A 72,089-nucleotide genomic window follows, 5' to 3' on the forward strand; every position below is an offset into this window, starting at 1 on the left:
GCCCCACCCCGTTGTCAGACCACGCAACCAAATCCATGGCTTGCTTGCATATTGGGGTGAGAATCTGGAATTGAGATCAGCCCCCAGCCAGTAGTCAAGACAGCCCTCACATCAGGGAGATGTTCCAGATGTGTGACTCTAGGTCTTGTTAGGAAGGCTTGTAGGCATGTTGGGAATATCTTTTGGGAGCTGATCCAGTTTCAAGAATCAGTGTAATAATAGCCAGACCCATTAGCAGTCCAACCTAGTTAGGGGATGAAAATTCGCGTTCGGGACCAAGCCCAAACTTAGTAGAAGCCGAACTAGCCCGACCTGAATTACCAGGGTCCAGGGCTCTATAAAGGATTAGATGGGCCCAAGTTTGTAATAGAACCGTAAATATAAAATTACAAGTTTAATGGCACCGTCTATGTTTCACTGAAATTGATATCCTCTACCCATTGCGCAAATTTGTCCAAAAGACAAGATCATGCCACATAAACAGAATTACAGAAACCTGCACTGTAACAAATTTGGATCTACCGATATCAAATAGGAACGGTCCAGACCAAATGAAATCCAGTGCAAAGAAACCATCAATACGTACAAACCTGATGGAGGTTCTCTCACAAAAAAAAATACAGCACCCCGAGTTATTTGAGACGTTCGCACCAAAGATGCAGGGTGAATAAAACCAGAAACAGTTTGCAAATGGAAATCAAATCAAGAACTATTCACTTGAAATTGATAAGAAATAGTGATTGCCGAAAAGCCTCTGTTAGGCCAATTTGAGAACTGCAGATCATTATAGCTGTTTCTTTTACAAAAACCTAGAAAAGCCATAAGCAGTCCCGTTAACCAACCATTGTACAACCCCCAAATTCCCTAAACACTTCTAAAAAACTGAAGAAAAACAAAGGAAGAAAACAAACAAGAAAAATTAAGACAGGCCAAGGACACCTGACTATACCCTGTATACATTTCTAGTCCAAAATCTTCTTATGTACCACTAAATTACAAAGGAAATCAAAAGGCCACTAGCTTCTCACATGAGAACGGGCCCTCATGAAAAAAGAACAAAACCTCAGGAGGGGTTGTTGACCGCTAGATGAAACGGACCTGCAATTGGGGTAAGTCTCTCCCCCACCCACACTAGAAAACGAATACATAGCCAACAAAATCAATAACCATACCCAGTGGAGACCACCTTAATGATATCTTCCATTTCTTGCTTTTCGATTTGCTGTGCATCATTCATCTTTTCAATGTTACCATTTTCTTCACATTGCAGCGCATGGTATTCCATGTTTATCAGGTTCAGCCAATGCTGTGACAAAGGACCACCAGATCTTCTTAGTTGTAGATTTTCACTGGCTTCTCAAATGTGTGGCGGTTCTGCAAATTATGGAGGACAAAGATCCCAACAGAGGTGAGATCAAAAACTTCAACTATACTTAGTATTCTATCCCATACAAGTAAAAACATGTTAAAAAAACTGTCCAAGTAAAAACATGTTAAAAAACTGTCCAAGTAAAAAAACTTAGTTGTAGATTTAATATCACTATCTAAGTAAAAACATGTTAAAAAACTGACACTAAGCAAGAAATTTACTTGGTATTCTATCCCATACAAGAAGAAATACCAGTATCGATACACCCAATATGCACAAACAGGCGTATCAGGTATTTCAATACTAAACTTTTTTTCTCAAAATTAGTCAGGTCGGTCTTAGGCCTGCCTACTCTGAAAAATACCCAAAATCCTGTATCTTCTACTTTTAGAGTACCACTGATGTATGGGTTGGAAGCACCGCCTTTTTTTGTTTGGAAACGTTGTTGCCAGGTAAGGCGTTTCCTGGAGAAACAGCAACTTTTTCTGTTTGGTACCAATGCTCCAAGAAACGTTTTCAGCACTGGTACCCATTATCCAGTGCCACATCACTGCCACCTCACGTACATGGCAGCAACAAGCTGCCGCTCCAAGAAATGCCAAATTTGGCGTTGCTCCAACCCATATCTTCCTGATGGAAAAACGGTTCCAAACAAACGCCCATTTCCTGGAGAACCATTTTTTCCAATGTGGCTCTCGCTGATGCCAAACAGATGCATAATGAACACTTGGTTGCATGCTCACCTGATTTGCTGCATAAGCCCTTTTAGGAGCACTATCAGAGTGTTCCAAACCAAGATACTGTTCCCAAGCTCCATAAACATCTCTTCTCTGAAAGGAAACAAGTCCAGAATTGGTGGTCAGCCTCCCACTAGAGGAAAGATATTTGGTATACAGTAGAAAAGGAATATATACGGACACTAACCTGAAAACGACTAGATACAATGTCGGAGTCCTGAAGATATTCGGGGCGACCCAATGACAAAAATGCAAACTTCCACTGACAGGAAGGAGTACAATCAGATCCATCACATGATATTAAATGAGGCAATCATACTGAAAATGGATGCATTAGTAGAAGATATTACACTATTGCTACACTTGTTCCTAAGAATATTGTGATTGTGGGGTTATTTTGTGATTGTCACCAGACTGGAAGTTTTGAACTAAACATGTTAAAGACGGGATACCTATCTATCAGGACAATTCAGCCTGACCTTGTCCCTTCATATAAATTTCTTGCAAACCTTTAGACATGCACACAGAAACCTTCTACAAAAGGAAAAGGGAAAATACCTTTGCAAACTCCTCATCTGGAACCTGCAGTTTCTTCTGTATACGGATTTTGACTTCAGCCAAAGTCTCACCCTCGTGGATGATCAAAAAAAATGGCTCCCCAAAATTCTGAACCTGCTGTTGAAACCAAAAAAGGATTTTGAATAAAAGAATAGTCCAACAGTTAGGCCATATAGATGCACAATAAATTAAGAGATAACAGTGCATATTGAGTTCATCCCAGCACCAAGCAAACTTTAATTAAAAGATAAAAGCAGATGGACAGATGGTGAGAAACCAAGTCAACAGTGCATAATGAGTACATAATCCATATATACCTACCATCTGGTTTTGAGATGCATCTTTGGTGAAGTGATAAACATGAATCAAACGATCATGAGGGCCAAGGTTTTTTTCTTCCTCTGGAATCTATGGAATTGAAAATTAAAGCATCAGTACATCCTCAAAACGCCAGAAATTCTACCAAACATATCAATCCAACACTTTCGAAAATTAACAACAGCATTTAACCCACTTTGGAGATAGGGTCAATAATGTTGAAACAGTATGTAGAGATATAGCAAAGGACCCTGAGTTGGTATTTCATATGCTTTTTATATGCAGCCCAATCTTTATTTTTATTGCTTTTTGGACTGCTTTTTGTTATTTTCTGTCATAGTTGACGGGTATTTTTGTCATTGTATCTTCATTTTATTGAATCATATAAAAGGCAAGAGTTCAGCTTCAAGCAGGGCAAACTCTGTTCGGGCAGCTTTTACTGCCTTGCATTGAGAATACCTCCATACTTATATGCTTTATATCATGGGAAGAAATTCCCGATGCAAGGTTGGGAAAGGCTGTTAGAACGGTATGGGCATAGATTTGCCCTGACTGAAGCCGGTCTCAAAAGGCAATGGGGGAGGAGGTGGCAGAACCTATTCATTCGGCTCTCTCTTCCTTTCACTCTTTCTTCTCTTCTCCTTCTCTTCCTCTGTTCTTCCTTTTACTTTTCTAATTTTTCTGAACAGGTTTCGTACTAAACCTAAGACTGTTACAGCAACCTTTTCAAGTTGGTAGCAGAGCAGGTTTAGGTTTAGGGTTAGGTCTCACATATGTTTAACCCAGCTGGCTACATGAGACTCTATTAGGGCTGGAGACTGATGCCTGTTCAAGCCTTTTCTGAACACTATTTTTTGCCCAGTGACCAGGAAGGATCAGAGATATTTGTTTGATTGGGGTTTAGGGGTTAAACCTCAGTATGAAGGTGGCACTCAGTATATTCTGGGTGATTTTCTGGTTCATTTAGAGATTGACAGCAAAAGGAGGAGCTACAGAAGCTTCTGGAAGTAACGGCTGGAGTTTTCTTGTGTTCTCCAAGTCATCTCAAGAGTTCCTCCTTTTTTGGAACAACCACTTTTGAGTGACAGTGAACTGTGTGCAGCTTGGCAGATGTATATTTTTTAAAAGACCTTCCTTCCTATCAGAAAGAAACCGAGCTGTATGATATCTTGCTTAGTTCAGAACAGAGAATGTTGTCAAATCCATTGGGGAAGGACTTGTAGCAGCTGGTAGTGTGATAGACAGTAACCTTCACATATTACTACCATTAAGTTTGATTGAGTGGGCTCAATCAGCTATGATGGCCATTGGAGGCAGGGTTAAGTTAGGGTATGTAATTGGTGATACCAAGAAGCCACCAAGGAAGATCCCTCCCATGCTAAATGGGTTCAAGAAAATTACCTAATTATGACTTGGCTGATGGCTCTGCAATTCAATGCAGCCTCGTATCAGTAGAAACCACATCTGGGCAAAGACAGCTAAGGCCATTTGGGATAATATGAAAGAAACTTATTCTCAGCCCTTTGATTAGTCAGGGCTTATGAGCTGAAAACTGAAGTACCAAACCTGAAACAGGGTGAAACTTGTGTCGATTTATTTCTCAACTCGGTTTCCCTATGGCATCAAATTGATCACTTGGAGACAATTGAATGGGAAAGTCAAAAGGATGCAGCAACTAATAACAAATTAGTGAAAAGAAATAGGGTTTTTGAATTCATAGTGAAGCTGAATTCTGAATATGATATTGTAAGACAACTTCTCACTAGAGAAAGTGTTACCTTATCCCAAGCCTATTCTTTGGTGCATAGTGAGGAGAGAAGGAAAGTAATGCTACAAAATTCCCAAATAGAATCAGCCTTATTAGCTATGAAGCTGAAGCATGGCAGTGATAAGGAGAGGGAAGTAAGGAAGAAAAAGATGGTAGTCTATGACTATTGCAAGAAACCTAGACACGCCAATGACACTTGCTGGAAGCTTCATCCTCATTTGGTGCCTTCAAGATTTAAGAACAAGGGAAATACAAATGTAGCCACTACTACGGATGTCCCCTCTTTATCTTGAGCTATACCTACTTCCTTAGATGCCTTGGCTGCAGTTAAGACTGTTCTGACACAGTTGGAGAATGAAACTGTCATTACAGGACCACCTCAATGTAAAGGAGTTTGAAAGTCTTTTGTCTCTCAGTCTCTGAGTCAAATTATGCTTTAAGGAGTTTTTTTCGTTGCTTTGTTTGAATCAGTTCAAGTGTCTAGTCTAGAGTGTGAGAGTTTTGAGCTAGCAAAACATTGAATATCAATCTATACTTTGAGTAATAAAAGAAGCATTGTTCCTTTTGAGATTGTGCATATTGATGTTTGGAGACCATATCATATCACTACTATGGAGGGATACAAGTATTTCTTGTTGTTTGTTGATGATTATACCCATTTCTCTTAGATTTATCTTATGTGATCCCGTGATGAAGTTCCTATTTTCACTCATGCCTTCCACCAAGGAGTATTACTAAATCTTTGAACTCATACTTCGTTAAGTATGGCATTATTTTTCAGAGCACCTGTCCTCATATGGTCATACCCCTAAGTAGAATGGGGTAATTGAAAGAAGAATAGGCACACTCTTAAAGTTGCAAGAAGCATTATGTTAAATTGAAACATCCAAATTCGTTTTGGGGGGATGCAATTCATACAGTTGTGTATCACACTAACCAAGTTCCTTCTCGTGTTCTTGGCAGGAAAGCACATTTCACTTTATTGTATCATGAGAAAGACTTGTTTACCATCCCTCTTAAAGTCTTTGAATGCACTTGTTTTGTTCAAATTTTGGGACCTCATCATTCTAAACTTGATCCGAAAGCTACCAATGCATATTCCTCTACTTGACTCACAGTTTGTGTCTATGAATGCCACCCCACTTTTTTGAGAGGTGTTTTTGTTCCTAAGTTCCTTTGCCTATTCCTGCTCTTGAAAGGGAATTGTGTAGTGAGCATCATTGTCAAAAATGCAAGGAGTTACAACTTTTTCACACTTGAACAGCCATTGTGACACTAGGTTCAAATACTACAGCTTTAGTTTCCATTTTGGTACTCTTACAGGTTAGTATGTAGTGAGGTTCATTTCGGTACTCTTGAACAGCCTAGGCCAGTTCTAGTTTCCATTATGGTACCAAGTTCAAATACTATAGCTTCACCTCCTAATCCTCAAGGTTCATAGTATCAGAAACGCCAAGTGTATTGGAGAAATTTTAAGAGACGTACCAAGATACGCCTTGGATACGCATGCATATTGGAGAAAAACTAAGATACGCATCGATACGCTTGGAAACACTATAAATACTATAATAAATCATAAAAATACAACAACAACACTAAATATAAGACCTCAATAAGGTGTATATACTTTAAATTAATATATTTAAATGGTTTTATGAAGAAATATATTGCAGTTAATTATGATTTCATTAAAAGTCCCATGCTTAACTATAATTTATAAATTATAATTCTTAAGTTTTAATGTTTTATGGGATGGGAAAAACCCAACTCTTCTATCCAACCATAAAACATGCATTGGCTTCTATGTGAAAATATAATTAATAATTATTTATTATTAAATATTTATTATTTATCATTTATTTCCAAAAAATATAAAAAATAAATAAATATTATATAATATATTCAAAAAATAGTTATTAAAGAAGAAATTTCAATTGCTTTGTGGATATGATAGATCATACAATTATAAATTACTCAATCATTGTGATCATAATTAATTACTTACTTATTTTTTAATTATAAAAAAAAATAAAAATAAAAAAATCATTATTAAACATGAAATTTCAATTGGTCTATGGACATGATAGATCATCCATAGAATTATAATATATTCAATTGTTGTGATCAAATGATAAAATATAATTAATTATTATTTATATTTTCATTCTAAAAATATAAAAAATAAAAAAAATTAAGAAGAAATTTCAATTGCTCTATGGATATGATAGATAAATCCATAGATCTAAAACATATTTAGTCTTTATAGGCAGAGAAAATATTACATTTTCAATTTTTTTGTTAATTTATATTTTCACCAAATATCTTCATGAAATTTCCATAAATCTACAGATAACACAAAAAAATTGTGATTTTGAATGCAAGAATTGTAGATCAACATAAATTTAAACATTCAAGAAAAAATAAGAAATCACAAGATATTATAAAAACTTAAAAAACTTTATCTATTTTTACTATATTTTTTCAAAATTTGAAAAATCTTCAAAAAAAATTAGCAATTCACATTTGCTTCTTGCAAATCTAGCATTCTAGGAATGAGGTTTGGAGTTTTAGAGTCATTTGGGAGTGAAAGAAGCATTATTTCAGGGAGAAGAAGCTTGCTTTCCCCCTTTTTTTTTCAGTTTTTGGACGTATCTATTTCATCTATACAGGTCTAATACGCATGAAAAAAGACGAGACGCCCAATTTCCATTTGTATCCCATATCTGTTTTTCAAAGATACGATACGATACGCCCCGTATCAAGCGTATCGTATCGAAATTTTAAACCTTGCTAATCCCACATCCGCCACCAAAGAGTCTCTACCTTGTACAGATGATCTTGGCCTTCCCATACTGCATTTCACAAGAGAAAACAGAGATGCACTACCTCCATTACACATTGCATGTCTCATTTTCTTTCTTATGACCACCTTTTACCATCCTATAAATCCTGTTTGGCATACATTTCTGCTACATTCATCCTAAAACTATGCAAGCAGCTCTATCTGTGCCTGAGTGGAAGGATGCAATGTGACATAATGAAGATGGGCATTCACTGTGAAACATAATGCAAATGGATAAATTGATAAAGCCCGACTAATTGCGAAGTGTTATATACAAACCTATAGTATTGATCACTTTGAAACCATTACACCAGTTGCCAAGATGAACAATATTAGAGTTCTGTTGTTCCTAAATAGTGATTTAAAGGAAGAGATTTATATGAAGTTACCTTTTGGTTTCTTTAATACAGATATAGGCACTAAAGTATGTAGACTGAAAAAGCATTGTATGGTGTAAAGAAATCTCCAAGGGCCTGGTTTGAAAGATTTAGGCTGGCTTTAGATAAATTTGACTATGTGCAGGCCCACTCAGATCATACTCTTTTAATTAAGAGAAGTGGTTCCTCTTTGGCACTTGTTGTGTATATAGTAGTAACAAGACTTGGGTCATCTCCGGTATTTTTTGGGAATTGAGGTGGCAAGATCTAAGCATGGTATTTTCATTTCTTAGAGAAAATATGTTCTTGACCTTTTGCAGAAGAAAGTGAGCCTCTTGATGACAAGAACATGTATCAATGACTGGTAGAAAAGCTATTGTATCTTTGTTTGACTCGCCCTAACATCTTTTATATTGTTAGTGTCGTTAGTCAATACATGCATTCTCCCAGAACCATTCATTTGTTGGCTGTTGGACTAGATGTGTTGCCAATAGGAGGTCTACCTATGGGTATTGTGCCTTTGTTGGAGGAAGTCATGTTTCATGGCGGAGTAAGAAATAAAATGTAGTTGCCCGCTCAAGTGATCAAGTAGAATACATATCCATGGCTCATGGAGCGACAAAGGTCATAAGGCTGAGATCCTTAATTAAAGAACTTGGAATTGAATAGGAGTAGAGGTATAAATGGTCTGTGCCGTGTTGGGTCGGGTAATCGTAGTCCACGGCCCGTCACAAGCCGACACAGCACGACCCGCAAGGCCCATAGCGGGTTGTGCTCGGCCCATCCGAAAAATAGTCATGGGTCGTGCAAAGCCGACCCCCAAAATTTTCACCGGGGAGAGCGGTACGGCCCGTGACGACCCGCGGGCCAGCACGACACGACCCACTTTACACCTCTACCAACGGCTAATTTCAGCTTTTTTGGGGGGGTTTTACATAAATACCCCCTAACAGCTATAAACAAGCTATATAGGGGGATATTTATGTATTTTGCTTATGGAGGGGAGTAAAATGACACAAATGCCCCCCAATAGCTATATAACTAGTTTAGGGGGCTTTTAAGCATCTCTAGGCCCGAGCATCTACCTCAGCCTTGGGAAAGCAAATGTTCGTGGAGCAGAAAAAGAATTATTTTGCATCAAGGGATCCACTAATCAAGTTGAAGCAATCTACAAGCATAGCCATCTTATTTTGTCTTGGGTGGGCAATGCATGTATTTTGTATGTAGGGGAATGCCAATGGCATTATTGTAAAGGTTAAGCATGGGGGCTCCCTAACATATCAATTGTGCCTGTACTTAACATATAAATGCAATACAACGTATCTTTTTACTAATTCGTATGCCATTATTGTAGCCTTTTGTTGCTTGTTGCTTGTTGTCGAAGGCTTCCTCAACACCTTCGGGCACCACAGGAGGCCTCAACGATTAGCTCCATGACAATATGACATAAATGTATGCCAGTTTGGTGTTTTTCTCATTGGTTCATTAAGTAAAATCAAAAACACTCAAGCCCAAAGGGTAGGTGAACCAAATTGTGACCAAAATATACATGCACATATAACAATCATTGCAATCTCAACCTTTTCCAATTGACCAATAGATGGAAAAACTACATTATAGATATTTTTTTGGGGATTTTGTTGTCAAGGATCTAAGCCCAAAGTCAAATGGTCTAAAGACTCTAGACAAGGACCAAGAGATGTAGTATGAAGCATAAAATTCATAAAAGCAAAAGCAAAATAATAGCATAGTACATGCTACTTTCAATGGTCTACCTATGTGAAAGATAATATTTACCTCCTCTGCACGTAATGTCCAATATTGATCATTTATGTTCTCAATCTTTTCATTCGGTGGGAAAATCTACAAGCAGGTGGCAGAGAATTATTTGGTAAATCTAAAAAGAAAGAAGAAAAAAATGAACTATCCCTACTTTAGCACAAATTTTCAAATTGCAGGCTGCATCTAAAGACAAATTGTAGTCACAATCAAATGCATAACATGGTTTACAAAGCCCCAGTCTCTTAAAAGGAGTCACATCAAACAAACTTAGCCAAATTGAATTAGCTTGTAATCTCTTAACCACCATTTCTAATACTTCGGCTCAAAAAGGACCCAACACAAATCTAAAACATACCTTGTAAATTTTGTGGTAGAAGACTTCAAGCAATCTAAGTTCTGCATTTGGATGAGATAGCTCAACCTGTTCCAGAATGTTACATATGATAAGTGGACCTAATTAGAGTAAAGCCGGGATAGTTTTATTATGTAAAATTATGTATAGTTAACAAATGTTGGATAGATTCTTCATAACAAGAAATGGAAGTTTTCTCTTAGGCTACGCTACCATTAAAATATTGAAAATAAAGCAGATAAACTTAACTCTTAAAAGCTTGCCATGATAGTTGCCAAGGTGATGCCTAGGCACCTAGGCGCCTAGGCATTTTTTGGGTCTCACCTGCTCAAACAACATGACACTTTCTTTCATAAAATAATATGTTTCATATAGTTTCTTATTTCATTAAAATTCTGATAGCTATCTTTAGACTGGAGAAACAAGGCTATCCATTCAAAGTACTTGAAGAAACAAGTAAAATCAACAATCATAGAAGGTATGCTCATATGCTCCATCCCTTCTGGATCAAAAACAGGGTCTCCAGCCCCTTCTTTTTCTTTTTTTTTTTTTTTTTTGGAACTCAAACAGGGGCTTAAACCCTTCTTTTTCTGTTTTTTCGAACAAAAAAAGGGACTTCTTTTTCTTCTTCTGGAACAAAAACAGGGGTTCCACCCTTTACTCTCCATCATTTCTAGGGATTGTATTAAGATTTCTTTTTTCTATGACAAAAACTGGGGCTATGGCCCTTCTTTTACTCATATTTTTACAACAAAAAAAGGGCTCAGCCCCTTTATTCTGTCTTTGTTTGAACATTAAGTGAAACCTAGGTGGGTGCCTAGGCAACTAAGCAGTCTCTTGTCGCCCAGGTTCACCTGGCACCTTTAAAACTATGCTTGCCACCACTTTCAAATTGAAACAAGAAAAAAAAGACAGCTCAACATAGAAAAGAATGAGGTTAGGCCTACCTTTGTTTTAAGATCATTAATCACATCCCCAACAGTGCTCTGTTTTGGAAGTCTAATGCTGTGAATAACCACCTGAAAACAATAGATCCACATGGAAACCCTTATATGATCATTAAAGCCATGTGAACATTTGATTATCAGTTTACCACACTCACCTCATCCTTCATAGAGGAATGAAAAGCCACCTTAAGAGTCTTTAGGCCTTGCAATTCTGGAAGAGGGATGTCCAATACTTCATAATACAAAATATCGGAAGTCTGTCAAAATGAAATCCAACACAATTTTGAGCCTGTCTACAATTTTTTCTATTAAAAGAAGAGAATAATAGTCATAAAAACATAAAAAGGACATAATAAGCCTATGAAAAGCCACATGCATGTGCTGCAGTACCTGATTGTAATGGACCAACATGTCTGATAAATGCTCCACACCACGGTACTTAATAGGTTGGGGTTTAGGTTGCTGAGAGTAACAGTTGTGAGATGTAAGTCTAATTTTGGAAGGATCATCCAAACCAAGTTGACGAGCAACTCTTTCCACAACATCATCGTAGGTATAAAGCTTTGACCTTGATATTCACATGGGATAATGGTATACATAACTATACAAATTGACAGAAATTGATAAACCAAGTATTAAAAATAATGAAAATAACAACAATAGAAGTGGGCACTACTTACAGCTCTAAACAGAATTCATCCTCCTTGGGTTTATCCAGAGACCGGAAATGAACCACCTAGAATTTCAAAAACAAAAACAAATAATTGATAAGAGAACAAGAAAAATGATATTGCTTGGAAGCCATGGATGCTACAATTTAATACTCAAGCATCAAATCTACGTAATCAAAACCATATCATCAAGCTACAACAGCAATGAAAATGCATATAAACGGATTTAGAACTTGACTTTGAATTCTTACAATCTCATATTTATATAAATAATTGTTTATTGATTCAAATCATGCATAGGTTTGTATGTAACCCTTTGCAATTAGTCAGGCTTCATATCTTTCAATTGTTCCATCTACATTATGTTTCACAGTGAACACCCATCTGCACCCAATTGGTTTCTTTCCTTCAGGTTGATCAATCAACTCCACGTCTCTTTTTAATGAGTACATTCATTTCCTCCTCCATTGCATCATTCCACTCAAGCACAAATAGAGCTTCCTGCACAGTTTTAGGATGGATATAGCAGAAATGGATGCCAAATAAGATCTATAGGATGGTAAAAGATGGCATAAGAAAGCAAATGAGATATGCAATGGGTAGTAGAGGCATCTCTATTTTCCCTCATGAACTGCGATGGAAAGGACAAGATCATCTGTATAAGGCAAAGGCTCTGTGGTGGATGTAGGATTACTAAGCGAAGCTGTAGTATTTGAACCTAGTGCCGCAATGGAGACTGGAACTGGCCTAGGCTGTTCCAGATTACCAAATTGATCCTCACTACATACAAACCTACAAGAGCACCAAAATGGAAAATGAAGCGGTAGAATTTGACCCTGGTGCCGCAATGGTTGTTCAAGAGTGAAAAACCTGTAACTCCTTGCATTTGTGACAATGAACCTCACTACACAATTCCCTATCCCTGTTCTTAAAATGGAATTGTGTAGTGAGGATCATTGTCATAAATGCAAGGAGTTGCAGGTTTTTCACTCTTGAATAGCCATTGTGGCACCAGGTTCAAATACTACAGCTTCAATTTCCATTTTAGTACTTTTATAGGCTTGTACGTAGTGAGGATCACTTTGGTACTCTTGAACAGCCTAGGCCAGTTCCAGTTTCAATTAGTACCAAGTTCAAATACTACAGCTTCACTTCCAAATCCAACATCTGCCACCTCAGAGCCTGTACCATGTACAGATGATCTTGACCTTCCCATCGCAGTTCACAAGGGAAAATGGAGATGCACTACCTCCACTACCCATTGCATATCTCATTTTCTTTCTTATGACCGCCTTTTACTGACCTATAAATCCTAATTGGCATCCATTTCGCTATATCCATCCTAAAACTGTACAGAAAGCTCTCTCTGTGCCAGAGTGGAAGGATGCAACGAAGGAGGAAATGAATGCACTCATTAAAAATAAGACGTAGGAGTTGGTTGATCAACCTGAAGGAAAGAAACCAATTGGGTGCAAATGAGTGTTCACTGTGGAACATAATGTAGATGGATTAATTGAAAGATTAAAAGCCCGACTAATCCTTTATTGAACACACAAATGGGCTAAATTTCCTAACAGATTTACAACTTGACTTTGCACTCTTACAATCTCATTTTTATATAAATAATCGTTTATTGAATTAAAAACAAAAAGGCAAGTCATAAGGGCATAATAAGGGAAAAACTAAGACACAATGGAATAAAAACTCTGCACACACTCTACAAGCATGGGAGCCCAACCACACATTGAAAACATCTCCCCATGAATTTTTCATGTACAGAAGATATTCTCAATGTCCAGCTAGATGATATGTGGACAAAAGTTAATGCTTTCAGGAGATCCGGGCTGGGGAGGGGGGGTTAGAAGCTTGAAAACTATTGTTAATTAATCAAAGTTCTAGTAAACCAGACCTGACGATTATGTACATACTCCAAAAATGAAGGAACATCAGGATATCGACACTGTCCATAACTTTCAACTGGAGGGGATATCTGGAAGCAGATAATGTCCCCATCTTCAAGCTGGAAATAGGAAAGCAGACAGGGTAAAAACTACAACTAAAGGGAAGTACATAATTATGCCACCAAGCAAGTACATGTGCAAATTATATACCTGGCTAGCTCGAAATGTGAGTTTTTTGTCAATGTGTTCACACATGACACTTGGCTCAAATTTTATTTCCTGACCATCAGAAATTGATGAAACAATTTAAGTAAGTAAATTTCACATTTATACATCAGGATACAAGGTAATAAATAGCAATGCAACCTTTGCCAGGTTGGGTTGGGAATACGTTTAACTTTGAACGGCCTTAGCCCAAACCCATGACCAATTTAGATGAAATTTTTCAAATCTGGCAACCTGATTTGCATCTCTAGCAGTAAATGAGGACATATAAAAATATCATGCACAATCATTACTAAGACATTAGATAAAATAAAATGAGTTTTAGAAACTAACAGTAGAACAGAAACAAAAGACTAACCTCATAAAGTTCAATCTCCTCATTAAGAACAAATCCAGCCATCTCATTTAGTTTTGCTATGATTTCAGCTGGCTTACCAGCACCCTTTACAAAAAATCTCCCAACATACCTGACACCATAGAACAAGACCATGAATCCACATGCAATTCTATCATTGAGACAGTAGTAAAAAAAGGAAATAAAAAAAAAAGAAAAATGGAAAAGCTTAAAGAACAATGGAAAAACTACTACCGAAGCTCTTCTTTCACAGGATCATAAAGCTTGAAGAAAAGCAAAATATCTTCTTTTGTCTTATCTGGAGGAGGAATTGGTCGTAAATCCTGTATTATCATGGAGAAAACAAATAATCACAGAAAGGAAAATAAAATCCCACTACCACAATTAGAAATCAATCATAATGAAAAATCCAAGTCAATGTAGTGCCTTCATTAAGAGACATTTATTACCAGCCCAAGCTCTACTTCCAAGAACAACTTGAGTTCTGCATTGTGTGCCTTATTTGATACCTCTCTCAACTGACCAACCTACATTGCAAAGAAAGGTTTTAGTGAGACTGTGAAATACCTGTTCACATTACAGATAGCAAGGCACAAAACAAGATAAAGTTGTCCTAAAAAAATGAAAAATATACATTGTTGCGTCACAAAACATTGGCAATAAATACATCGAAAAACTGGCCTTAATTGTACTACATCCAGCCAATTGTGGCTATACATTCAATTAAGTTGAACAGCCCACTGGCAGTATTAGTGAAGAACCAAGTGAAGAATACACTAAGCAATCTAAAAGTGATCAGCATGAAAGGAATAACAGCCAACAATGGGAAGAACGAATAGTACAAGCTTTAAAATCCAATCAAGGTCATGGCATTCAAGTTCATATTAACGGATTTGATGGTGAATTGGAACCTGAAGAGTTTCTAGCTTGGTTGGACAACATTGAAAATTATTTTGATTGGAAGGAAAAGAATGAATAAAGAAAAGCAAAGCTTGTAACAGCAACAACCTTGGATTAGTAGAAAAGTTATCGAATGGACGGAGAAAGAAAGGGGAAAAGAAAGGCTTGTTCTTGGGGAAGAATGAAAGAGAAGCTGAAATAACAATTCTTACCATTGGATTATGAGCAAAATATTTACCAAAAGGTGCAGATATAGTTAGTAGATATAAAAAAGGTTAGTAGATTACACAAAAGCATTTAATAGACTAAGTCTTCAAAGTAATATGACAAAACCTAACAAGCAAAAAGTTAGTAGAAATATAAAAGGTTTGAGGTCCAATACAAGATCAAGTCAGCCTACATTTCCTTAATAAGGTAAAGGATGCATATCAACTAGATTTGAAGGTTGAAGCTCAATTGAGTCATAGTTGTCAATGCATCACCTAGGCCACTAGACGCACTTGGTCGGTCACCTCACCCAAATGCCTTCACTTTTAGCAACTAGGTGACTGGGCGCCCACCTAGGCAAGAAAAAATGACCAAGGCGGGCGCCTTTGTAATATCACTTGAATTGTTGTATCTTATTAATCACACACACACACACACACACACACACACACACACACACACACACACACACACACACACACACACACACACACACACATATATATATATATATATATATATCAATTAACTTTGCTTTAATGTTTTACTATTGAAATTTAAAAGATCAAAAGATGGAGAGAAAAAGAAAAAAAAAAGAATAGAATTATAAAGAGTTCTTTTTTTATTCTCTCTCTAATTAAATGAAACTGAAACCACATCCTTGTTTTTTCTATTTTACTTTCCATCTTGAACATTTCTCTATTAAATCCATATTATAGTAGTATTATTTTTGAAAATAATGAAATTAATATATGTAAAAGATTTTTATCTTTTATATGAGATGATTGGACACATTTTTTGAAGAAACTTAATGTTCTTAATAAAGAGAATGGTATATAAAACTAGGGAACAAGGTGCCTACCTAGGCGACTAGACAACTAGGTGTCTCAGTGTCACCCAGAATCGCCTAGACACCTTTAACACTATGGAATTGAACCGGAGCTCAAGGCAAAAACTAAGTGATGTCCAAGATACATTATCATCAGTAGGTCAAAGTATTGGAGATAGTAGGAATTGTGTGATCAATCAAACATGATCTACAGTCCAAGGAACCTCAAATGCAATAAAGAGCAATCAGGGGCAGACTACTAATAAGATGTTTCAGGTGTATGGAGTTGGAACATCACTCTAATGAACATTGTAAGAAATAGATTTAAGGGCAAAAACATTTGATTGATGAAGTTCTTGATGACAACAAGATGATATACTCATGTTGAGGATGGGAAAGTGGTTGAAACTACTAAATCTAACGCTTTAGAGGAAGAAAAGTTGAAAGGAGACATCGAGGGTGAAGCTCTAGTGATACAGCACTCCAAGGTTGCAGCTCAAGAACCACTTCCTAGGAACTAGTTGAGAAAAAATATCTTTAAAACACACAGTACAACTGGCGGTACTGTGTAACTTGATTATTGACAACGGGAGTACTGGAAACCTTGTTTCTCAAGAGATGGTGGATAAATTGCAGTTCAAGATTGTTCAACACCCCTAACCAAATCACATTTTGTGGCTCAACAACAGAAATGAGGTAAGAGTTCCTTCTAAATGCTTAGTTAATTTCTCTATTAGTAATACATTTGAAGAATCAATATTGAGTGATGGTGTCCCAATGGACAAATGTCATATTCTTTTGGGATGCCCATGGCAATAGGACCGTAAGAAGATAACTCTTAAACCAATGCAACTCGAGTCATTTTCAAATAAGGAAACTAAGCCAACCACTACCCTTCTTCACCTCAAATAAATTAGCTCAAGAAGATGGGAATTTGGATGTTGTGTATGCACTGGTTACAAGAGAAGTTAGCAAAGAAACACCTGTTCTGTTGGGATACTGCCCAACGCAAGCTTCCCTTCGAGGGTGAAGCTGCCTCCTGAATCAAAATAGATGGGAGAGAGAGAGAGAGAGAGAGAGAGATTGTATTCCTTGGGGGTCGAATTACTCTAATTCAATCCACCCTTGCAAATCTCACAATTAAGTTAATTTTCGTATTTAGGATGCAGCAAAGGGAGGTGATGAAAGTAGAGAAGATGATGAGGGACCTTTTGTAGGAGCCTGGAGAGGAAAGGAATGATCATTTAGTTAGATGGGAATTAGTTTGCAAGAGAAAGGAGCAAGGGGGTTTGGGATTGGAGAGGGAAAGACTTTGGCACAAGTTGTAGGGAGTATTCATGGAGAAGGCAATGGTTGAGATGCTGGCATTTTTCGAAGGGCTAGGTTTGAACTCTCCTTTGAAGGCAATCTATGGCGCTCTTCCACATTTCTTGTACTTAGACAATTCAAAGATTTGTCTCCTTCTCCGTCTTTGGGTTTCAGTTGGGATTTGGGATTCAAGAGAGATTTAAGAGATTCTGAGCTTGACCAGATAACACAGTTACTTTGCTTGATTGAGCTTATCTGTTTGGACCCTTCTAAACTGGATGCTCATATTAGGACCCCTAATCCTTTGGGTACCTTCTCTTGCACCTCCTTTTGTTCTTCTTTATGCTCTGTCCCTAAATCTTAGCCTTTCCCTTGTAGAGAGATCTAGTCTAAGCCTATTCCCCCCCCCCCCCGCTAAGGTGGGAACTCTTTGTTGGGAGTCCTCACTTGAGAAACTAAACACCTTGGACAACCTACAAAAAAGACCTTTTCTCAGTATCTCCCCCAATTGGTTTGTCCTCTACAAAGCAAATGGAGAAAATCGTTACCATTTACTAACATCCTATCCTTTTGTTCTATGTCTCTGGGAAAAGCTTTTCAGTCTCTTCAGTTGCAGGTGGACAATGCCAATGCAGATTAGCAATCTATTTTAACCTACAACTTTCAGGTGGCCTAAGAAAAAAGGTAGAGTCATTTATCAAAAAAAAAAAAGAAAAAGAAAAAAGGTAGTGTCTTGTGGAGGTGTGCTAGGATTGCACTGGTTTAGACTGTTTGGGAGGAAAGAAATGCCAGGATCTTTGATGAGAAGGAGAGGAATGAGATCATTGTATGGGAATGCTTAATTAATACAGTCATTAATTGGTAAAGACCTCGGAACTCTTTTTCTCCACTCTCCTTTGACGAATTATGAAGAAATTAGGAAGTGGTTACCAAAAGCCCTAGTATGAGACCTAAACCGTCAACAGAATGGAAACCTCCTCAAGAGGGAATCATTAAGCTCAACTTTGATGGCAGCAGTTTATGCAATCCAGGTCCTGGTGTGGGGGGAGTGTTTAGAAATACAGAGGGGCTAATCATTGCTTTATATTCTGACCCTATAGATGTGGGTATTCAGTCAAATCAGAAATTCAAGCTTACAAGGAGCTGAATTTGTCAAAGAACCAAATTGTGAACAACTGTTAATCAAAGGCGATTCCAAGCTGGTGATCCAGAGATTAAAAGAACCAGAAACAACAACCTGGTCCTATAAAGGGGCTTTACGACGATTCAAATGGCAAACTAAAAACAAGGGGTGCATAGGAATCAGATGTTTTGGGCTAAACTCTATTTCTTTGCTTTAATCTGAGGCTGCATCCCATGCCTCATTTTGGGAACTACCATTGTGTATCATTTATGCTATTAATCTATTAATAAAATCACTCATTATTCATCAAAAGAAAAATCTCTTTTCATATTGCTCAATTTTCTCTTCTACTTGTAACAGCCATATGACATTACAGCTAACCACTTGCTACTTGTAATGCAGGAGCTGAAGAATCAAATATGGAATTTCTTAAATTCTTTTGTATTTTTTGTATATTTGGACAGTATGGGTATTTTCATCATTTTAACTAGTCCTGTGTGGGCCTGGTAGATAAAAAGTTAGTGTTTCTTGATGCACTAGACAACGAGTGGCACTTTTTGTAATTATGGTGAACAGTGTCCCGAGCCACACAAGCCACTCTATAAATAGGTGTATTCTCTTCCTATTGAGGCTAATTAATGAATGAATGAAGATTTCTCAAGAGTTCTCTAGGAGTGATTCCAACAAACCCTAGAGTGATTCTAGGACCCCTTGGAATGATTCCTTGGGATTTCTCTCTGTTTTCTCTTTATCTACCCTTTCTAGTCTCTCTTTCTCTCTTGTGTTAGTTTGTTCCAGCCCTACTTCATCAACTTGGCTTCTTAATCTGTTAACTCAATTGAATCAAGATTAGTTGCCAACTGTTTCTTGATTAGTTTTGCTTAGCTGTCCCTATGGTTGAGTTCACTTCTTCCTCTTCTTTTTAAAGTTTTTAATTGTTGTCCTTGTATTTAATTATTTGAAACCATATTTTGCCATATCATGTCACATGGTTGGGTAATGGTATACAAAATAGAAATAAGGCATAACATAAAATAAAAACAATGAAGGACCACATCAAATAGTGAAAATTGCAAGTCTTAGAAAAGCAAACATCATCAATCCTCATCTCAACCTATCTGACCTACCCTTTATACTTGTAAAAACAAGAATATGACTAAACATTCTATATCATGCTTTAATTGCATATTTGTAATTTGTATTGAGTATTGAGTTGCTTATCATATTGTATCAGTTTTTTTTTATTTAGAACATATAATTTTTGTGGTCTACTAGTCATCACCTCACATATTGACAACACTACATATATCTAGTTTACTTGCATGGTTCTAAGTCAAGGCAATACAAATGGTTTATGAGTATGTAACAAATTATGTATATTATGTATAGAGACTACTTGTGTAGTATCATTCAAATAAGTTGTGTAAAACAACTTTTTACTAGAACTTAAATAAGTTGATTACAACCCGACCCAGGGCAACCCCAGTCTAAATCCTCTCTCCCAACACCACTATTTTAAAAGCACAAAGGCCATGCCTTAAAAAAAAAAGGAACAAAGGCCATGTCAAAAAGTGCAAAAAACAAAAATAAAAAGGCACACGCTTGGGCTGAGGTGCAAGGTGCACGCCTAGGCAGACCAAGGCGCGTGCTTTTTGAAAGTGCTGCACCTAGGATATAGGCAAGCCACATACCTTAAAATGCACCCCGCCTGTGAGCCTAGGCGCGCCTTTTAAATAACTGCCCAACCCTTTCTCCGGCCAAGAAACCTGCCAACAGATTAGCACTCCTAGGCATTCAGTTGAACAAGGAGTTCAAAGAAGCAACTAAGGAGCAAGCCAACCTCACTCAATGCCTGGAATCCCATAGGATTTTTTCTCATGTCTTCATCCAAAGAATGATAGTTTGACAATCACATTCCATTGCCACATCTCTCAAACCCTGCACCTCCAGTAATTTCAAACCTTGGATTAAAGCCAATAACCAAGCCATCCAGGATTGTAATGTTATTTTCCAATGGAAAAGAAAAGGGACCAAAAAGAAGTTGCATGTACTTCATACAGAGCATTGCAAAAATTATATATTTGTATATATACTCAGTTGTTATCTTGCCTAATTAAACCCCTCAACCCACAAAAAATAAAAATTAAATAAAAAATCAGTACTTGCTTCAAACATTGGATTCTTGCATCAGCAAGGAAAAATAGAAATTGGCAATATCAGTACTTGCTTCCAACATTGGAGTGTAGTTTGTGTAACTACAAACTACACATAGCCTGTTATTCCCTTAAACCCCCCCCCCCCCAAATATAAAAAAAAAAAAAAAGAAAATCACATTTTCATTGGTAATATCATAGTATTGCATGATGCAATTTGCATCAAAAACAGAAACAGCTAGCTGTTGAAGTTTGCATCAAAATATGATCCAAGCATCAAACAAAATTTATGTACTCTTCAAAAATTTTGTTCATCATGTATCTAAATGTGTCCTTGCAGGTTTTGGTAACTGGTAAGCATAGTTGACTTTCTTTGCATGTCATGGACTAAGTTGCACAAAACCAGATCCCCTGATGCCCAAACAACCAACATTCAGAATAGCTTCCACCACTAATCCTGGAAAATAAATTAAAGACGACCCAAATTACATTTTTTATCAATAAAAATATATCTTTATTAATATAAGATATGCCAAGAGCATTCCATTGTTAGAACATACTTCCACCTTGTCTTTAGGAAGCTTACACCTCTTGCGTTCTGAACCACACTTCATTCCTCCAAGTAGTTGTATGCCCCACATCAGATCTCCATGTTTTAAAACATCGCTAGCACAAGCCTCCCTAAATAATATTCACAGATGCCACTCTACCAAAATATTAAAACTTAGTGCAAGTATACCTACCTCTAGATTTTACTGCTCTTGTATCAACTTCTCAGGAACTTTTTTGCACTAGGCAAACTCATCATTGAGGTGGGATTGGGTTGAAGATGGGATCCAATCCCAGATTAGTCAGAACCGAGAACTACGTCCAAACACTTTACCCGATGAGCAAGTTGGCACCTTTAGTTCTTGGGGACATTACATTCACAAAATCACTTACCAGCTTAAACCATGATCACAGAGGTTATGGTCTTTAAATTGCTCTAATATAGAAACCCACCAAATAATAACGAAATTCATAATGAAAGGCAATTAGTTTCAAATTTGAGATTTTCAAATGACATCCTTTTCCTCCCACCACAATTTGCCAACATGGCATGGTCATGATACATCCCCTAAAACCTTCTCTTAATCTGTATGCAGCATTGAGCATTGCAAGTTCATCACATTAAATTTCTGATATTTTCAAGGACTGCACTAAAACAATAAAGCTGGAGAAAAAACCAGAAGAATTAGCAAGCCAAGCATGCAATACACAAAGGCATTACATAGTACAGATTAATTTGAATATTCTTCCTGGGTTACAAAGATTAGTAAGGAGTTTGCCTATGACTTGCAATGACAATTGCTAATTTAGAGGAAAAAGGGGAACTTTCCACAGCTAAGAAAATGAAAATCCAGAAGAATCATAACTATCCCTCTCACATTGCGATAAAAGGAACCAGAGGAGAATATACTAAATACCTATTTCTACATTCTATCTCATCAGGAAACCCTCTCAATCTCCATCCTCCCCAACTCAAAAAAGAAATAAAAAGCTCACACATTCCATATAGGAACCTGTTAAAGTTTCAATTACATATATCAAACAAGAACAATAAGATCTGAAAATAAAAAATTTGGGGTCCATAAAAAAATAAACTAAGCAAAAAAAGCAAAAAAAATGTTACTTTAGGTCATATTTGTTTCTGATTCATAATAACTCATAGAACATAAGAGTAGAATATCATACATAGACAAGAGATAACAGCAGAAAGTACTCACAGATTGTGCTTCTTCTTGATGTGTCAATGGCCGATTGGGGCGATAAGTATGGTTTTGACGTTTTGCCCAAAGCCAAAAACGCTGGAACTGCACTGGTATACCAAACTCTTTTGCAACCTCCTCCTGTTGACAGTTATATTAGGTTGACAACCACCAAATCATTAAGGAAAGACCACAACTCTAACAGAATAAGCTTTTTTCTATATCTTCTTTAACAGAATTAGCTTCATATTAACACATTAAATAATAGTCAAAGATGATGATATAAATAACGTTAACAAGAATGAAAATGATCAGACTAGTGGTACTCATATGAACAGACAAAAGTAGTGACTAAAAGATATATGGCTCCTCAAATTAATGTTCACAGATCAACTCTTTGCAACAGAAATCTGTGATGCAAAAGCATAATTAACAATACATATAGAAGCGTTGCCAGATAATTTTGTTGCTACAATGCCTAAAAGAAGGCCATTACTCAATGTTGGTCCCAGGCACCTGCTATATGGGGTCTTGGGAGAGAGAGACTGGATACGGTCCTAAACTTTGGCATTTCTTTTGCACAAAGTAACTGCCCTCAGATGCTAGAGTGCACAAGTATCAAATATGTTCAGAATAAATAGCATCATAACGGTTTTTTTGTCTTTAAACTCATTTGTAGTCGGGCCACCAAATAAGGGCACTATTGTAATTTGTTCTCAGATTAGAAATATTATCTGTGGGTGTGAATAGTAGCCAATACACCACAATCAAACAAATCTTCTTCTTGGTATCAGAGCTCCTAGGTATCACAACTTGGTATCTGAGCACCTCTTGGTCATGGGTAGACATTTTTTACTAACTCCGTCTACAAGAGAGACCAGCTGGCGTCAGACCACTGATTTTAGAAACATTTTTGTATGACTCTTGTAGTCATTTGAAGCTTCCATAAGATACTGTGGTTTGCCCAGCAAAAATCGGTTAAAAATCTAGATTCAACGTTGGGCCTTTCTCAATAATATTGAAGGAATTTGTCAGCATTAAACTGTTGTGGACGCGTTCGTTGGGAAGAAGTACCACCGCCAGCAGCAGCAGTGATGAGGTGTCCTCATCAGATTATCTAGCTAGTCACAGTTCATCTTATCTATCTTATCTTATCTTATCTGTTTCTTAACTTATCTATTCCAATAAGGATTAGTAGAAGATTAGTAGGAGTCTGATTTATCTTAGGGAGTCCTATCTTTCTTAAGTTAGGAGTCTTATCTGTAAGCAGTCGAATTCAGCAAGGTGTCTTCCTACAAGGAGGACTCTACCTCTTGTAATCTCCTATTTAAGGAGCTGCAAATATGGAATAAGGCATCCAATTCAGTCAAGAAAGAAAGTAAGGGAGAGTTAGGGTGATCTCTTGAACAAAACACCCCCTTTAGGTCGCCAGATAGGGTCTGCACGAAAAGGGAGGGGCAAGGGGAAACTAGAGGTTCTCCCCGTGGACCGACCCGTGACGAGATCCTATTCCCGGGCCCATAACATTTTGGTATCAGAGCCAAACGTCATGGGCGATCTGGAGCAGCTGACGTCCAGGGTCCACGAATTGGAGCATCGGCTCGTGGAGAACAATGCAGAGATACGTGAAGTCAAGGACGATGTCCGAGAGCTACGACGCTTGCTGGAGTCATATTTCTCTAACAAGGAGAAGAGCCCCGAAGGAACTGCAACCACCAACAGCCGCCGACCAAAATTGGCGGAATCGTCCAGCGAACAACAGATCGTCGCCCCGGCAGCCGTTGTTGTCCCCAAGTACAGTAGGATGGAGTTCCCCTCGTACATCGATGGCGGAGATCCGCTGGGATGGCTATACTGTTGTGAACAATTCTTTCGCAATCAGCGTACGGAAGACAGAGATAAGGTCAGTCTGGCTGCATTCCATCTAACGGAAGAAGCACAACTCTAGTTCTACCGAGTGGAGCAAGAGGAACCCGAGCTCAGCAGGGGCCAATTTAAGTCCTACTGCCTCCTCAGGTTCGGGCCCCCATTGACGAGCAACCCGCTAGGTGAATTGATCAACCTCAAGCAGACAGGCACTGTGGCTGAATACCAACGCCAATATCAGACCCTCCTTGCCAGAGCAACCTCGGTACGACCGGATCAGCAGGTGGACATGTTCACCGCCGGATTAGCTGAACCCCAGAGGGTGGATGTGGAGATGCAACATCCTCCCAACCTGGTCACCGCCATGAACCTTGCTCGCGCCTTCGAACGTAAGCTACAGCTCAGCCGCGGGACCTTCAGTATGGGTCGACCGATGACATCATGGACACCCCCGAAGTCAACCGGGGTGGCCCCTTCTTCGGAAACCAGTAGAGAACAAAAGCTTCACACAGGTATCGTTCCCATGTCAGCATCAAGCACAGGAAGCAGCATGACGGCAGCCCCCATCAAACGTTTATCCAGAGCCGAGATGGCAGATCGCCAAGCAAAGGGGCAATGCTTCAACTGCGATGAGCTATATTCGGCGGGGCACAGATGTAAGAGGCTATTCTGCCTTCTGGTGGACGAACAGGAGGAAGACGAGGATGAACCCGCAGCATTAGAACTCGAGATCTCCCTCCACGCAATCACCAGGATAAAGACCTCTCAAACTATGCAATTGTGGGCGCAGGTGGCAGGGAAACCGGTACGAATCCTCGTAGATTCGAGAAGCACACACAATTTTGTAAGTGAGCAAGCTGCCCTTCAGCTGAAACTACCCATGGAAATCAGACCACAACTGCAGGTAGCCATCACAAACGGAGAGAGGGTTCACTGTCCCGGAATCTGTAAGAACATCCAAATATAGGTTGAATCCAAACCCTTCTCTGTTGATTTATTTGTGCTACCCTTGGATGAATTTGATATAGTACTTGGAGTTAAATGGTTGATCACCCTAGGCCCTATCCTATGGGATTTCAGCGCCCTAACAATGTCATTCCACCTGAATGGAAAACAAGTTACTTGGCAGCGAACCAAAGTAAAGGCAAAAAAACCACAGGTACATACACTTCAAGGCGAAACTATGCACACAGCAGATATGGAAAGACTCCTCACCGACTTCTCAGATATATTCCAAGAACCCAAGGAACTTCCACCCGCCCAAGCTTGCGACCATCGGATCCCTCTAATAACGGGTTCAGAGTCGGCCATCGTCCGGTCGTATCGCTACCCACATGTGCAGAAGGACAAGATAGAGAAGTAGTGTACGGACATGATGAAACAAGGAATCATCCGTCTTAAGACCTCCCCCTTCTCCTCGACGGTTCTATTGGTGCCAAAGCGAGACGATACTTGGAGATTTTGTGTGGACTACAGAGAGCTCAATAACAGAACCGTCAAGGATAAATTCCCTATCCCCGTGGTGGCCGAGCTGTTGGATGAACTCCATGGAGCCCAGTACTTCTCGAAACTGGACCTCAGATCGGGATATTTTCAGGTCCAGATGGCCCCCGAGGATGTGGAGAAAACAGCCTTCCGAACACATCATGGTCACTTTGAATTTCTAGTTATGTCGTTCGGTCTCACCAACGCCCCATCCACATTCCAATCTCTGATGAACGAGGTATTTCAGTCCCACCTTCGCAGATTCGTCTTAGTGTTCTTTGACGACATCCTCGTCTACAATAAATCATGGATAGAACACGTGCATCATCTACGGACTGTTAGAAGGCATTAGGAGCACGTTGCCCCAATCACCAGAATGGAGGGACCTTGTATAGAAAATATAATCCGGAAAGACTGACTCGAATTTGTCTGTTCACGACGAGCTGGTGCTATACAAAGGACGGATATACCTCCCAGCCGACTCTTCTTTAATTCCCTCCATCATCTCCAATATATATAACTCCACCCATGAAGGCATTTAGAAGACATTGCATCGCGTCCGAGCCGATTCCCATTGGCCAGGCATGAAGACTTCTATTCGGAACTTCATCTAGAACTACTCCACGTGCCAACAGCACAAATGGGAAAACCTGCACCCAACGGGCCTTCTCCAACCCCTTTCACTTCCAACACAAATCTGGGTTGATATCTCTATGGATTTCATTAAGGGTCTACCCAAGGTTGGCGGGAAATCTATTCTATTTGTGGTGGTGGATCGCTTTTCTAAGTATGCCCATTTCATCCCCCTGTCCCATCCGTATTCAGTTGCCCACGTTTTCTTTACGCATATTTTCCGCTTACATGGGCTACCGGAATCCATCGTCAGCGACAAGGACCCAGTTTTCAGTATCGCCTTCTGGAAGGAACTGTTTCGGTTGCATGGTATGACCCTAGCTTTTTCCTCCGCCTACCACCCTCAGACAGATGGTCAAACAAAGGTAGTGAACCGTACGATCGAGATGTATCTCCGTTGTTTTCTAGGAGACCAACCACGCCGATGGGTTGATTGGCTTCCCTGGGCTGAATATTGTTATAACACGGCCTATCATTCTTCCCTTGGCATGACACCCTTCTGGGCCGTCTATGGCTGAGACCCTCCTCGCTTGTTATCCTATGAGCCCGGTTCGATGCGGTTGGATGAGATTGATCGTTCCCTACAAGAACGCGACGCCCTCCTAGCTGAAGTGTCTCTCCGCTTGCAACAAGCACAATAACGCATGAAGAATGCCTATGACCAGCACCATCGAGAATTAACACTTGAACCAGGACAGTTTGTGTGGTTGAAGCTCCAGCCCTATCGGCAACGCTCCTTGAGACACAGGGCTCCCCCTAAATTAGCTCCTAAATTTTATGGACCCTTCAAGGTTTTGTGGCGGATTGGCACAATTGCATATCAGCTAGAATTGCCAGAGCACAGCAAACTCCATGATATTGTCCATGTATCCCTGCTCAAGCCATTTACGGGCACTCCTCCTGACCAAGTACCCCCACTACCACCCTTGAAGGACGGCAGACCCATTCCCCAACCTCGAGCTCTTGTTCGATCCAGAGTCAATCGGGATGTTCTCGAAGTCCTGGTGGAATGGGATAACTTACCATCGGTCGAGGCCACCTGGATCCCCTTGACTAATCTCCAAGACACATATCCAAATCTCGAGCTTGAGGACAAGCTCATCGCCCAGGAGAGGCATAATGTTGTGGACGCGTTCGTTGGGAAGAAGTACCACCGCCGGCAGCAGCAGTGATGAGATGTCCTCATCAGATTATCTAGCTAGTCACAGTTCATCTTATCTATCTTATCTTATCTTATTTGTTTCTTACCTTATCTATTCCAATAAGGATTAGTAAAAGATTAGGAGTCTGATTTATCTTAGGGAGTCTTATCTTTCTTAAGTTAGGAGTCTTATCTGTAAGCAGTCGAATTCAACAAGGAGTCTTCCTACAAGGAAGACTCTTCTACCTCTTGTAATCTCCTATTTAAGGAGTTGTGATTATGGAATAAGGCATCCAATTCAATCAAGAAAGAAAGTAAGGGAGAGTTAAGGTGATCTCTTGAACAAATCACCCCCTTTAGGTCGCCACAATAGGGTCTACGCGAAAAGGGAGGGGCAAGGGGAAACTTGAGGTTCTCCCCGTGGACTAACCCGTGACGAGATCCTATTCTCGGGCCCATAACAGAAACCTAGTTCACTTGGCTCATTTTAAGTTTCTAGATTAATGGGAAGATGCCTCATATTTTTCTAAACCCTAGAAAATTTTGGGGAGATTTTTCTCTCCTATTCTGCCACTAGCCAATTTTAATTTGTTGCTTTCAATCGTGTTTTGACAAGGATGTGTCGAGTAATTCCAATGCACTTCTTGGAAATGTGGAGACCTCCAATAGCATGATAACAATAGTGAAACTCAATGGGAAAAACTTTCTGGAGTGGTCTCAATCAACTTAACTTACCATCACAGGAAGAGGTAAGTTGGGATTTATTACAGGCAAGGAAGTGAAGTTGAAGCCTAAAGATCCAAAGTTTGTTAAATGTCCATGATCTTCTTCCAAAGAGAGAACCCTAAGGAAGTGACATTAGAACTGATTACCTAGTCCCCTCTACCAGTGTCATATTTAGTTGCTACCAGTCCCCTCTATCAGACCTCTACTCAACAAGGGATAATGGAGTCCAGATCCATTTACCTAGGAGGGCTTCATTAAATAATTTCATATTTCTATTCCCCAAACCTCCTTTTTCCTTTGGGAACATACTTGGTCCCAATTGACCAAGTGAATTCTCTTTTCCTCATCCCAACATACCAGTCATTCTAGTGATAAGACAGGTACTGCACTTGCTTGTTTCTCCTCTAACAACTCTTGGATTGTAGACCCTAGGGCTAAGTGTCCACATGACTAGTATGTCTTCTTCCTTCACCTCATATAGCCTCCAAGGAAGAGTAAAATTACGGTAGCTAATGGATCTCAAACTCCAATTTCCGGTCTAGGTGAAGCCACACTTACCAATAACCTCACCTTGAACTCTATCCTTGATGTACCTCAGTTACATAAAAACCTATTATCTATTTGTTCCTTTACAAAATCCCATAATTGTTCTATGACCCTTCCTACTCGTTGTGTCTTCTAGGGACCTGAACACAAGGAGGATGATTGGAAGTGGACATGAGGCTGATGGAGTCTATCCTTTTTATCACACATCTGAACAAGGATTGTTGTGCCAGATTGAGTCCCATCCTAATGAAATTTTGGGTCTTTTAGAATTATGGCATTGTCGTCGTGCCCTATGTCTTTTGGTTCCATGAAACTTTTGTTTCCAAAATTGTTTAATTGTGTCAAACTTGAATTTTCAATGTGAAGTCTATAATTTGTCAAAGCAATATACAACCACATATTCCATGAGTAACAGAAGTAATGTTGCATTTTCTTTGATACTACATACTGATGTTTGGGGCCCATATGCTATTCCCTGCATGGGTGAATATAAGCATTTCTTGATTATCATTGATGACTTTTTTTGGCATATGTGGTTGTATTTGATAAAGAGTTGGGATGAGATACAATTTTCAGAATATGGGGCAGACACAATTTGAGAAAAGAGTTAAAATCATTAGATCTGGCAATGCTCAAGAGTATTTTGAAAAACATTTATGTGTTTCTTGACGAGAAGGGAATTATTCATCAAAGATCATGTGCTCCATACCCCTCAACACAATGGGGTTGCTAAATGGAAGAACAGACGTGGTTGAGGTGGCACAAGGACTATTATTCCAGATGCATATTCCCACTCATTTATCGAGAGATGTTGAGACTGCAATGTATCTTATAAATGACTTCCATCAAGAACATCAAATCTTCAATCTCCTCACTAACTCCTTTTCCCTGATGAATCTTTAATTTACCCCTCAAGGTCTTTGATTGTATTCGTCACTTTGTTCATGATATTAATCCTTCTAGACATAAGTTTGATCTAAGTCCATTAAGTGTATCTTCCTTGGTTATTCTAATGTTCATAAGGGATAAAAGATGTTTCAGTCCACATTCTAGAATGAGAAACCTCATTTTGAAACGAGATATGTATCTAAGGATGTTACCTTCCTTGAGTTCTTGCCTTTCTTCCAACCATCGCATCCTTCTCTTCAAGGGGAGAGTATTAGTGAATACCAGACTCCCATCTGCTTCTTTGTTCCTGCTCCAATTTCTACCTGTCCATCTACTTCTCCTACTTGGTAGTAGTTTTTTATCAGGCACAGTAAGAAGGTGACCCTTCATGTTGAGTGTCCAACACAATCTAAACGCATCTACTATTGAACCTAATGTCTCAAAATATAATCTTGTTCTTTCTATGCCATCCGAAAAGGAAAGCGGAAATACAAAACCAATTACCCCATTATTATTTCCTACAATGCTCTCTCACCCTCCTATTATGTCTATATTTTCGTTATTTATTCAATTTCCACTACTCGTTTTGTTGTGGATGCAATGCATTTACCTTAGTGTTAGGAGGCTATAAACCAGGAGACGGAGGCTCTCATAAACAACCAAGCTTGGGAGATTGTTTACGTTCCCAAGGACAAGATTCCTATTGGGTGCAGATGGGTATACACTGTTAAACATAAGGTTTATAGTTCAATTGATAGATATAATGATTGTTTGGTGGCGAAGGGGTATACCCAAACTTATGGCATAGACTAACAGGAGATATTTGCCCCTATGGTTAAGACATTCTATCAAGGTGATTACGTCTCTATCTGCCCACTACTCTTGGCCTCTATGTCAAATAGATGTAAAGAATGTCTTCCTCAATGAGGACCTACAAGAAGCAGTTTATATACCTCACTAACAGTGAAGGGAAAATTTGTCATCTACGGAAGGCTCTATATGGACACAAATAGTCTCCTAGGGTCTGGTTTGATTGATTTAAAAGGGCTATTTTGAGTCAATGGACGTGTCTCTATGTTTATCCTGCATGTTGATGATATTATTTCTATTGGGATCGGAGTTGAAATTAAGGATCAAAAAAATGGATATTAGTGATCCTTGCTTCTGAATTTGAAATTAAGGATCTAGGTGAGATCTTAAATGTTTTCTTGGGAATGAAGCTGCAAGATCAAAGAAAGGAATTTTCATTTCCCAAAGAAACTATAATCTGGAGTTACTCCATGAGTTGAGAAATTAAGGTGCAAGCCTACTAAAACCCCAATTGGTCTTAATTACAAGTTGAGTGCTACTATTGGAGATATTCTCCTTGATAGGGGTTTATCAAAGATTAGTTGGTCGGCTCCTTTTCCTTTACTTGACTAGACCTGACATATCCCATGCAGTTGGTCTAGTAAGCCAATATAAGCATCAGCCAAGGACCTCTAACATGCAAGTTGTCAACAAAATTATTGCATGTTTGAAGAAATATCTTGGTAAAGGGATGTTATATTCCAACATAGAAATCTGAAGGTTGAAGATTATACAAATGCAAATTGGCAAGATCTGTTGATGACAGGAGATCTAGATCCAGCTATTGTACTTTACCATGAGGCAATGTGGTTTCCTGGAGAAGCAAGAAGCAGTCACTTGTTGCTCATGCTAGTGCAGAGGCAGAGTGCAAGGCAATGGCTAATGAGGTGGCTATATGAGTTGCTTTGGTTAAAGACCTTATTGACAGATATGGGAATTCAAATAGATACTCCAATGAGACTTTACAATGAAAATCAAGCAGCTATAAACATTGCTCGTAATCTTGTAAAAATGGTCATGCAAAGCATATTGAAGTAAATAGACATTTCATCAAAGAGAAGATAGCCAATTGAAAGATTTGCTACCCTTTGTGAGATCAGGAGACCAACTTGATGATTGTCTCATGAAGGGAGACCACAAACAAAAGTTTGATAGTAATTTAAGAAAGCTAGGCATGATAGATATCTATGCTTAGCTTGAAGGGGAGTGTTGAATACAATGTATTCTAAGGGATTTTTGTCTTTAACTTCTTCTGTATTGGGTGCCCAAATAAAGGCACTATTGTTAGTTGATATCATATTAGAAATATCATATTTGTGGGCATGCAGCCAACACACCACATTTAAACAAATCTTCTTATTTACCTCTCATTCTTATAAATAAATTATAGCAACTAATTAAGGATCAGGGTCAAGATGTGGTCCCTACATGTAAACAGCATGTGATATAAATGCCAGAGGACCATTAGGTTATGATTAACAAATAGAAATTTGTCATGTGGTCTCTCCAATTTAGCATCTTCCCTATTTCTCCCTTTATTATTCATAGTCAAAGAAATTCCAAACATTGTAACAAGCAATATCGAGGAACGTGAACAGAATCATGATGGAGAAACTTGTTTACCTGGTCGAGAACAACTTACAATATCCAGTTTAAGCACCCCCCGGCAAACACACACACATGCCGTTTTTATAAAGATGGAATAGGATTCTCATACAACATAATTCACTCAATTAAATAATTGAGTTTTATTGTTTAAGATAAGGACCATACAAGAGGGGTTATGATTTCTAGACTGGCCAGAATGTGTGTATGCAGGTTAGTGCTGGTGTTTTAAAAGCTCAAGGCACAAAAAAGGTGCAAGGGCCAATTTGCGCCTGAGGCACATGCCTTTTTGAAGAAAGACGCAAAAATACAAAAAATATTAAACATGATACTAATAAAAAATATAAACTACATTTAAAAAAAAAGTTTTAAAATACCTATTAAAAATACATAAACATAACATGTAAAGCGTATTCAAATGAGAATTTGAAAATAAGTAGTTATCAATAATAATTTAATTATAATTACTATTATTTTAATCGCTGTAAAATTATCTTACAGAAATAAAAATAACAATAGTTATAATTTAAATAATTCATTAAAAATGGTAATTTAAAACTAAAGTACTTTTTCAGAAAGTTTAGTAATTAATTAACTATAATTACTTATATTAAAAGTAATTTTTTAACGTTAATTAATTAACCATAATTAATTAAGTAATAAATTATCAATTCTAATTAATTAATTGACTGTATTTAATTTTGAAATTGTATTTTTTATAATTATGATAAGATTTTTAATCAATTATTGATTTTTTACCTTACTTTTATTAGTTGTCTTATTGCATTATATATTTTTCCCTTATTATTATTTTAGATATGTTTTACTCATCTTATTTCAATATTTAAATTTTAACTCAAACTTAAACTTTCTTCCAAAAAAGTTTTAACATAAACGTTAATATTTTAATACATTGATGAGAAATTAAGTGCATGTATTTTGCAAGGTGGATAGACATAGAGATGGAGATAAATAGAAATTAGGTAGGGAGATGGTTTAGGAAAATTTTTAAGAGAGGAGATGATTTAGGTGATTGGAAACGTGAGAGTGAGAGAGATTTTAGGAAAACAGGGGTGCTGTAGTGGCAAGTTGAGAGTGTAACGAATGGTATTCGAAGGAACAAGGAGAAGCCACAATTGGGTAAGGAGATAAGGGAGATGCCATCTTTGTTTTAATATATACTAATAGATCCTAATAATATCGTCCCAATCCTTGTAAAGGAATCTAATCATTAAAAATTAATCATAAAGACAAATCTCAAGTTTTGATTCTCAATGCTAAACAGTACTTTCAACACAGACATAGAGGCACTTACACTTGCTTAACTGTAGTTCATTGGAAGTTTCACCCATACCTCAGGCTGTTAGAAGTAAATGCTAATACGGTAACTCTGAGTAGCAGACCCATCTTTGACACATCCTAGGACCAACTGGCAACATATACAGAAACGAAGTTTGGTGTCACTGGAAATTTGGATCAGAAACAGAGTACAACTTTGGATTTCTCCTATGGCCAAGGCTAAGATCAAGGGTTCCACATTCCCCCTTCCTTTCCTCACTCTCAAATCAATACAATAGCAACAAGTTGGCAAATCCCAGTGTTTTAAAAGTGCAAGGCTCAAAAAAGGCGCAGGGGTCAATTTGCACCTGAGGCACAAGGCGCAAGGCGAGGCGAGCGCCTTTTTGAAGCAAGGCACAAAAAATACAAAAAAAATGCTAAAAAAATAAAAAATGTCAGAAAATTCAAAAAAATCAAAAAAAAAAAACATAATATTAATAAAAAATATAAACTTAAATTTTAAAATAAATGTTTTAAAAAACCTATTATCTAAAATTAAAATGCATAAACATAAGATGTAAAGCATATTCAAATGAGAATTTAAAAATAAAATCAACCATATAAAACATTTTCAAGCATGTAAAACCTCTAATCTCTTTTTTCACTCAATTGCATTACTTCAAGTAACTAATGTAATGTAAAACATATTACTTTCCTGATTCAATGAGCCGCCTTTATGCCGCACCCCTCGAAAACCAAGAGGTTTTATTTAGAAAAATAGAGAAAAGAGAGAATTTGGCACAAATCTGCATCAGTGCAATTATTCTAACTATCCAATAATTGCATTTGACATGCAAACTCAAAAACCATCTACCACAAGAAATGGGGTGGAACTCTTGGCAATGATGTTTATTAATTTTTTTTTATGAATAAAAATAATTTATTAAATCAGAATATAAGGCAATACAGGAAACCCATGAAGAGGCACGAGGTGTTACCTCTAGAGAAAAAGAGAGAATTTGGCACAAATCTGCATCAGTGCAACTATTCTAATTATCCAATAATTGCATTTGACATGTAAACTCAAGAACCATCTACCACAAGGGATGGGGTGGAACTCTTGGCAATGATGTTTATTAATTTTTTTATGAATAAAAATAATTTATTAAATCAGAATATAAGGCAATGCAGGGAACCCATGAAGAGGCACGAGGTGTTACCTCTTCTAACAAAGTATTACATTAATTAAGAACTGGATAAGCAGAAATAAACAGAAATAAAATTACATAGCAACCCAATGACGTTTATTAATGTACTACTAGTATATTTATAAAATCAACTTATGTCAAGCCAAAAACCCAACAGTTAAACAGCTTAACTCTGAAGCACCGATCCCATAATTTCAGCCAGATTCTTGTTATACAACAATAATTTAATGTTCATGACATAAGTTCAAGCCCTTCTTGGTGGTTGGGAGGAACTCTTCCAATGCAGTTCCTAGGACCTTCCAAGATGTAACAAGGTCTTTGTAAGAAAACATGCAAGTCAGATCATATGACAGAAAGAACATGAAAGGAGTATTATAGCAATATAACAAAAAATGGTGCAATGCAGTCATTGATGACAGAAGTCCATTAAATGAATAAAGTCTGACGGAAAAAAAAAAAAAAAACCCAAGTGACAGTTGAACATAGAATCTATTCTCCCATGCTAGGAATTTTCAAACCATAACCAGTGTTTTAAAAGTGCAAGGAACAAGGGCCAATTTGCACCCAAGGCGCAAGGTGAAAAAAAAATATTAAAAAAAATGCTAAAAATCAAAAAAGTGTCAGAAAAATCAAAAAATGCCAAAAAAAATTCAAAAGAAATGCAAAAAAATCAAAAATATTAAACATAGTTATAATAAGAAATATAAACTTAATTTTAAAATTAATGGCTTAAAAAACTTATTATATAAAAGTAAAATACATTAGCATAACAAGTGAAGCATATTCAAATGAAAATTTAAAAAAAAAAATCAAACATATAAAACATTTTCAAGCATATAAAGCCCATAGTCTCTTTTTTCCTCAATTGCATTATTTCAAGTAGCTAATGTGATGCAAAACATATTACATTCCCGATTCTACGAGTCGCCTTTGTGCCACGCCCCTTGTATGCCTTTTGAAAGTGCTGCACCTAGGACCTGTGCGAGGCACCTACCCTAAAATGCACCTCACCTGTATGCCTAGGTGCACTTGAGGCGTGCCTTTTAAATCACTTACCATAACATAAATAAATGACAAAATGTTTAATATTTCCATCCAAATTAATAATGGAAAGCAAAGCACAATGAATGTTACTAATACTCATCCCTAAAAGGAACAAGAGCTCTGAAACACAAGCAAATTCATCATCCCTTAAACACAAGCACAATGACCCGATGGCTCCTTCACTTGTGCCTCTCTCTACTCTATCCTCTCCTCTCCAGTCTCCAATCTTTCCGATTAAAGAAATCTGGTCAAGGCCAATTCCTCTAAAAATAGTTGTGTTCTGTTGGGTATGGAAAACTTGCAAAAGATAAAACCTTATATGTGCTTGTCCCCAAATTGGTGCATTGTGTAAAGTGAAGAGTGAGGAATGTCACCATTTGCTAATATCTTGCTCTTTTGTTGCCAATATTTGGAACTGGGTTTCATTATTATTTGGCTGCAGGTGGAACTTGTCTGTCTTTTGTTCCATCAACCTTTGGGAAATTGATAGAGAGGGAAGCTAATGTGGAAGTGCATTAGAGCAGCTAGCTTGTGGACTTTATGAGAGGAGGGGAATGCTAGAATTTTTCAAGAAAAGGAAAGAAGCCTTGCTGAAGTAGAGGAGTTTATAATTACAAGGGCAACCTCTTGGCTAAAAACTTCAAACTTGTTTGTGGATTTCTCTTTTGACGATTTAAGGAGAAATTGCATAGTAGTGGCATCCATTGCCTCCACAAAGAAAAAACTACAAGTAAAATTGAATTTTGAAGGAAGCAGTCAAGGAAATCCAGGGTCCTCGGGCAAAGGAGGGATTCTAAGAGATAAAGACAGCAAGGTGGTAGTGGGCTGGCTAACAAATCCAGAAATAGTTTTGTGGGGTTACAGGGATCTTTTGAAGAATGTTAACTGGCATACAAGAAATATGGCAGTTAGGTTTCAGTGGATTAGCAGATCTGAAAATGCAACCGCTGATTCTTTTGCAAAACAAGGGGTATCAAGGGTTGACCTGTTTTGGGCTACCTTATAATTGTAATTCAGGCTAGTGTGTGTTTATTTGCTTAATGCTAAGTTCCAGGGGGAGGTAACATCTCGTGCCCCCTCTTAAGCTGATTGTACACAATACACTCTTTCTATGGTTAATAAAATTGCACTCATTTATCAAATAAATAAATAAACTATCCCTTAAGGGACCATCCTCAGTTTACAAACCCACTCCATTGCCCACATCCCTCATACAAAAGATAATGAAGGATAATTTGATATTTAGTGAACCACTATCAATGGAAACGTTTTTTATCAATAACAGATCAATGGAAACAATTAATTTCTTGATTGACAAAATACCTACAAATTAAACTTTCTGAAATCAGATGCAAATGAAACATTAAGCAAGTACCTTGAAAATGTTGAAAGGCATCTGCTTCTGAATACGGAAGCTGCGAACTTTGTCATGATCCACTAGATCAAAATATATATCCCTTCCAATCTGTTCTACAAGATCCTCATTTCGAGCAACCTAGAGGTAATAATCAAATGCTTTAGCATAGAGTGTTCAATGATAGCTAATAACAAAGAAAGACAAGCTTGGAAGCCATAACCTTTATAATAGTATAAAGGTGTGCCTCTGCTTTTTCCTTTTTCTTGTGCTCCTTCTCTTCTTGTTCTTTCTTCAACCTTATCTGAAATATGTTATTGAAGACCCTCTATTAAAATCTTGTCAAGTTACAAATTCAGATCTACGATACATAGAAGAAGTATCTTACCCTAAGGTGTTCAGCAATATCCTTCTCATCCACATTGCAAATTATTTTCTCCTTGTCACTTTCGCGTATATATACAAGCATATATGCATTTGAATACTTTGTGAACTTAAATGGAGTATTGTTGAAGCCAGGATTCGTTTGTGGTAACTGTCGAGCAAAAAGAGAAAAGGCAGCATAAAATAAAACAGTAATCAAGGTTACCACTGAGAAGCGCAAATTTTTCTTATTTAGATAGAGATGCATTTTTATATGCAAAAAGTACTTGTAAGTTTGATTAAAAATGTGTCACCTCTTCCTCACCGCCATACTGCTCCTCTAGTGCCCTCTTCATATCTTCTTTTGTTACTCGTTCATCATCAAATTTGAACCTAAAAGCAACAATCACTCAATCACTATCAGATTTTACAACACTAAAGAGCGCTAACACAGTCACAGTGATACAGGACCAAACATGACAGATAGAGATCCTAAATAGTGAAATTAAGATAAAGATCATTATCAAATAATGATTCAAGATATCTCTGATGTTTTGGGAGGGGTGGGCTAGATACAGACATAACTTTTGACCAAGGATTAAGGTATTAGTACGATACACCCGATACAGTGTATCATATGGGTATCAGAAGGCACCGATACTGGATACGCTATGACTGAAGTGTATCCTTTCAGCCGTGCATATCGGCCCGATACGCCACCGTATCTGTGCGTATCGTATAGTATCATCCAATACAGTCCGATACTCAGCTATACGGAGGTGTATCAAGGGCCTGTAACAAAACGCGCTATAAAAATTAGAGGGTGGCGTGATTCGAACCCAAGACACCTACGCCCAATAATTAAACACACCTTTAACCACCAAGCCAACATTCATTTTATGATAATAAGTGAAATACATTAACATTTATTCAATTAATCTCCACAACCAATTCAAATAAATAGCATATATTATATTCAATCACCCTAACTATAAATAAAAAGAATAATATTTAAGGTTAATATTTTATAAACTAATAGAACATATAATCTATCAAATCCAAATTTATATCAAAAAATGATTTTTAACCTCAAGAAATGTATATAAATAAAATAACTGTTTTAGTACTTAAAAATTATAAATTTGCACATGATATGTATCTTAAAAATTTTAGAAATTATTAATTAATATTTAACTTGTATTAAATAACAATGTATTTATTATTTACAAATTATTTGAGAATATAATATAAATGAATCTACATTTATATCAAAAAATTAATAATTTAAAGAAATTAAAATATTATTAATGGAATAATTATTTTCGTAATTAAAAATTATGAATTTACATATGATATGTATGTTCGAAGTTTTAATAAATTTGATATATTTTAAGATTATATATTTTTGTAAATTATTAATTGATATTTTAATTTACATTTTATAATGACATATTTTTTGTTTACAAAAATAAAAAATATATATTATTTACCATAAATTTGAGAATTAAATTTTTAGTTGACCTTTTTTATTAATGTTAAAATTAAAAAAATAAAAAATAAAAATGATTAATATAATAATTCAAATATAATAGTTGCATATTTTTTTGCCTTGGACTTTAATAGAAAATAAAATAATAACAGTTGTGTATGTATTAATTTGTAAAAAACTATATAATATATGTCTTGGACTCTTGATTAATGTATGTGTTATCAGTAAAGTTGTATGATATTTATGCATCCTAGTATAATAATTTAATGTATTTTTTCATATATACCATAAAAGTATACATTTCCTATGTATTTTACACTATTTGGGATTATTTTGACATTAGATTTAGTGATGTTAACAATACTTATGGAATCTGTATGCATTTTCCTAACATATCCAAGTGTTTCCATATTTTCGTTTGTATCCATGTATTTATACACTATTTGTGATTATTTTGACATTAGATTTAGTGATGTTAATATACTTAAGGAATTTGTATGCATTTTCCGAACATATCCAAGTGTTTCCATATTTTCGTCTGTATCGATGTGTTTCCAAAGTGTATCTATATCCATATCTGATACTTTAATCCTTGCTTTTGACATTTTTTGCATAAAGTGGCCACTCTCAGGCACAAAACCATGTTCTCGTGATTGTCAACCTCAAATTTACCATTACACCATTCAACAGCCCTCAATAACAAAGGTATATTAAAAGTATGCATAACAATAAATATATGGAAGCAAAATAGCTACTTTAAACATTTAAAACTCCGAGGTGAACAATACAACTGGAAAATAGTAAAGAAAAAGAGACCAAACGATAGAGGGGATGTTTGGGAAAAAAACCATAAATATAGTACAGATGATCAATCAAAAACAGCTTATAGTTCAATCAGCATGGAAACAATTGCTAGAGATGAAGAATATCAAATTACTCAATCTAAATGACGAAAACAGAGTTCTTAAAATCATGTGTATGGTAGGATACTTCCATTGCAGGTGTCTGCACTTAATAATTTTTACCACCTAAAATAGTGCAGCTACAGAAAAATGCTTTTTTATTGCTATGGTTGAATGCATTTGATTAACCAGCAATTTTTCCCAAAGTTAACAACAGCCAAACAAAAATATTCAGTGAACAAGCTCTAGCTATACCTACCACTGATCAGAGAGAGTGGGCCTGATAAAAGCATAATAATGTCCACCATGCACCCCACCACTGTGAACCAAAACACTGCAAACAAACAAAAGTAAGAACCTGAACATAACAAAATAAAAAATTGACATAAACACGAATATATATTCCTCTCTTAGTTAAAGGTATCATACTTAACCAACCCATCCCAACTTAAATTATATAAATTACTCACTCTGAGAACTAGTATTGTAGGGGAAGCATCATGAAGGTACCTGTGGAGCGTGTAAAGGTTGCGAACTCTTCGATCGGCTTCAGGTGACAGGTATTTTCCATTCTCTCTATCAAGGTCTAGTTCCAGAGGGAACTCATAACGGTCATTTATCTAAACCAAACAAAGCAATTCCGGGAATTAAACCTATTCTCAACAGAATCATAGACTATACAAAAAGTATAATTGTGAAAGTGCTTTTGCTTAAGGGAAAAATCATCTTACACCCCAAACTACAAAGAAAGGAATGATATAATCAGAGAAAACGAAAGAAAAATAAAACCTGTCACTAAATACAAGTAGAAATCAAATACAAAACAGAGATAACAAGTAGAAATTGATTAAAAAGACATTTCAAGAGATTGTGTAATTTATCTCACCAGGAAAGATGATGAAAACAGTTGTAGCATTCAAAGCAGAAATACAGAAAACAGAGAGAAAACAAACATCTTTTGGGTAAAAAGATTGCAGAAAATCAAGTTTTGGGCTTTCCTGTTATTTCTATCACAGAGCAGCCACCATTCTATGGACTCCCATAAGCATCCATGACACTGTAAGGTCAAAGTTAAGGTAACTTTCTAAGTCAAGTAAAAGAGGAACTTAGATTCTATTCAAGTTTCTAGCAATGTGATTCCTTTAGGCAGCCAACTCTCCAAAATTTCAACTATATTATATTCTATTAGGAAAAAATCTTTCTTCATCAAAAACAAAAAGAATTTATTAAATGCAACAACAACAGAAAGATCAAAGGCGGAAGCCATAGTTCTAGGTGTAGACCTCAAAGAGGCAACCTTCTCCTACAAGAAGTTGAATTCTGGCCGCCTTGTAGATGGATCACCTTGACAGTGAAAAAGCACCTAGGTGTTAGCAAGATGCATTTTTTTTTATAATTATGTTAGCAAGATGCATTGGCTACACTAATTTCAAGGAACTAAGATTAAATCACATTGCCTTTTTACCTTTCAATAAAGTTCTCTTTCAGTTTTCATCACAAGAACTGAGATTAAATCTAAAAAAGAACATCTGATGCACATGTACACGTTTTTGTATATAAAGCATAGACATGCATGTGCACGCCCATAAGTCAAAACTTCTAGAAAATAGTGAAGAATATTATGGGATAACAACTACGAAAAGAATTGTTAAAAAATATAATCAGAGATAGCAAAATCTCCTTCAACCAACGCTCAGGTGCAGGGCAAATCAATACTTATTTCAAACCAAAAATAGATCTCTACAAAATCAAGACACTATGTGTTTTTATTAATCAATTTCATCCATAAGAGAAAAACCTGCAGGTTCAAGATAAACATCCACCTCTTGACAGTCATCAATCTAGAAAATAGATAAGGGAATACCTCCTTCTTGTAAGCAAAACCTTAATACTCTTGGTCATCTCGGACACAAGGAACCAGTATATATCAAAGAAGCATGAAAATGAAAGAGAAAGGAGAAATTACTTTGAAGTTAGTAGATGTAAAAACAAAACAGGGAAAACCTAGACCAGAAAAAGGAAGAAAGAAACACAAAAGGACAAGCCAATATGGACAAATGCAATGGAAAGGGAAATAGGTCAAGAGTGGGTGGAAGGAACTGTATAAATCATACAGCAGAAATGAAAAATAAGAAATAGGGAACACCTATGGTACACCTAATTTAGGCAAACAAATTGGCTACTTAAAAAAAGATTAGAGGGTTAGGCAACGAGAGGAAAAATAAAGGCTCCTTAAGAGGTAACACCTCTTAAGCCTCCTTAAGAGGAAAAATAAAGGAAGGAAATAGGTAACACCTCTTAAGCCTCCTTAAAAGGAGGGGTGAGGAGGAAGAAGAGGAAGGGGGGATCTCATTTTCTTTATTTTTAATGAAAATATTTTATATTAAGAAGAATAAAGATGCATAGCTCTAGTTGAAGGGGGGGGGTGTTCTTGTCGAAATTGGGCTGCATTGAAAAGGGGGGTGAGGCCTAGGGGGCTAAGCCCCCCAGCCAAAGGGGTCGAGGGTGGACCACTTTCTTTCCTCTTATCTTTTCTTCCCTTCCCTTCCCTTTTTCTATTTTTTCTTCTCTTTCTTTCTTTTTCTTTCCCTTCCCGTCCCTTTCGCCCCCCAACCAAAGGGGTCGAGGACAAACCACTTTCTTTCCTCTTTTCTTCCCTTCCCTTTCCTTTTCTCTTTCTTTCTTTTTCTTTCCCTTCCCTTCCCTTTCTTTTCCTTTCCCTTTTTTATTCTTTTTTTCCTTTTTTTCTGTCTTTTTATATGAGGTGTGCATGAGGCATACGGCTCAGAGGTGTCAGCACCTCTGACATACACCTCAGGGCGTTTTGGGAGCACCTCGCCTAGAGGCACGCCCCATGCCTTTTAAAACACTGGTTTAAATTATAAGTATAATAACTAAATACAGAAATTACCTACTGAAACATCAAACCTAAGTTAACTTATCAGAACATAACAATAAGCCAAATAAGGCACATTTAGGTTCAGCTGAGCTTCATCTGTGGACCTAGGCAACCCTTTTTTTATCAGCAACACAAATTGAATCATTAATTTTAAAATAAAGAAATACAACAAGAAGTTGTGAGCAGAGACAACAAGCCCAAGAAGAACTCTCCCAATATTTACAAAACAGCCCAAAACACAGATTGTCTCTGAATTCCTTGTTTAGCTAAACCATCAGCCATACTGTTTGCAGATCTCCTAATCCACTTATTTGGATCATCATGTCTTTAGATATCTATTTGACGTGCCTGAACTCATTCCTTAGCTGTCATAGTACTCCTTCCCCTTTTTCAGCCAACCCACAACTATTTTCCAATCACATTCAATAATCAGCCTATCAATCCCCATTTCTTTAGCTTTCTCTACTCCATACACTGCTGCCATCAGTTCTGATCTTACCACATCTCCATGTTGAATAGGACCTGAATACATGGCTAGAATGTTTCCATCTTCTTCCCTGATTACCCCACCAATACCTAATGGTCCAGGATTACCCATGCAGCTACCATCAAAGTTCAATTTCTTCCATTCAACAAATGGAGGTGACCAGGCCTCATGTACTTTTTGTCTTCGAGAAGAAGAGTAAACTATTAGTCCCCACGAGCTGAAGAAATCTTCAACCTTAAAGCCAGCAAAGAGAATTAAAGTTTTCATCCAATGTGCCACCGTCTAGTGCATCTCCCCATCATCCTGCCTCTTCTTTTAGAGCAACTAAAAATATGAGAGCTAAACAATCTTTCCAAACTATCAGGGGAAAGCCATCTGCAAACCAAAAAGATATGAAAACCACTCCCAAATAAAGATAGCAAAAGGATAGGATATTAATAGATGAATAGCAGACCATACAACTTACATAAGAAGCACCAACTTGGGGACCAACAGTAATTTGGTCTTTTCCTCTAAAACAAGTCATATGTGTTAATGGAGCCATGATACACTTCCCAACAGAAAGCATTGACTCCTGGAGGAATAGGCTGAGACCAAATCTCCTTAACAGGGAAAGGAGAAAGAGAGGTGGCTACAAGAGAGTTCAGAAAAGACTTGCAACAAAATGCCCATGTTTGGTTAAGGGCCCACACTCTAGAATCCGAACCACCATTCCCCAAGACCACTGAATTCAACAGGCTAAGCAAAGCAGAAACTCTAGATATTTAAGATTATCTAAGGTTTCTAGTAAAGCCCGGACTCCAATTCAAGCCTGATTAGGATGAGGATGAGCTGATAAAATCAGAAACAAGTTTACCTTTAAATCTAGAGAGATCAAAGAGAGAAAGGAAAGACGGAAACCCCCGACCCAAATATCCTCCCAAAACCTAATTCTCTGACCCAAAGACAAGTCATACCTTATGTGAGTGAGGAACACAGGAAGAATGTTGTGGATATCCAAGGAGCAGCCAAAGTAGTTCTATGCAAGCAACCCACATCCCACCCATTGTTAAACCTAATTCTCTGACCCAAAGACAAGTCATACCTTATGTGAGTGAGGAACACAGGAAGAATGTTGTGGATAGCCTTCCAAGGAGCAGCCAAAGTAGCTCTATGCAAGCAACCCGCATCCCACCCATTGTTTGGCAGCCCATGGACTTCTCATTTTCTTTAGGGAAACTTTTGTTTACTCAACAAAGCCATATATTTCAACTTAACATTTCCAATGCCCAGTCCCCCTTCTCCTTCAACTAACCAAGTGATCTTTCTTCCCTTCCCCATGTTCCCAAATGAAATCTCTCATAATCTTTTCAGTCCTTACCACTGCTTGGGGCATCCTAAAAACCGACCTGTAGTACACAAGAGATTTGCTAGGGTGGAGTTGATCAATGTAATTCCCCCTACCAACGAAATATAATTCCCTTTGCAGCTTGCTAGCCTTCTCTCAAACCTTTCCACTAATAGGCATAGTTTTCAAGGCATCTAGGCAATTCTAGGCGACATTGGGGCACCTAGTCGCCTAGGTGATAAAAATCTTATAATATAAAAAACTGACTTTTGGCTAGTTTCCTAGTTGTAAATACCATTCAGCATGTATGTTAATTGAAAAAACATAGCAATTGTCTTTATTAAGAACATTTAAATTTCAAAAATTACAGTGGCATTATTAAAAATTAAATTTATGATAATAAATAAATATTTTAGACTAAGAAATATGGAAATTTCCCACTTTCTTGTATTAAAAAATTATATTTAAAATATAAAATAATAGTAATATATATATATATATATATATATATATATATATATATTATGGTCAAATCGTTCAATTTTGGTCAGTTTACAAATGGCCAAAGCAAAATTGGTCCAACCTCATCAGGTTGGGAGATTATTGGACTAAAATCGACCGGAAATACTAGAAAACTGACCAGCTCGGGTCGAGTTGATTGGGTTGGTCGGTTTCATTAGTTCGATGAGCAACCCTAGCTAAAATTAATTATTGTTATTTTTTGTATTGTAAAAAATTCATTAAAAGTACTATATAAAATATAAATAATTATTAACTATTTAAAAAGTTAAAAATATAAAATAATTCTATACTCTTATGTGCTTCTATTGTTTAGCTTTTGCTTAACAAATCCCGTGCATCGCACGGGTCCTGGCTAATAGAATAATAAACGAACAAACTCTGTGTAGGGCACCAAGGGAGACAAAAGGTTGTTTGAAATGCCACCAATAAATAATCTAAACAAATTAAAATTCAATGGTTGCAGCTTTGGCAACCAGGGAGCTTCAGGAATGGAAGGAGTTTTCAGAAACAATGGTGTCATCATCTTGACCATGTATTCTTGTACAATCAGGAATAGTCACTCACATAGTTGTCAAGGCATCGCCTAGGCGACTAGGGACCCTTGGCTGGGTGCCTCGCCCAAATGCCTTGACTTTTAGCAATTAGGCGCCCTTCTAGGCAACTAGGTGCCCGCATAGGAGACTAAGCGCCCGCCTAGGAAACAAAAATGACAAGGCGGGCACCTTTTATAATATCATTTATATTGCTGTATCTTATTAATGTATGTGTTAATACATTTTATTATATGCTATATACATCAATTATACTTTGTTTTAATGTTTTACTATTAAAATTTAAAGGATCAAAGGGTTTTGAGAAGAGAAAAAGAAAGAAGGAAAGAAAAGAAAGAGGAAAGAAAGAATAGAATAATAAAGTTATTTTTTCTATTCTCTCTCTCTCTCTAATTAAATAAAACAGAAACTCCATCCTTGTTTTTTTTCTATTTTACTTTCCATCTTGAATATTTATCATATAAAGTTGATAACCATCTTTAGTTGCTAATTAATATGAATTTTCTCTATAGTAGTATTATTTTTGAAAATAATGAAATTAATGTACGTAAAAGATTTTTATCTTTTAGATGTGATGATTTGCCCCATTTTTAGAGGAAATTTAATGTTCTTAATAAAGAGAAATGCTATTTTTTCAATTAACATACATGCTGAATGGTATATAAAACGAGGAAACTAGCCAAAAGTCAGATTTTTATATTATAAAATTTTTATTGCCTAGGCGACTAGGCGCCCCAGTGTCGCCCAGAATTGCCTAGACGCCTTGGAAACTATGGTCACTCAAAAAGGGTGGAGCTGTTGGCAGTCCTACATGCACCAAGGTTAAGTAAAAGATGTAATGATAGAGATGTGGTGGAACCGTGGAAGGCAACAGTCGACTTATATTGGAATTGCTCACAAATTAAACAAGTTGTGTACATGGAAATACAGGCATTAGGCATATAATGAGAGAACCACATGCTTTAGCTTTGAAAACAAGAACAACTTTCTCTTGCATTAAAAAGGTCTGCTAACAGTTGTCAAATGTATTGGCCAGGCAAGGGCCAATAGAAGTGGATTGTTTAGGAGAGTCATCGCTTAAACAGCAATTGGCATATGTAAACAAAATGAAGAGAGGAAGAAGCAAGAGATAGCCAAATGTAAAAGGGTGTCGTTGCACATTGCAATTTGTACTACATTCTTTTTGAACATTAATAAACCCCATTTCAGTTACTGATTAAAAAAAAATAGAAGGAATGTTGAAGGATGTTCCAATCACTCCCAAAAATTTTGCAGAGACATATTGATTCACTTAGCAATGAGATTGTTGGACAAGATGCAGATGAACATCAAAAGCAACCAGGATGAGATCATTAGACACTAAGATTGACAACTTTCTACATATTATTTTCCCTTACATGCATATGATAAGGAAACACCTTCTAGTGTAATTGTAAAAAAGGGCATCCCAGTACACGAGGCTCCTGCCAATGCAGGATCTAGGGAGGGACAGATGTATGCAGCCCTACTCCTGCACATACAGAGAGCCATTTCCAAGATTTGAACCCTGGTCACCCAGGTCACAATAAAGCAACTAACCGTTGCACCAAGGCCCACCCTCACATCTAGTATAATAGTAAAGCTGCTATATCATTGTATGTTCATGAAATCTAATATTTCCTATTAAAACCAAAACAAATAAAAAATCAAAACTAATATATTCACCAAAAGTGGAAAAATAGTTAGAATACACAAAAAAAAAATTAAACAAATAATGATTCAAGTAATATCACTAACCTTGACCATAGTATCTCGCATGAAATCATATTCAAATCGTTTGAGCTGAAGTTGAAGGACAGGAGGAAAATCAATGAAAAGGACCCCCTTTCTAGCATCCTGAAAGAATCAAATAGTAGTAGTCCCTTTAATAACCATCTTCAAGCAGCATACTTAATCCAATCCAAATGAAAAGAAAAGATAAATAAAAAGATGATAAATGTCATAATTTTTGTTCAATTACCAGAATTAAGCATTAAACTAAATCAGTTCACATGGCTAAAAGCTAGAAAATTTTATTATTATTTTTAATAAATCACAAGTTATTCAAACAAACCACTGCATTGAAAATTAAGACATTTGTATTTTCTCATTTAATACAATGTAGATTTTTATTTTGATTGGCAAATATAACTAGATAATATTGCATGCCACCACCATCACAACCTATTACCTACCCCCAAAAAAAAGAATAAAAATGCTCAAACAACCAGCAAACCCTCTACGCAAGGAGGAAGTCATAATACAAGAAATTCCAAATGAATAGAAGATCATTATAAAGGAGATAAAATTTGATTTGTGGGGAAAGCAAGTGTAGGGTACAATATGTGCATGGAGGATTTTGGTTTGAGGCAAGGTTCAAAATATTGCAACGTTGATGTTCAAACACTAAACACTCCCCAACATGTCCATCATTAAAAAACTCAGACAGAAAAAAAAAATAGTTTCAACTATTTGAATCACATTATGTGAAAAAAAAAATGTGCATCATGCATGTCGGTATTTTAAACCATGGTCATTGGAGAAGAATGAAACAAGAGATATAGTTTTAAAATCTGTAACAGCTAATAATATGACAATACTAAAGACATTTTAAAAAGAATGAACATTTAACAACATTCTTTTGATAAATGAACATTTAATAACATTTTTTAATAATAAGAAGAATAAAACAAGGCTTTCATTGAATATAAAAAAGGTTACAATTTCACATGAATGAACACTCAATAGCATTTAAAAGTGGGTCAAACTCAAGTCAAATAGATTTTTCCTTACTACAAGACTAAAATAAATCAGGTGTAAAGACTTGTTATTCCAAAAGGAAAGCTACCAAATGGAAGAAAAATAGAAAAGAAAATAGATGCCCAAGAAATGTTTTAAGGACTCACAATTTAAGGGCCCATAATTTGAAAGGGCTAGAAGAACATGGATTGTGGTAGCAACTACTAAGAAATGATTTAAGGGCTCATAATTTAACAACATGTATGAAACTGAAGAGAACGGAATAATGAAACAGGATTCATGTAGCCAACCCCATATGGATGAAACTTGAAACAAGGCTTAGATAATGATGACTACAACAACTATAACAATGTTCTCCCTTTATCCTCTTGTTCAATTTCTGCAACAAAGGAAAACTATTTCATTTGAAACTATTTCTATCTTTCAAATCAGAGTAATCCACTCAGAGAAGGCAAAGCACAAGGGAGGAATACCATGATCTAATGAGAACGGAAAGAGCTTATTAATAAACTGTATAGCTGGTGCAATGGCAAAACAAGGGGCAAATGGGATTCAATTATTTTGCAGTCAATTGTCTGAATGTTGAATGTAATGAGTAAAGGAAAAGGACTAGGTGGAAAATACTAGTCTAAAGCTAAGGAATATATGGCATGTATTATATGTGACATTTTTTGTTTCATGTTTAATAAAATTTAACAGTTACCCATCAAATGAATAAGATAAATTAATATGCTATCAATGGTATGTTGGCATTTAACATACCATTTGCTTGGGGAAAAAATAAAATGCTGCATTTTGGAGGGGATGGGAAAAAGGTCATCAAAAATCAAAAACAACTAACTGCCTTAAAATTTATCAAAAAAAAACAACTAATTGCCTTAAGCCACTTTTTATTAAAGTATTTAGACACAGAAGTTGTATAAGCTTTTCACATAAATTGTTATCCGGCCTTTATACCTGTAGCCCATGTTGCTCAGCATGATACTTGTTATCACCTTCAAGACGTTCAACTTCTACATACTTATCAAAAGAAGCATAAACATCTTTACAGCCTTTGACATCAAGCTGAAGATCTGTCATTTATACATGGGCACTTCAGCACCACAGGAGATTGGCAAGGGCAATAAAATCCATTCTACAATTCAGATTGAAATTAAAACAAAAATACCATAAAATGACTCCTTCCTTGTAGACTTGTAATCTACATTGATGCATTCAATGTAGTTCATATGGTGCCCTTCAAATAATTGCTGTATTGTACCCTCTACAACAGTCCCCTGAACACCCAAACAAAAAATCAAAATCAAAATAGTCCTGGCAATGAGATGAAACTTTCTAAAAAAAAGATTATGTTCACCAAAAAACACCTTCATTTTGTCTTCAAGCTTTTCACACAAAACCCTATTAAGTTCCTGCACATCATGCTGCATGAAAGAATCGTATGTGTCCCATCCAAAAGACTTGGTAAGCTCTTTTGTTGCAACACTGTTGTCACTGTACTGGAGCTTGTAGAATAAGCTCTGCAGAGCCAGAGGGATGCTTCCCGATGGCATATCATTCTCAGTTGTTGGCATGTGGTATACAGCCTGATATATAAATTCCAGACAAAAAAAAAAGGTTTTCTTCTTCATAAGATGATAAGTTACCCTGAACTAGATAAAGAGAATATCTGCATGTATACTAAGTTTCTAACCTTTCTGAAGTAAGGAATATGGTACAGAGTCTGGAGCAGAGAATTCATGTAACAGGTTGCTCCTTGGTTCTTAAGTCCAACGTAACCCGTTTCCTTTTTTGAATCATACGTCCAATAATCCACAACCCTACGGACTGCAACCTCAGCTTCAACTATACATGTATCATTCACAAGATACCCTCTACTTGGGTCATATAGCTCACTGAGAGGCATGAATGATGTGAAACCCCAATCACTCTCACGTGCATTGAACTGGTGTTGTGTGTCTGCACAATGCAAGAATTGAATTACACTCAAGCCCCATGTATTTCTTATTATTGAAAATAATGGAATTTGAGCCAATAACAATTTACATAGTTCCAAGTAGAAGGAGTTGTGGTTTCCTTTCCAAGGGAAGTTGACAGAAGAGTTGTAACCATAAAAAACAACACCTCCAATATAAAAAGGAAAACCCTTTTCAAGAAGATTATATACCAAAGCCATGACATAATGGTATAACACATATTTTATCAGTAATGCAATAAATGAAAGAAAACAGCTGGTATTTATTATGACAGTACCAACTGAAATCCACATTAGATTATATGCAATCAACATTACCGATTTAAATAATAATAATAATGATAATAATGATAATAACAACAACAAATGCTCACAAAATTCACGTAGAAAAATCAAGTAGTGACCACAACTATGCTCATGTAAGTAACTAAGGAAAAAAAATAAGGATTTTAACATAGAAATCTATCCAACAGCATGCAAATATCAAGATGGGAAAAAATGTACCTTTTCTAACAGTATACTTGTTGTGTATTTGATTTATCACGGCCAAGCTGAACTGGGCATATCTACTCCACCCATAAGGCAAGCTTGCAGAATCTGCAACATCTAGATACATAGACAAATGGTCCACGTTGTTTCCCTTCGGAAAAATAAGCACCCGCCTGCCCAAAGCAATGCAAAGGCTCAAACTTGATCAACACTAACAGGATCAACTACCCTCAAGTATCGAAAGAAATCTGATAGAGATGGGAGACCCGCTTACCATTTATAACCGCCAACAATGAAAATTTCGGAATAGTGTTTCTTGGTGTTCAGCCTAGAAAAATTTTCGATTGTCCACGTAAATCTCGATGAGGGAGGATCCTCCACTGGCTGACTCTCCACCGTACTAGCAGTTTCTGCTTGTGCCACTACTAATAGGTAGAAGAGAAATTCAAAAATCAAAACCCTAATATCATTTCCCATCATTTACATGATACCAAACACTGCAACTCGCGTGCAATAAAGACCTAAGTTTGGATTACCTCCATCAAATCGAACTGACCGCGCACCAGAGATTCAAAAATCGAACAACAAAATTGGCAAAACAGATTGGTTTATAGATAGAAACATTACCTTCCATTGGCTGCGGACCATCTGCAAAATCCGAATGGGGAACCAACATCTCGTCGTCCTCTTGCTGCAAAAAGAAGCACGAATCAAAGCTCGGATCCAGTAAAACCCACCCTCGATTGAATCAAAACCCTAGAAATCGAACAGCATCGTAATGGAATTCCGAAATTGCGGTCAATTCAGACCCTCCAAATCGAACCCAAACCCTAGACCACCAAAATCGATACAAATAGCATAAACCAAACTAGCCCCCGAGAGAAAAAACAGCGAAGCACCGAAAATAATCAATTTTCCGATAAATAGATAGATAGAGCTAGAGAGGGGGAGAGAGAGAGAGAGATTTCGTGTTATACATCTAACGGTGGGGGAGTCATCAAAGTCATGGATGGAGATAGGAGAATCGTCCGATCGACGAATCTGCGAACAGCAGAGAACAATGAACTGCAAGCGAACGAACAATAGAGAGAAAGGAGAACGGGGCTTTCTGCAACGAGACACCACCGAAAAACTGGTTTAGGAAAAAGGCAATGGGTTTTATTTCGAGGAGGGGTAGTTTGGGTATTTCTTGACAATAAAACTCAGAGAAGGTCTATTGCACATGCTAATACTTCACTACTTCCCATTCATACCAGTAGCAGATCTCATAGACTACCCTCAATGGTAGACCCAAAAGACGGTCTACCGTCTTCGGAACTATCCACGTTAAGGTAGGGGGACTGGGGAAGCCCCATACTACCCGATCGAAGGTCTTTACTCTTTAAAGATATCGGTCTGGTTCGATTTGATCGGTCCAGTATAACCCGATTAAACAAAAGAACTGAAAGTGTCAGCTGGACCAGTCTGGTCTTGCCCATTGGTCAAGCAAGTACAGTGTTGGAGCTTTCAACACCCACGAGGAGGCTCAGCTTAGCAGATTGACGATCTGGTCCAGCCGGGTTTTCGGAAGAGAATGATTTTGTGTTTTGGTGTAATTAAGGTGCACGGTTTTATCAGTATCCGATTATCTGTCCGAAAAATCCAGATTATCCAACGGTAACGTAATCATGAAATAATATGGGGAGCTCTTCTTTTCTTTGGAACGATGAGAAATTAGAAAAAAAAAAAAAAAGCGCACATGATCGACGTGTATGGATGTCATGTGGATCTCAAATTTGGGTCTACACGAGATTCCTTGTACATTATGCTTCATGACTTAATTCATTAATGCTTGCGCCATCCAAATGAACGGGTAATTGTGCATAATTTCATTAATAGTTAAAAAAAATGATAATTTCAGTACTTTTATCTAAACTCATTATAAAAATATAAATAACCAAAGTCATTGCACCACTCCCTTTTGCAGTAGGTACGCAAAGCCCTCTTTTATTCCTCCAGTGGTCGGACAGAATCAATTCGACGACCTGGTGCACTGCATATAGGCCCAAATGCAACAGGTCCAACAATTCTAGTTGTACCAGTAGCAAGTCCTCCACCATGTCTATCAGCAGCAGTACCAGCAACAGTTCCCTCCATTGCCGCAGAATCAACAGCCGGTTCCACCTCGGTATCCGGCTACGCAACAAATCAAGTCTCGCAGTCGTAGCGAACACCCTCCTCACCAGGGGGAGACCTCCCAAATTCAGAACCTTCTGGGGAGTCAAGTCTTGTCCTGTGACAGGAGGGAGAGACAGATTACTGCTCCCACCTCGCAACAAGTAAGTAGGTCTGGAGGCACCCAATCCACCAGACCTTCTGTTCACAGGAGGGAGAGACAGATTACTGCTCCCACCTCCCACCCTCCTCACAATTCGAAGTTCCACTCGCGGAGAACCGGTTTAGGGCTCTGGCCGCGGACTCCTGACAAGGCCCTTCAGTTCACAGTATCCGTCGTCAACAGTTCAAGCAATTGTCAATGAGAACGGTACCTGACAATACTGAGGCTAGTAGCACTAACGCAGAGCCGGTGAAGAGGCAGCAAAGGCGACGCCCCAGATCTTGCCGAGCAGTAGTCCAAAACTCCCCCAAATTGCCTAAGGGAAAAGAAGAGGCGAGCTTGGGGACCATGAAGACCACTCCACTCCTTTCTGTGCCTTCTCCTCTATCTCTCGAACTCTTGGCCACTCCAATGCCAAAGGATTTCAAGGTACCTCCCTTAGACAAATATGATGGGTCGTTCGATCTAAACAACCATGTAGATTCATTTCAGTCTCAAATGCACCTGGCCGGAGCAAATGAATCCTGCATGTGCGTTGTTTTTTCCACAACTTTTAAGGGGGTAGCTCGCACATGGTATAGAAACCTTGTAGATTCATTTCAGTCTCAAATGCACCTAGCCGGAGCAAATGAATCCTGCATGTGCGTTGTTTTTTCCACAACTTTTAAGGGGGTAGCTCGCACATGGTATAGAAACCTTGCACCTGGGACAATCAAGAGTTGGGTGTAGTTCGTGCAGATCTTTACCTCACACTTCATTAATAGTAAGAGGAGTCCGAGGTCCCAGAAAAGCCTCATTAGCATAGTCTAAAGAGAATGAGAATCTATCTGCATCTACATCAAGAGATTTAACGATGCATGCTTGCATATTCCAGATCTAGACCCCGCTGTGAGACTTACAGCTATAAGGAGAGGAATCACTCACAAGGAATTCCAGTGGCACGTGGTTGCTAACAAACCAAAAGATGTCACAGAGTTTCTCAAGCTCGTTGACCAGTTCATCGGAACAGAGGAAAAGATGAACCAGAAGAGCGAGAATCCACTACATAAGAGAAAAAGAGAAGGTGAGACCTCAACTAACGGGGACAACAAAAGAAAGAAAGACGAGCCAGTTCGAGGAGGAAAACCGGATCAACATTCCCAAGCTCCTCAAACTGAAAGAAATTATACTCCCTTGAACGTGAAGCGAGCAAAAATCCTCTTGGCAATCAATGATGCTTCTTACGTGAAGTGGCCACCTCGGATGAGAGGAGACCCAAACACAAGGAACTGAAATGTATACTACCACTTTCACAAAGATCACGGTCATAGCACCAAAAATTGTAAGAACATCTGTGACGAGATAAAAGAACTCATCTGTCACGGATATCTGAAAAATTTTGTACTAAATGATAATAAAAGTTAAACAGGTCAGCAGGGGGAGAAAAATAGAGATGCCCCCGAATCCAGCAATAGGCATAACGAGCAGCCGCTGAGACAGCTGCCCGAAGAGAGGCCAATTCGAGGAGTAATACATATGATCACCGACAGATTGGTTGTTGCGATCTACTCCTCAACCGCGGCGAACACGTCAACTCGTGAGATCAAAAGAGAAGAACAGAATCTTTCAAAGCGACCAAGGTTAGAAGAACCCATTTTCTTCACTGAAGACGACGCACACGGAGTCCAGTACCCCCACGATGACGCACTCGTCATAAAGATGAGAATTAATGATTTCGAGGTGAAGCATGTCCTAGTCGACTCCAGCAGCTCAGTGGACATTCTTTTCAAAGATGCATTCGACAAGCTGCAACTTCAGGAGAGTGATGTCAAGCCCGCAAACACTCCCTTGGTAGGCTTCAACGGAGAGAAAGTCAGGCCCCTGTGAAGAGTCACAATACCTGTGGAGGTCGGTACCTAGCCTAGCATAGTGAGATTCGACCACACTTTCCTAGTGGTTGCAACTTCCTCCCTGTACAACGCCATAATAGGTCGGCCTATCACCTATGCTCTACGCGCAGTGGTGTCCACCTATTACTTGGCCATGAAGTTCCGCACGGACTTTGAAGTTGGGGTAGTGCGGGGCGACCAACTCGAGTCTCGCAAATGCTACATCGCCGCCCTCAAAGGGAAAGCCAAGGCAGTAGATGACCTCGAGTTGGAGCGATCAATAGAGTACCATGAGGAGCGAGCTTCACCAATAGAAGAGACGATCTCTATACCCATTTCAGAGGAAGATCCCACCAAGACTCTCCATATCGGCGCTTCGATTGATGAGCCTCTGCGATCTCAACTGGTAAACTTCTTACTTCTAAACTTAGATGTTTTTGCATGGTCTGTGGCAGAAATGCCCGGCATAGACCCCAGCATAATCACTCACAAATTGCACACTGATCCTGTAGTTAGGCCCGTTATATAGAAGAAACGCAACTTAGCCCTAGAAAGCTGGAGAATAGTTAACAAGGAGGTTGGGAAACTCCTTGCAGCCGATTTCATTAGGGAGGTCCATTACCCGAGCTGGGTGGCTAAACCCGTTCTAGTAAAAAATGTCAATGGTAAGTGGCACATGTGTGTCGACTATACTGACCTGAATCGAGCTTGCCCAAAGGACTGCTTCCCACTTCCCAAAATTGAGCATTTGGTGGATGCGACCTCAGGGCACGAGTTGTTGAGCTTCTTGGATGCTTATTTGGGCTACAACCAGATCAGAATGGACCTTGCCGATGAGGAAAAAATGGCCTTTATAACTGACCTTGGCCTATACTGCTACAAAGTCATGCCCTTTGTACTGAAAAATGCCGGGGCAACTTTTCAAAGACTTGTAAAAAATGGCCTAGACGACATGGTCATCAAAGACTTGTAAACTTATCTTGTGTTTTTCAAATTTTGCGTAAGTACAATATGAAATCAAATCCCAACAAATGCATCTTCGGTGTCATTTCGGGTAAGTTCCTGGGTTACATCGTTAACCGACGAGGAATCGTGGCCAACCCCGAGAAAATTAAGGCAATCCTAGACATGAGACCGCCCCGAAAATTGAAAGAGGTTCAAAAGTTGAATGATCGAATAGCCGCTCTGAGTCGTTTCATGTCTAAATTAGCAGATTGTTGCCTGCCTTTCTTTGAGGCGATTAAGAGAAGCAAAGACTTCGAATGGACTGAAGAGTGCCAGTTCGCTTTCGACAAGCTCAAAAGGTATCTCGCCAACATCCCGGTTTTGACCCTACCCGAGGAGGGAGATATTTTGAAGTTGTACCTTCCGCGAGTGACGAGGTAGTCAGCTCGGTACTAATAAAAGAGGTAGATCGGGTTCAACAACCCATCTACTATGTTATTAAAGTTTTGCAGGACGCATAAACGAGGTATCCAAAAATTGAAAAATTAGCGTACGTGCTAGTCATTGCAGCTCGGAAGCTTCGGCCATACTTATAGGCTCATACCATTATCGTCCTCACCAACAAACCTCTAAAACAAGTCTTGCTCAAGCCTAAGGTTTCCGACAGATTGACAAAGTGGGCCATCGAGCTCAGCGAGTATGACATCCAGTACGAGCCTCGAACTGCCATCAAGGCCCAAGCCTTGGCCGACTTTGTCGCGGAATGTACCTTTAGTGTTGTAGTCCCTGAGTTGATCGAGCCCGAGCACAGAGAAGCTTCAACCAGTGTAGCACCACTCCCCTAGTTGGAAGAAACCCAACCTGGGATGAGGAGCCTTGGATCCTTCATGTGGATGGCTTGTCAAATCAGCAAGGTAGCGGAGCTGGAATCATTCTGTACGGGACAAGCGGGGCGAAACTGGAGTATGCACTTCGGTTCGAGTTCACAGCATCCAACAATGAAGCAGAATACGAAGCATTAATAGTCGGGCTCGCCTTAGCAAGCGAAGTACGAGCTAAACACCTCATTATCTGCAGCGATTCCCAGCTCGTGGTCAACCAGGTCACCTGTGACTATGAAGCCCGCGAACCGACCATGGTCGCTTACTTAGCCAAAGTCAGAGAAGCTCTGCACGACTTCCAGTCCTACTTCATCGAGAAAATCCCGAGGTCTGACAACACTGAGGCCAATGCCTTATCCCGATTAGCCAGCACAAGCAACAACACCATGAGAACCATGTACATAGAGAACTTGCCTCGACCTAGCATTCTCGGGGGGGGGGGGGCAGAAGAGGTCGCTCCTATTGCGCAAGCAGAGCCGAGCTGGATTGATCCACTTGTGAGCTATCTGCTTCACGGGACCCTCCCTACAAATCGTAATGCCGCCAGAAGGGTAGAGCGTCAGGCAGCCAAATATGTCATGATAGACAGACTGCTGTACCGAAGATCCTACATGCTCTCTTATCTGTGCTACTTATGACCTTCCAAGGCAAAGCTTGTACTCCGCGACACTCATGAGGGTTTGTGCGGTGGACACCTGGGGGGTAGGGCTCTCACCCAAAAAGCGCTACGATAGGGCTACTACTGGTCAACAATGAAGGCGGATGCGATTGAGTTCGTCAAAAGATGTGATAAATGTCAAAAGCATACCAACATCCACCACCAGCCCGTTGCCGACCTAAAGTACCTCACTAGCCCATGGTCCTTCGCACAGTGGGGAATCAACATACTTAGACCTTTCCCGCTAGTGACAGGACAGAGGAGATTCCTAGTGGTAGCAGTAGACTACTTCACGAAGTGGGTGGAGGCCGAACCTCTTGTGACAATCACAACACGAACCATACAAAACTTCTTCTAGAGGAATATAGTTTGCCGTTTTGGACTACCTCGAGTACTTATCTCTAACAACGGCAAGCAGTTCGAAGACATAAAGTTCCAAAACAGGTGCAAAGACATGGAGGCAAAGACATGGAGATACAACAGAATTTCACCTCGGTGGCGTACCCTCAAGCCAATGGCCAAGTGGAAGTCACGAACAGGGCTATCCTCTACGGACTGAAGGCACAATTAGCCCGAGCTAAAGGATTATGGGTTGACGAGCTACCTAGCGTACTTTGGGCTTTTCGGACCACTGTGAAGACCGCCACGGGTGAGACTTCCTTGAACCTCACTTATGGCACGGAGGCAATGATCCCAGCTGAAATCGAGGTGCCTACACTCTGCCTGGAGGCACACGACGAAGAAGCGAATGAGAGCGAGCTACGCACTAACCTCGACCTACTTGAAGAGGTACAGGACTTCGCATTCATTAGGATTGCGGCCTACCAGCAGAGAGTAGCTCTGTACTATAACGCTAGAGTCAAGAAGCGGAATCTCAACGTTGGAGGCCTGGTTCTTTGCAAAGTTATGGTGCCTGAGCCCGGTGTTGGTAAGCTCGGACCGAATTGGGAAGGACCCTATAGGGTAAAACAACAGCTCAGGGAAGGTATGTATGAGCTCGAGACCTTAGAAGGGAAACAAGTACCCCGGTCATTAAACATCGTCAACCTAAGGCGATACTATCTATAATTACCAAACTAGGATGTGGGCTGCAAGTCGCTCCCTCAGCCCAAGGGCCAAAGGGTCGAGCCAACAAAAAGACCTCGGCAACATAAGACCCAGTTGCCTCCTCGGCATGGGTGAACTCCAAAGGAGAGTGGACTATGAGTTGCTCCCTCAGCCTAAGGGCTAAAAGCACCGAGCTCGTGAAAGACCTCGACACCATATAAGACCTAGTCACCGCATCGGCATAGGTAAAATACTTTTAAGTAGCCTGTGTGCAGATAGGTCGGGCATATACCCTACTATGTTGCTCACATCGGCGTACACCATAAAATTGCCCCAAGTACTAGGCGACAATTTGGGGCAATGACAAAGTGAGGAACCCCCAATTTCGGTTATCTAGCTTGATAGCTCAACAGTTCGGGAAAAATCACTATGGTCAGAAGATTAATTGCACAACACTTAGCAAAAAACGTATTTCATTATAAAAAGTTCGTTACAAAAGGGAGAGAAAAAGAACAGATGCTGAGCTTGTAGGCTCAAAATACAAAGAACTATTCGGGTTACTCATCACCCTTGCCCAAAGTCTCGGTGGAGGAACCAATCTTGTCAGCAGGACCGACCTCTTCAGTGTCGAGTAGCTCATCATCGCTCTCCGCTTCGGAGTCTGGGTCTCTAGCGGCTTCAAGGGCCATCTCATTTGTGATTCGCGAAGTAGTGATGGCACTCATATTGAGCTCTGGAAACTTGTGCTTGGTCAACCACCTACTGAGCTTGAAGCCTTTACGGTAGCCCTCCAATCTGACTTCGATCAGCTCTCCCTCGAACTCCTCCGAGCTCTTATAATCTGCGATGGCCTTGACCTTAGCTTCCTCTATGGCCTTGAGAAGAATTTCAGTTCACTCCTTAACGTTAGGCTCAAGGTTCTCCACCTGGCGCTGCAGATCCACCTTCTCCGATGTCAGCGACACGATGAGTTCTTCCTGAGCTTGCGCACGATCTTCTAGTTGGCTGATCTTGTTACGAGCTAAATTTAGCTCAGTATGAGCCTCACGGGATGAATTCTCAGCAGCAAGAGCCTGTTTTAAGTGTTGCTCGGACAGGTAAGTCAAGGCATACACAATAGAGTTCACATGCCAAGAGTATAAATTAGTACCAACAAAGTTACAAGTACAAAAATCAAAGTAGAACAAGACTTACCACCATGCAATGGGTAGCTGCCCGAGCTTCGAGCTGAGCAGGCATTAGTTCATCCTAGCTCGCAACTTTCTCAGAATACACAACCCCTTTTCTCTTTTGGAGGCTGCATTGTGGAGTCAGGATACTCTGAACTGCTTCTCCGTTTCTAGAAGAAGCAACAATTATCGTAAGGGTGGGCCCTAAAGACGTCTTGGGCGCACAAGGTGGGACCTTCTCCGTCTCCAAGTCAATCACCAGAGGCGCACTGGAAGGCTGTTCGGGCTTAGGGATGGTAGGCCTTGGAGACTTAGTACGAGCTCTTTTAGTAGCTCGCTTCTTCTTCTTCCCTTTCATCTGCCCAAGAAGATTGTCCGCATTGAGATTCATGGAAGCTTTAACAGAACCTGACATTAGCAACGTCAACAAGAATAAAATACCAGCTATCAAAAATAAAACTTTAAACCAAGATGACCTACCAGGACTCAAGCCAGCCTGCATGAACTTCTCTTCGGCTAGGTAGACCTTACAGTGAAAGCCGAGCTCTACCCAAGAATGGAGCATCTCCCTTGTCTTTAGGTCCAGCCTAACACTGGAATCCTAAATGGCAGCCCTCCAATGGGTAGGAAAAGGCCACCCTGTGGGATTGTGAACTACGAAATATGAAAGAATGGTAGGATCCATCTAATGGATTCCAAAATGGTTGCGGAATGGGTGGGCGAATTTCAAAAATTTTCCTACTTTCTTCCAACTGGGAATCACATTCCCAAATTTAGAATACAATATTCTAGGATCCTACTTGAACCATAACCGAACTAGATCTGAACCAAAAGCAAAAGGGAGGAATATACCTGATCCGGAGAAGCAGTATCTCCCAAAGTTGGTGTTCACGCCCAAAGAAGAAACCAAGATCGGCTCCTGCTGAAGATGACACAGTTGTGGAAGGAACGGAACCAGCAAGGTGCGTCCTACACACTGGATCCTTCACAAGAATCCTCTGGAAACTCTGAACACCGAATCTTTTTCAGTCTTTCCTGCAAGACTGATATCAAGAACTAATTTCTTGACTTCCTATTGCTGCAAAGATCCAATCTTGCAAGAGGGAATGACGACGGTTGGAGGAGAACTCCAGGGACAAAGAGGGCTGAACTGTTTCTCTTCTCTCTGGAGTTTTCGTGTGATCAAATCTCAGTTCGCAGGAGGTATATTTTCTATACCAACCCTGGTTCGAAATCTGATATATCTCTTAGGGTTTCCCCTCTTTCTTATTGATTAAGAAACCTCCTAATTGGGAGTTATCCCAATCCAAATTAGTATTTGGATAGGGGATAATCTTAATCCTATCTCCAGATTAAGTTAGCTTACTCTTGATCTTATCAGGAGGTTACAAGATTCAAATCTAATTTGAATTTGGTCTCCTAAAGTGGATAAGGTTAAATGCCCAATCCTTTTACTAACATTAATCTCAGATTCGCCACATGAATATGTGATCATATCAGCCCAGTTCGAAATGGGCTTTTGGCCCATTAAGTATTCAGTGTTTAACTAGTTTCCAATCTGCTGCTCAGTTGGGCTTCTTTATATGGCGTGGGACCCAAGCATTGATCTACACACCAGCCACATGGGTTCGGCCCAGCCGAATTCACTGCAAAACTCAATAAACCCCTGAGCCCATCATATGGACCCTATGGGCCCAACACTTACATGAAGTGGTCCCTAGGCCAAGCCATCTTATAAAAACCCAGGGACTGTGGGCAGGTGCAAGATTAGCCCATCAAGTACTGATGTGTGGCTCATTGTGACACTAGCAAATGCACTAGCCGTTCAAATAATAAAGTAGTGAGTGAAGTATCGTTCCCACGAGGATTTAGGAAAAATTACCAATACTAAATTGAACACTTCTTATCTGATCAACAAATAAATCAAAACTCTAATGAAAACTAAGAAATCCTAAATTAAAATTTATCTAAATCATTGGCCCAATTGCCTTCAATTCAGGTTAGAAGAGTAAGCAGTAAATGTCAATCTCAGAATTCAGCAATCTATCAATTTGGATCATTCGAATGAATCATGATTGAGCCTTGGTTTGGTGAAACCCCAAGGTCATGAACAGCCTCTCTCAAGTGCATGTTCATCCTATGCATGAGTGACGGTTCTTCCATCTCTAGCAAGAATCTAATCCCCATGCATGCATTTCTTCAAACACTTCTAAGGCATCAATTCAAATCTGAATTGATCACCAACTGAATTGTGCAAGTTATCTCTAACCTTGCACTCAATTCAGTTCTTGAATAGTAGATCTGAATTCCTAGAGTCTCTCTCAAGCACTCTAGGAATTCCAAACTGTAGATTAATTCGCCCAATCTGAAAATTGCAGATCTGAATTCTCTTTCAAGCAATTCAGATCTTGCAATCTCAGATCTGAGTTTTGAAGGTTAGTTGGCCGAATTAATCTACAATCACACCCTTATTCAAGAAACTTCAAATACAATGCATGACCATTTGAATGAATCAAAAAGAATTAGATTGCTGAACTGAAATTTTACAAGCAGAAATACATCAAGGAAGAATGGAAACAAGGAGAAAGAAGAAATACATATAACTAAGAAACTGAATTCAAATCAAAAGAGAATGAAACTACAAATGATTTATTACAAAAAATCTTTGAATCACAAACTCTCAATTCGAACTCACCTTCTTCTTCTAGCTTGCTTGTCTTGAACTTCCTTCAGCACTTCTTCTTCTTCTTCCTTGCGCCTAGCCTCTTCTCTTCTCTTCTCTTCTCTCAAGGTGGCCGAACCTCTAAGAGTGGGAGAGCCTTCCTCTCAAACAATTGAACACTTTCTCCCCTCCTAGAGGCCTCCTTGAACTTTGCTGTATTAAATAACTTGTACTCCAACCTATCTGAGCTGATTTGGTTGAAGAAAAGCATATTTAATCTGAGAATTTTTTTTTATGCCTCAATAGTTTTAATGCGATGCAGCACCTCCACACAATTCTCTATTTCAGACTTCTCTTCTGATATTGCAGATCTGCAACATTTCAGATCTGAGTTCATCAGAACTCAGACCTGAACCGATGCAATCATGAGGTGAATTGGGAGCCATAATCACCCCAATTCACCCTATTATACATCTTCCAGCCCCCAAAATTAGTTGGATAGCAAAGAAGTGCAATTGAGATCAGAACTCAGATCTGAATTCAGTTATTAATAGTACCAAAAATTGCAATATGTCACATTGCAATCTGATGCATCAGATCTGATTTATGATTGCAGTATATTTCATTGATGCTTCATTGATGTGGACTTGTAGCAGTATACCAAAAATGTGTAAAAATCAGATCTGCATCATTGATGAAATAGTAGCAATGTGTGATGATATCAGAGTGCACTTGATTTCTACTATGGACTGACTGATGACATGAGGCAATATGTGGACTGATGTTTTTATCCTTTAAATTACTTTCATCCGATCTGATTGATTGTTTGTCTGTGGACTGATGTTTGTGTTATATCTGTGGGCTGATAATCATATATGTGGACTGATTTTACTAGCTTTAAACCACTTGCACCTGATCTGAACTGGATGAGTGTAATATACTGGCATTCAGGGCTGCTTACAGTATATAGTTAGCAGACTTGATTTCAGGTTTCTGCAACTACTTAATTTGAGCCATCATGATTTCAGGTTTCTGCTTTGAACCTCTTGCACATAGTCTTGGATGTCCATTAGTAAAATCAAAGTTTTAGATGACCAGCTCCGATTGCTTTGAGATCTGATCTGAAATTGGACTCAATTCTGTTCTGCAACACTGCTAAATTGCAGCAGTAACAATGCCAAACAGTGCAGACCTGATTTCAGGTTTCTGTAAATTTGTGGACTGAACAGCTTAATATATTTGAGCTAGACAGAATTGGGCTGATATGGACTGATAGAGGCTGATATGAGATCTGAAACAAAACATGGGCTGAACTAACTGTGTACTGAATTTACAGGTTGTATGCATTGCAGACCTGATTTCAGGTCACAGAAGTCTTCAAGATTATGAAGCCATACACTTGCATACCTTACAAACCTGAATCCAAACCTGGCTCAGGTCTGGTTGTAGCCCAATTTAAGCCCTCTGAAGGCACATTGACAATTCAGCTCTGAATAGCAGCCCACAGTATAGCAGATGTAAATGGTGATGTGCAATAGTTTCAATAAGTATATTCAATTCAGACTCCAATTTTTATGGTTTGTTAATTGCATATTTGAACTCAGATAAATTGTATCTGAATTTAGATGCTATAATTAAGGAATGTAAATAAGATTGCTGGTTTGGATTCCCTTTTTAATAATCAAAATCATTTATGATCTAAAATCAGTGGTTATTTGAATGCTAGTAACCACTGATTTCAGTATAAATGACTACTGTAATTTCAGATCTAAACTCAGATCCAAAGGTGACTGTTCTCAGTAGGTAAGTTTGCAGATCTAATTTCAAGTCTCTGCAATTTATTGACGCATACAAGACATATAAGTTGGGACTTGAAATAAGAAGTCTTAAACTCTTGAGTTCAGACTTATTTCAAACCTAATTGCATCATAATTCAGATTTATTGATGTTAGGTTTTTTTTGTAAGACTGTTCTCAAAAGCTAAGACTTCAGGTCTGATTCTATTAAGAGCATGAAGAGCAACCTAAAGATACTAAATTCAGCAATTGATTTTAGATCTGATTATAGTAGATGTTAGATATGTTTACTTCTATTTAGTCTAGAATAGTGTGTAATAATATCTATTGCTAATTTAGCTAGCTTTCTTTTTCATTAATGATCTACTTCACACTTGAATGCTGGTTTTCAGTAATAGAGTGTTTATAAAAAAAGAGAGAGAGAGAGAGAGAGAGAGAGAGAGAGAGAGAAAAAGAGTGAAGCAAATGACTTTGGTTTGTCTTATTAATTACTTGGCTTTGTAAATTTTTCTTGTATAGCTAGTAGATTAGGATTACTTACATTCTTTTGAATTGTGAATAGTAGTCTTTTTTTTTTTATTATTTGGTTTAAATTATTTTTAGTTAGAACAAAACTTCTGATCTCTGTTGCAAGTAAATTCTAGCAGAAGAGGCTCCCACCAAAAGAACTCTTGCATATCTGGAAATTAATCTTCAGGAAATCCTCTTTACCCTTCTCTTTACTTGGTATTTCTCTTGTTGGTTTTATTGTGATCCCCTAACAGTAGGAACATTGAGGACAATGTTCATCTTAAGTGTGGGGGAGTGAGCCCGAGGCTAGGGTATGAGGGCTGAAACCATGCACCCCAACACACATATGCAGGCAATGACATAACCAAAAAAAGACTGGAACCCCTCAAGTTCATTACTATTTATTTGATGATTTTTTTAAAAAGGAATTCAATGAGTTGAGGGAGACTGATGTACTTATTAAGTTTTTATTCTTGTGAATAACCCAGTTTGATATATGCATGAGAAAAGGAGAGCTGAATATGCCTTTCAGCATGACTAGCCCTAACTTCCTTCATGTGTATGGAAGCCCTTGATTTCATTGTTAATGGTCAAGAAAGCTAGTGCACATCTGAAGTGTTGATTCTTGAGGTTCAATATTTGCAAAGAAAGACAAAAGCCCGAATTGACTCCGCTATTTTGAGCTGAATAGTAAAACTAGCAGCTCAGAACATGAGTCCTATTTACCTACCTCAAGCAAGTGACCAGTGTGAGATGGAGCATAAGATGCACTCACACCAAAAAAAAAAAAAAAAAAAAAGAGAGAGAAAAGTGTGTGAGATGGAGCATAAAATGCACTCACACCGAAAAAAAAAAAAAGAAAAAAGAAAAGGGTGAGATGGAGCATAAGATGCACTCAACCCTAGAATTAAGAAATTGTGGTGATAGCTGAGGTTCAAAGGGGCACTCTAAAGTTGAACTCTCATTGAGATTCAGTTACAGATGTGAAACTTAGTGAAATTTGATTATTAACCTTGACAATTAAGGAGCTGATTTATATATGAATTAGGAGTGAAGGCTAGACTATGATGAAATTCATATTCTCCTTTCCTTTGATCTGATACATATCTTAAATGGTAATTTACAAGAATAAGAGTTGAGCACTTACAAAAGTTCCCCGACTACCCAATGCATTTCTATCTTAAAAACTTCACCAGGTAAATGGTGAGAAAAGAAGGGGGGAATGTTAAGTTTATGGCTGATGTCTTTGCTTGAGGACAAGCAAAAGCTTAAGTGTGGGGGTATTTGATGAACTTACAATTTATCTATAATTTTTGAGGACTTTAGCATGGATTTTTATAACGGTTTTATTAATTTTTGCCTTAATTTAGCTTAATGCTAAGAATAGGTTCAGGGATAATCAATCCAAGAAAAGGAAGGAAAAAGGCAAGAAAAGAAGGTTCAAAAAGACCAATTTCAGTCCAGCCCGGTCGTGGAAGCAAAAGAGAGCACTTCGGCCCAGCAAGGAAGGCCCATTTTTAGCCCAAATAACAGCCTAGAGTGTAGCCCACTTGAGCTCAAAAGCAAGCTAAGTTGTAGCCAAAATAGCAGCCCAAAGGGAGCTAGGGGCGGCAACTCCTAGAAGTTTCTTGAAGAGAAGGAGGGAGCACTCTAGAAGGTTCATGAGGGGTGTAATACACCCCATTCTAGAGGCTTCAAGAAGGGGCAAGAGCCCCCTTGAAAAACTATATAAGGAGGCCTCTAGGAGGGGAGAAAGTGTTCAATTGTTTGAGAGGAAGGCTCTCCCACTCTTAGAGGTTCGACCACCTTGAGAGAAGAGAAGAGAAGAAGGCTAGGCACAAGGAAGAAGAAGAAGAAGGGCTGAAGGAAGTTCAAGACAAGCAAGCTAGAAGAAGAAGGTGAGTTCGAATTGAGGGTTTGTGATTCAAAGATTTTTTGTAATAAATCATTTGTAGTTTCATTCTCTTTTGATTTGAATTCAGTTTCTTAGTTATATGTATTTCTTCTTTCTCCTTGTTTCCATTCTTCCTTGATGTATTTCTGCTTGTAAAATTTCAGTTCAGCAATCTAATTCTTTTTGATTCATTCAAATGGTCATGCATTGTATTTGAAGTTTCTTGAATAAGGGTGTGATTGTAGATTAATTCGGCCAACTAACCTTCAAAACTCAGATCTGAGATTGCAAGATCTGAATTGCTTGAAAGAGAATTCAGATCTGTAATTTTCAGATTGGGCGAATTAATCTACAGCTTGGAATTCCTAGAGTGCTTGAGAGAGACTCTAGGAATTCAGATCTACTATTCAAGAACTGAATTGAGTGCAAGGTTAGAGATAACTTGCACAATTCAGTTGGTGATCAATTCAGATTTGAATTGATGCCTTAGAAGTGTTTGAAGAAATGCATGCATGGGGATTAGATTCTTGCTAGAGATAGAAGAACCGTCACTCATGCATAGGATGAACATGCACTTGAGAGAGGCTGTTCATGACCTTGGGGTTTCACCGAACCAAGGCTCAATCATGATTCATTCGAATGATCCAAATTGATAGATTGCTGAATTCTGAGATTAACATTTACTGGTTACTCTTCTAACCTGAATTGAAGGCAATTGGGCCAATGATTTAGATAGATTTTAATTTAGGATTTCTTAGCTTTCATTAGAGTTTTGATTTATTTGTTGATCAGATAAGAAGTGCTCAATTTAGTATTGGTAATTGTTTCCTAAATCCTCGTGGGAACGATACTTCACTCACTACTTTATTACTTGAACGGCTAGTGCATTTGCTAGTGTCACAATGAGCCACACATCAAGGACGATGACCAACAATGCACTGTGGAAGCTGATAGCCCTCTTTCCCTTGTGGCTCGTCTTGTGCTATGTATGGCCTGGTGTCGTTGTGTATCTTGATTGAGCTGACGAGGCACATATGGCAGCTTACCATCCTAACCAGCTTCTCCAATAGTTTGGATATGATGGTATGGGCTCGTAGTTTTTGAGATATTTTGGTGAGGATGTGTTTTGGAGACGTCGGAATGTGCTAGCGTTCCCAAATGTCTCCCGATTCCCTAGCACAGGTTTCAAGAGGGTCATGTAGTGTGAGTCCTTGCACTTAACATATATGTGCTCATTGTTCGGTGGGATGCACAAGTTTATGGCTGCAAATCCCCATCCTCGTAACGTCATGGCTCTTCCTCCGATCGAGTCATGCAGTAGAGCAGAGGCGAGAAGAGGTCCCTTCGCAGCTAGGTTCTTCATCGGTGATAGTAGAGGAGCGCGAGTTTATGGGCGTTGTTTGGAAAAGGTAAGAGTCTTTCCATCGAGGAGGGTGAAGTCAGCCGACCCCTTGCATCTATGAAGTTTAGGACAATAAGTGTGCCTCGCTTTTTCTGACTAACAATACCAGAGGATGTTCATGAAACCAGGTCCGACGTTGCGTCATCTTGGGCTGAGGAGCACCAGTTTAGGGGTTCTCCATGGGACCACCCTGAGGAGGTTGTACAAGATCCTCTAGCCCTAGCTTCTGAGTCAAGGGAAGTAGTTGATGCAGAATCGATGCAATCTGCAATGCAAGTTCCTCCTGGTAAAGTTGTTTTTGTTCCCGTCGCCAGTGGGTGGGTAAAGAAGCTGGCTCCCCGTCCTCGTTATGTTTCAATTTCTAAACGGTTTCAAAAATATTCAAATAAGACAAATTTTGACTCCTATCACTTGCTAGCAATTTCTACAAAATCCAATATTCTTATATCAGTTTCCTCAACTTTTTCTATTTGGGAATCTCTTTTAATGGATTTTTTTTTAAAAATTTAGTGAAATTTTAATTCTGCATATTTAAAGGCTTAGCTTCTCATTTTTTGTAACTTTACTTAAATGCCATTGTCCCTAATGGCATGAGTAGAATGGTGCAAAACAAGGATTTGGGCCAAAGGGAACAATGAATAGGGTTTTCTTGAGGGGTTCAAGGTCTTCCACCTGGTCTCGAATCAAGAAAAGAAACAACAATTCTAACTCTACAGACAAAAATCAACTAAAAACTACGTTGGGTTGACTCCCAACCAGTGCTAAGTTTAACGTCTTCAGCCGGACACATTCATGCACTATTCCCATCTATACTTCCCGACTCACTTTCACCTTTTGACAGACATGGTTCAGATTGGGCTAACCACGGGGTAGACATGGCATCTAGAAGATCATCAACTATATCTACCTTGCACTCATCTTCCCCTAGGTTTGGATACTTAGAGACACTAAAAATGTTTAACTGGACTTTATGTTCCCCTAATGAAATGTCCATTTCTCCCAATTTACAATTGATATTTGTATTGACCATTGCTAGAAACAAACATCTTAAGATTATCAAGATGTGGTTCAGTTCCTCGGTTAGGGTCATGTCATAGATGATGAAATCCATTGGGAAGTGACAACTCTCTATCTTGACAATGACTTCCTCAATAACACTTCGAGGGGTCTTGACTGGCCAATCAACGAGTTGCAGAATTACCAGGGTAGGTTCTAACTCACCGATCTTGAACCTGTCATGAATGGATGGAAGCATATTTGTACTGACCCCCAGGTCCAATAAGGCATGATCGAAGGAGATTCCAGAGATGACACAACTTATGATAGGAACATCAGGATCTTTCAATTTTTGGGGAAGTTGGTTTAGGAGAGCTGCACTAACATCTACCGAGAGCATCATTTTTTGTGGGGCCGATCGAGGCTTCATCATTTGAGTACACATCTCTTTCAAGAATTTAGCATAGGTCGGGATATGTTGGATTGCGTTGAGGAGAGGGAAGTTAATATGGACTTTTTAGATTTCCTTGTTGCATGTCTCTTTCTTATTTCACACCGGCCTGGCTGTGAGTGCACTTGGAAAGGTGACTACAGGTTGGTTCGCTATGGGCTCTTCTTCTAAAGTTTCATTTCCTTCTTCTTCTCTCCCCAACTTAGGGTCTTCTTACTCCTTTTCACTAACTCCCTCACACGATTCCTCAAAAATCCTCCCGCTCCTTAAGGTTGTAATAGCCTTGGTGTTTTCAGGCTAAGGGTTCTTAGGAAGTGGTTGAATTTGTTGTGGAGGAAAACCTGGTGGCTGATTTTTAGGATTCGCAATCGGTTGACTTGGTAGTTGCCCTACTTCTCTCCTCTTCTTGGCTTCGGCTAGCTGTCCTATTTGACTCTCTAATCTATCGATGGATTGTTGCTGATTTAGAATCAACTACTGAAGTTGCATGAATTGATAATCTATTGTACGGGTATGAGGAGGTTGAGGGTAAGCCTTATACGGTTGGACCGGTTGGTTCCAAGGGTACACCTGCTAGAATGAACTCTGTACTTGTGGCCTATGAAATGGCTGGGCCATGGAGTTAGATAGATGGTATTGTTGTTGGGACTGTTTGTAAGTTTGACATGGTTGAACTGAAGGGATGGGAGATCCATCATATGGATGCCCAAATCTTGCGGAAAAATGGGGCGAATTTCAAAAATTTTTCTCTCCCTTCAACAGGGAATCGCATTCCCTATTTAGAAAATCATATTTTCAAGGGTCAATCTTGAACCATAAACTGAACCAGATTTGAATCAAATGAAGTAGAAGAAAAGTATACCTGATATAGAGAAATATTATCTCTCAATGAAGGTGTTCATGCCCAAGGAAGGATCCAAAGACTACTCCCACTGAAGATGGCGCAGTGTAAGATGGAGTAAAATCAATAATGTTCTTCTCCAAAACTCTGCCCTTCACAAGAAACAGCAGGATGGCACGTGAGCACAGCTTCCTATCAATCATTTCACAAAGAACTGATGTATCGAATCTTGACTTGTCCCATAACTGGAGATCGAACTGGCAAACTAGGCGGCAAGAACGGGGAGGTAGCAAAAAAGAATTCTACAGGGTTGCTTAATTCTTCCTTTTGTGATTTCAGCACTAAAGAGGATGTGAATATGTGTCTTCTAAAGGCTGCCGCCCCCTCCTTCTTTTGTAATCCTAAAAGATCAGCTCCTAATCCAATTAGGGGCTGCTGATCCAAATCATATTTGGATAAGACATCATTTTAGGTGATAAGGATAAACCCTTATCTTATCTGCAGATTAGATCAGCCTTCTCCTAATCTCATTAGGAGTTTTCTAGATCTGAATCACATTCAGATCTAGACTCTCTAAGTGGATAGGGTTAAGACCCTATCCTATATGCTGATCCATCTCAGAATTTGACCATATTTAACTTATTAAATTAGTCCAGTTCGAAATGGGCTTTAGGCCCATTAAGCTTATGTGCTCACTTAATCTTCCTATCTGCTACCTAGTTAGGTTTCCTTGTATGGCATGGGACCCAAGCATTGATCTACGCATCAGCCACATGGGTTCGATCCAGCCTTTGTTACAAGGCCTAGCAAAATACACTATTATGTACAGTGCACCCCCTGAAACCCATCAAATGGGCTCTCTGGGCCCAACACTTATCCTAAGTGGTCCCTGGGCCAAGCCACCTTGTAACACCTAGGAACTGTGGGCAGATACAAGATTAGCCCATAAGGTATTATCCTCAATGGTCTTACACTCAACCTTTCACCGTAGTTAACATACCTACATCATTCCCAATACCAAGAAGGTAACCTTATCTCCACTGTACTTCCTGTAAACACAGGGTTCATCCGGATTCTGTTCGAAGTCAAACGATTTGACGGTAGAGTCAAAACAGATGTTTCAACTTCTAGAAGCTTGCTTAAGTCCATAAATGGATCTATTAAGTTTACATACCATGTTTTCCTGACCTGCAGCAATGAAGCCTTGCGGCTGCTGCATATAGATATCTTCAGTAAGATCTCCATTCAGGAATGCAGTTTTGACATCCATTTGCCAAATCTCATAGTCATGGTATGCTGCTATATGTAGCAGGATCCTAATGGATTTAAGCATGGCCACAGGCGAAAAAGTTTCCTCATAATCGATGCCCTCTTTCTGAGTGTACCCTTTCGCCACCAGACGAGCCTTGAAGGTCTCAACCTTACCATCGGGGCCCTTCTTCCGCTTGTAAATCCATTTGCAACCGATTGCTTTTACCTCGGAGGGCGGATCTACTAGAGTCCATACTCCATTGGTCTCCATTAAGTCCATCTCTGCTCTCATGGCCTCCACCCACTTCTGGGAATCTATGTCCAACAGAGCTTCCGTGTAAGTCACGGGATCCGTTTCACTAGTCAAGGTTTCCACCAGGTAACTATCCTGGTCATAACCATAACGGACTGGTGGCCTGGATACCCGAGTGGATCTTCTAGGTTGGTCACTACCTGGAACTTGTGGGACATCTCCCACTGCTCTTGAGCTCTCCTCATCAAGAACAACTTCCTGACGATGGGTGTC

General features: G+C 38.6%; 1 protein-coding gene across 10 annotated transcripts; it reads right to left on the reverse strand.

Moving 5' to 3' along the window:
• Positions 1-740: 740 nt before the first annotated feature.
• Positions 741-52,113, reverse strand: LOC148848848 (ubiquitin C-terminal hydrolase 12-like). Of its 10 annotated transcripts, none has more exons than XR_016100579.1 (33): positions 51,853-52,014; positions 51,503-51,566; positions 51,150-51,297; positions 50,891-51,048; positions 50,105-50,370; positions 49,779-49,997; positions 49,580-49,688; positions 49,369-49,484; positions 47,410-47,508; positions 40,358-40,467; positions 40,107-40,181; positions 37,771-37,849; positions 37,482-37,628; positions 37,317-37,397; positions 37,115-37,234; positions 22,489-22,611; positions 14,652-14,729; positions 14,437-14,525; positions 14,206-14,314; positions 13,833-13,901; positions 13,631-13,741; positions 11,731-11,786; positions 11,441-11,618; positions 11,206-11,307; positions 11,051-11,122; positions 10,353-10,427; positions 10,107-10,172; positions 9,767-9,832; positions 2,986-3,072; positions 2,665-2,778; positions 2,294-2,368; positions 2,113-2,199; positions 741-1,374 (listed from the first exon to the last, which is right to left on the reverse strand). XR_016100579.1 is itself a non-coding variant. In XM_088949014.1 (32 exons), the coding sequence occupies exons 1-32, from the start codon at positions 51,880-51,882 to the stop codon at positions 1,333-1,335; spliced, it is 3,348 nt and encodes a 1,115-aa protein (XP_088805140.1). In that variant the 5' UTR covers positions 51,883-52,113; the 3' UTR covers positions 741-1,332. The 10 variants fall into 10 exon arrangements, 6 of the variants coding, with proteins under 6 accessions (XP_088805140.1, XP_088805142.1, XP_088805141.1 ...); XR_016100578.1 differs by having other exon boundaries at positions 2,665-2,781; XR_016100577.1 differs by having other exon boundaries at positions 51,150-51,300; positions 51,853-52,012.
• Between the last annotated feature and the right edge of the window lie 19,976 nt (positions 52,114-72,089).

This window comes from Nelumbo lutea, chromosome 6, assembly GCF_056320005.1.
Source record: "Nelumbo lutea isolate HS-2025 chromosome 6, American lotus-T2T, whole genome shotgun sequence".
Taxonomy (NCBI): domain Eukaryota; kingdom Viridiplantae; phylum Streptophyta; class Magnoliopsida; order Proteales; family Nelumbonaceae; genus Nelumbo; species Nelumbo lutea.

Coding starts and splice junctions, on each gene's coding strand:
- LOC148848848 (XM_088949012.1), bottom strand. CDS start 51,882: ATGACTTTGATGACTCCCCCACCGTTAGAT. Junction 11,123..11,205: donor ATTCCTCTATGAAGGATGAG/GTGAGTGTGGTA, acceptor TATTGTTTTCAG/GTGGTTATTCACAGCATTAG. Junction 1,375..2,112: donor GGGCTTATGCAGCAAATCAG/GTGAGCATGCAA, acceptor CATAATTTGCAG/AACCGCCACACATTTGAGAA.